Genomic DNA, 72,089 nt, shown 5'->3' on the forward strand with positions numbered 1-72,089 from the left:
GCGATTAGAATGCCCTCCATCTGCTAATCTTCTTGATTCTTGAATTCTGTGGAGCTCAAATAGACAACAAAGCTTTGTTGAACTGATTAGGTGTTAGCATAAATATCTAGCCTTTATCATGTTGAGCCTCCTCAATAAATACTACTTTATTTGGTAGGATCATAATCTTATTTTTTTATATTTTCATTTTTATAGAGCAGAAAAATATTTATTTTATATTTATGACACCACAGTGAATGTACTTATGGGTTTTATACCACTTGTATACTCACATGGGGCTTACTGGTTTTAACATTTTTATTTTTCTTTTTAGGATAGTATGAACATGATTAACAAAGCAAACTATTTTAAATAATTGAAAGGAAAAGGATAACTATCAAGTTTACCTCTTGGCAAGACATTCGGTGTTTTTAAGTCCTCCGAACGGGACTCTCCGTTTTCTCAGTCATCCTGGGATTTGTTGGATGGCGTAATCGGTGGTTCAGGCGGCGCCTCCTCTTCGTGTATAACTATCTTCTCTCTCCACACCTGACTCGGTGCTACGGTCTCCTTAGGACAATTCTGTTCAAACTGTATGTCTTCAGACCTTACCACTTCTCCTTCGTAGTCTGCCCATCCGTCCTTGATGATTTGCCTCCTCTGGTTGCGGTTGCGTCATCTTCTTATTGTCCTGACCTGCTGAAAGCCCTAGTTTGGTTTTGGATAATTGATGAAACCCTAGTACTAACCTCTATGCTAAGTATGTGTAGACTTAATGAGGTTGGTCCATGCCAAGTGATGGAGCAAGTGATGATCATGGTGATGATGGTGATGACCACAAGATGATCAAGTGCTCAACTTGGAAAAGAAGAAAGAGAAAAACAAAACCCTATGGAGTTCAAGGCAAAGGTATTGCTTAGGGTTTTGGTTTTGGTGATCAAGACACCATAGAGGGTGTGATCACATTTAGGATAGATAGCCGTACTATAAAGAGGGGAATGCTTTGGCTAAGCGGTTATCAAGTGCCACTAGGTGTCATTGTTCATGTGCTTGCATTTAGAACCTAGTGAGCTAACTTAACTCCTTCAAAGAAAATGATTGTGAAAATGCTAACACACGTGCACATGTTGGTTTACACGTTGTGGTGTTGGCACACTTTGAGAAGGAGGTGGAGTTTGAAGGTTAGAGAGAGGATGGGTTCCTCTCTCCCTCCCGCCGAGCTTGCGAGGCGGGATTCGGCGCTTTTGAGAAAATGAAGTGCATACTTTCTATTGCGCCGGTGGGAAAATTGGAGAAGTCGCGGGAGTGTTTCTTGCTGAGGAACACTCACCGGACGCTGGCTCAGAGGCACCGGACGCTGTGTCTGAGCGTCCGGTGTGTAGGCTGCCTGACTCGGTTAGGGTTAGGCACCGGACGATAGACACCGGACGCAGCTTGGAGCGTCCGGTGGTGTGCGTCCGGTGTGAGGATGTTTTGCAAACCTCTCTGCGCATGAGTCCGGTGAGCACCGGACGCTCAGGGTGCGTCCGGTGGCTTGCGTCCGGTGACCCTGCGAGTTTGCGGAGCTCTCTGCGCATGAGTCCGGTGTGCACCGGACCGTCCGGTGCTCACTTGCTCAGCGTCCGGTGCACTGCAGGTGACCGTTAGATTCTGACACGAGCGTGACACGTGGCTGATGTTGGAGCACCGGACGCTGGTGTTGAGCGTCCGGTGCCCCTTTAAGAGCGTCCGGTGACCCCGTATTTCGCCCAGTGAAAGAGCCAACGGCTCTATTTGTTTGAGGGGCTATAAATACGTGTTTGGCTGGCTTGGGGCTCACCTCTTGGCATTCTAGCATACATAACATCCTTGTGAGCCTAAGCAAACACCTCCCACTCATCTCCTTCATAGATTAAACATCTTTTTGAGATTGGGAGTGATTCCAAGTGCATTTGCTTGAGTGATTGCATCTAGTGGCACTTGGGGATTGTTCTAGCTGCGGTTTTCTTGTTACTCTTGGTGGTTGCCGCCACCTAGACGGCTTGGAGCAGCGGAGGAGGATTGGCACGAGTTGGTGATTGTTCGTGGCCATCTCCCGGTGATTGTGAGGGGTCTTGTACCTTCCCCGGCGGAGAGCCGAAAGGTAACTCTAGTGGATTGCTCGTGTCATTGAGTTACCTCACTTGTGGGTAGGTTCTTGTGGTGTCCTAGTGAGGACGAGGTTCGTGCTACACCTCTTAGCCACCGAACCACCAAGTGTTGGTCGACACAACGGGGACGTAGCGTGCCGGCAAGCACGTGAACCTCGGGAGAAAAATTGTGTGTCTCCATTGTGATTGTTCATTGGATTTCTCCCGGTGATTGGACTTCATATTATTGATTGGTTCATCCCCCCTGCGCGGCGGTATAAAGTTCAAACCATCTCTTTTACATTCCCGCAAACTAGAGTAGCTTACTTACTTGCATAGAAACTTTAGGTAGCTTTCTAGTGTAAGTAGTGACATAGCTCTTGTGTGCCTAGTGATTATATCAACTAGAATTGTTGGATAGGTGGCTTGCAAACACCCCATTAGAGCTAGAGCAAAAAGCTTCGCTTTGTTATTTACTAACCTCTTGCTCTAGTGGGTTTGTAGAATTTTTAAATAGGCTATTCACCCCCCCTCTAGCCATATTAGGACCTTTCAAGTGGTATCGGAGCCGTGGTCACCGTTTGTAAAGGCTTAACAACCTCGGTGCTCAAATTATGGCTCAAATAGTGTTCAACCATGTTGGGGGCAAACCACCGTTCTTTGATGGCACAAGTTCTTTTGACTATTGGAAGAGAAAGATGAAAATGTATCTTGGATCAATAAATGATAGAGTGTGGGAAGTCACCGAAAATGACTTTGTGATTCTTGATCCGGCTAACCCCACCGACAATGAGAGAGCAAACAAGCAATGCAATACTATGGCTCTCAACACAATATACAATGGCATTGATTCAAAAGTATTTGAACAAGTCAAAGATCTTGAGAAGGCAAGTGAAGTGTGGACAAGACTTGAAGAAACATATGAGGGCACTACAACGGTAAAAAGTGCCAAATTGTACATGCTCAAGGACAAGCTATCAAACTTCAAGATGAAGGATGATGAATCAATACCGGAGATGTTCTATAGACTCCAAGTCATCATCAATGATCTCAAGGGCCTTGGTGAGAAAGTTAAGGATGAGGATTTCATTCACAAGTTCTTAATGTGCTTGCCCAAGAGATTCAAGACATTGAGAACAATCATCTTTAGAGGTGGATTGATCGGTGTATCTCCCAATGAGGTACTTGGAGATGTCATGACCGAAGATCAATACAATGACAATGATGATGATGAGGTCATGAAAAAGGATGATGATGACAAGAAGAAGAAGAGTGTAGCATTCAAAGCTAGCTCTTCATCCAAGAGCAAGAACAAGGACAAGGCCAAGAAGGAAGAATCAAGTGATGAGGAGTGCTCCAATGATGATAGTGATGATGAAGCACTAGCACTCTTCGTCCGCAAGTTTGGCAAGATGATGAAGAAGAAGGGCTATCACACAAGAAAGAGAAGAGATCACTTCAAGAACAAGGAGCATGTGAGGCTATGCTACAAGTGCAAGAGCCCCGATCATATTGTGGCGGATTGTCCTTATAATAGTGACAATGATGAGCATGAAAAGAAGAACAAGAAGGAGAAGAAAGAAAAGAAAGAGAAGAAGATGGTCTTCAAGAAAAAGAAGAAGGGTGGATCCTATGTTGTGACATGGGATAGTGATGCCTCTTCGGATGATGATTCAAGTGATGATGACAAAGCATCCAAAAAGAAGGCACTTGCTAGCATTGCTATCAACAACAAGCCATCACTTTTCGGCACACCTTCATGCTTCATGGCCAAGGGCCACAAGGTACAATATGATGAGAGTGAAAGTGAAAGTGAACATGAACATGATAGTGATAGTGATGATGAAAATGAATTCACTAATGAACAACTCATGGACATGTTAGAACAAGCCGATTCTCTTATTCAATCTAAAAACAAGAAGTGCAAAGAATTGGCCAAGAAGTTAAAAGCTCTTGAGCAATCCTTTGATGAGCTCAATGCTAATCATGAGAGGCTAGTGGAATCCCATGAGAAGCTTGGCAAGGCTCACACCAAGCTTGAAAAAGCTCACTCCTTGTTGTTAGAAGAGAACAAGGAAAAGGTTGTTGTATCATGTGATGTGGGCACAACATGTGACTTAATTAAAGAATCACCCAACCCACCTATTGTTGTTGCCACTAACTCTTCATGTAGGCCTTCATCCACCACCATCAACTCTACCTCTACTTCTAGTGTTAGTGTCACTTGTGTTACCTCACTAAAGGTTGAGAATGAGACTCTCAAGAGAGAGGTGGATGAGCTCACTCACGCCCTAGGCAAAGCCTATGGTGGTGAGGCTCGCTTGCTAAAGTGCTTGGGTAGCCAAAGGTTTTCTCTCAACAAAGAGGGATTAGGCTATACCCCCAAGAAGGGCAAGAAAGCCTTTGCAACTCACAAGCCTAGCTTTGTGAAGAGCAATGGTCGGTATTGCAACAAATGCAAGCTAGTTGGGCACCTAGAGCATAATTGCAACAAAATTAACAAGAACAAGAAAAATGCTAATGTGTCTTACATCCCTTTTGATTCTTGTTATGTGCTTACCAAGGGTGAGAAGGGTGTGCATGCTAAGTTTATTGGTACACCAATTGTGGGTCCAAAGAAGAAGGCCATTTGGGTACCAAAGAGCTTAGTCACTAACCTCCAAGGACCCAAACAAGTATGGGTACCTAAGAAACATTGATTTGTTTTGTAGGTAAACTATAAAGCCGGAGGAAGGCATTGGGTGCTTGATAGTGGGTGCACACAACATATGACCGGTGATTCAAGAATGTTCAATTCAATCAATCCAAATGATGACAATGGTGTTGATAGTATCACATTTGGTGACAATGGCAAAGGCAAGGTCAAAGGGCTTGGTAAAATTGCTATATCCAATGACTTGAGCATTTCCAATGTGCTACTAGTAGAGAGCTTGAACTTCAACTTGCTATCCGTAGCTCAACTTTGTGATCTTGGTTTCAAATGCATATTTGGAGTTGATGATGTAGAGATCATAAGTGTAGATGGCTCAAACTTGATATTCAAAGGCTTTAGATATGAGAATCTATACTTAGTTGATTTCAATGCTAGTGAAGCTCAATTATCAACATGCTTGCTCACTAAATCTAGCATGGGTTGGTTATGGCATAGAAGGCTTGGTCATGTTGGAATGAAACAATTAAACAAATTAGTCAAGCATGATCTTGTTAGAGGCTTGAAAGATGTCACATTTGAGAAAGACAAGCTTTGTAGTGCATGTCAAGCCGGAAAACAAGTAGGCAACACTCATCCAAAGAAGAGCATCATGAGCACATGCAAGGCATTTGAGTTGTTGCACATGGATCTATTTGGACCAACCACATACACAAGCATTGGTGGAAATAAATATGGATTTGTGATAGTGGATGATTTCACAAGATACACATGGGTATTCTTTCTTAGTGACAAGAGTGATGCTTTTGCAACTTTCAAATCATTTGTCAAGAGAATACACAATGAGTTTGAAACAACCATCAAGAAAGTGAGAAGTGACAATGGAAGTGAATTCAAGAATACAAGAGTTGATGAACTTTGTGATGAATTTGGCATTAGGCATCAATTCTCGGCCAAGTACACTCCACAATCAAATGGTCTTGTTGAGAGGAAGAATAGAACCTTGATTGACATGGCAAGATCAATGTTGAGTGAATACAATGTGAGTCATTCTTTTTGGGCCGAAGCAATCAACACGGCTTGCTACTATAGCAACCGACTCTATTGTCACCCAATGATGGAAAAGACACCATATGAGCTCTTGAATGGAAGAAAGCCCAACATTGCATATTTTCGGGTTTTTGGTTGCAAATGCTACATATTGAGGAAAGGCACTAGATTGAGTAAATTTGAAAAGAAATGTGATGAAGGATTCTTGCTTGGTTACTCTACTACTAGCAAAGCTTATAGAGTGTGGAATTTGGCTAGTGGTACTCTTGAAGAAGTGCATGATGTTGAATTTGATGAAACCAATGGCTCTCAAGAGGAAGAAGAAAATCTAGATGATGTGAGAGGCACTCAATTGGCCGATGCAATGAAGAATATGGACATTGGTGATTTAAGGCCTAGAGAGGTGATTGATGTTGAAGATGACAAAGATCAAGTGCTTCCTACCTCTAATGTGCAAGCTAGTGGTTCTCATGATCAAAATCAAGCTAGTACAAGTGATACTCAAGTGCAAGATCAACAAGCTAGTACATCATCTCATGATCAACCAAGTGCAAGCAATCAAGTGCAAATACTCCAACCAACAAACATTGCAAGAAATCATCCATTGGATCATATCATTGGTGATATTCAAAGAGGAGTGCAAACTAGATCAAGATTAGCATCATTTTGCGAGCATTTCTCCTTTGTATCTCACATTGAGCCAAAGAAGATTGATGAAGCATTGAGAGATGTTGATTGGGTTAATGCTATGCATGAAGAGCTTAACAACTTCAAGAGAAATCAAGTATGGGAATTAGTTGAGAGGCCTAGTGATCATAATGTCATTGGTACTAGATGGGTCTTTCGCAACAAACAAGATCAAGATGGGATAGTTGTAAGGAACAAAGCAAGATTGGTAGCACAAGGCTATACTCAAGTTGAAGGTCTTGACTTTGGTGAAACATATGCCCCGGTTGCAAGATTGGAAGCAATTAGGATCTTGTTGGCCTATGCTTGTGCTCATAACATCAAGCTATATCAAATGGATGTGAAAAGTGCATTTCTCAATGGATATATCAATGAAGAAGTTTATGTTGAGCAACCTCCCGGTTTTGAAGATGACAAGAAACCCAACCATGTTTACAAGCTAAGAAAGGCATTGTATGGTTTGAAGCAAGCACCTAGAGCATGGTATGAGAGATTGAGAGATTTCTTACTCTCTAAAGGTTTCAAGATGGGCAAGGTTGACACCACTCTCTTCACCAAGAAGATTGGCAAGGACTTGTTTGTGTTGCAAATATATGTTGATGATATCATATTTGGATCAACCAACCAAGAATTTTGTGAGGAGTTTGGCAACATGATGGCTAATGAGTTTGAGATGTCAATGATTGGAGAGCTTAGCTACTTCCTTGGTCTTCAAATCAAGCAATTGAAGAATGGCACATTTGTGAGTCAAGGCAAGTACATAAAAGACATGCTCAAGAAGTTTGGTATGGATGATGCAAAATCAATTAGCACTCCAATGGGAACAAATGGAAGCCTAGATAGTGATACAAGTGGAAATATGGTGGATCAAAAGTTGTATCGATCTATGATTGGAAGCCTACTTTATGTGACCGCATCAAGACCGGATGTCATGTTTAGTGTATGCATGTGTGCAAGATTCCAAGCCTCACCAAGAGAAAGTCATTTGAAAGCAACAAAGAGAATATTGAGGTACTTGAAGCATACACAAAATGTTGGTTTGTGGTATCCCAAAGGTGCAAAGTTTGAACTTGTTGGATATTCCGATTCGGACTATGCGGGATGCAAAGTTGAAAGAAGAAGCACATCGGGCACATGTCAACTATTGGGAAGATCACTTGTCTCATGGTCATCCAAGAAGCAAAATAGTGTTGCACTATCAACCGCCGAAGCGGAGTACATTGCGGCCGGTAGTTGTTGTGCACAAATTCTATGGATGAAGGCAACATTGAAGGATTTTGGAATCAACTTCAAACAAGTGCCATTGCTATGTGACAATGAAAGTGCCGTGAAGCTCACCAACAATCCGGTTCAACACTCAAGAACAAAGCATATAGATGTCCGCCATCACTTCATAAGAGATCATCAACAAAAAGGGGACATTTGCATTGAGAGTATAGGCACCGATGATCAACTTGCCGACATATTCACCAAGCCACTTGATGAGAAGAGGTTTTGCAAGCTAAGGAATGAATTGAACATACTTGATTTCTCAAATATGTGTTGATGCACCCCCACTTTATGACTTGCCTCTCCTTCGAGCAAAGCAAGGTGAAATTGTTTGACATGTCATCCATCTTTGCTAAGGACTTGTTTAGTGCATCTAGTCATTCCTTACATGTCTTAGGCTCATTCATGAAAATCAAATGAATTTGATGCTTGTATGGTACCACTATTGCTTTTATGCTTGACTTGATCTAGTGGTAGCATATGACATGTTTGTTGGCTTGCAATCCTAGAGTTTGATCTAGAATATGAGCTATAAGTGTTTAACTCAACATGGTACAAGATAACCCTTATTTGGAGGTGTGAAGAAGCTTGTCCTTGGAGCAAACCGAGTTAAATATCTTAGGCAAGTAATCTAGATTGGACCAATTTGGTAAAATGATCTCACTTCACATGGTTTCACACTAACCTTTCTAAAATTTGAGCTCACCTTTTGTGGTCTTTGATGACAAAGGGGGAGAGAATTTCCCAAAGATTAAAAGAAGGGGATCAAATAAAAGAAGGTACCATGATAAAAGAAGGGGATCAATTAAGATGATAAAAGAAGAGGATCAATTAAAATTTTTTGAAGCACACAAGTAGGGGGAGCAAGCTCATAAACTTGTATGTTGCATTTGTATGTGCATCACATATGGTTGCTTGCATTTGCATTTAGCTTTAGAAGCTTTCTCTCTGATACCTTGCTTGTGTGGTGTATGCTAGTTATAGGTTTGCTTGATAAAATGAAGAACTAGCATACATAGGTAGTGTAACTAGACCTTTATTTGCTTCACAAGTAGTATTAGAACCTTGTTTATAATGTTGATCTCACGGGGTGTTCTAGTTTCGTGAATGTCTGTTACTAATGGTGCTAAGGATGGTGTAAATTGGCAACTCCGATTGGTATCACGCTTCAAAGGTCCATTCTCTACACCTTAGCATCATTTGGTAGAAATTGACTCCTATATTTCCTATTCAAGCATATGTGCAAGCTTTCAAATCCAAACTCTTAGCACATATGTAGGGGGAGCAATTGCTACCAATTTGGGTTTATGAAACTTGTCCATAACCTTTGCACATGGTAAAATGCTTGGGCAAGCAACATGAATCCAAGAAAATTTTTATTGAAAATCTTTGTAAAAAGGGTTGTCATCAATTACCAAAAAGGGGGAGATTGAAAGCCCTAGTTTGGTTTTGGATAATTGATGAAACCCTAGTACTAACCTCTATGCTAAGTATGTGTAGACTTAATGAGGTTGGTCCATGCCAAGTGATGGAGCAAGTGATGATCATGGTGATGATGGTGATGACCACAAGATGATCAAGTGCTCAACTTGGAAAAGAAGAAAGAGAAAAACAAAACCCTATGGAGTTCAAGGCAAAGGTATTGCTTAGGGTTTTGGTTTTGGTGATCAAGACACCATAGAGGGTGTGATCACATTTAGGATAGATAGCCGTACTATAAAGAGGGGAATGCTTTGGCTAAGCGGTTATCAAGTGCCACTAGGTGTCATTGTTCATGTGCTTGCATTTAGAACCTAGTGAGCTAACTTAACTCCTTCAAAGAAAATGATTGTGAAAATGCTAACACACGTGCACATGTTGGTTTACACGTTGTGGTGTTGGCACACTTTGAGAAGGAGGTGGAGTTTGAAGGTTAGAGAGAGGATGGGTTCCTCTCTCCCTCCCGCCGAGCTTGCGAGGCGGGATTCGGCGCTTTTGAGAAAATGAAGTGCATACTTTCTATTGCGCCGGTGGGAAAATTGGAGAAGTCGCGGGAGTGTTTCTTGCTGAGGAACACTCACCGGACGCTGGCTCAGAGGCACCGGACGCTGTGTCTGAGCGTCCGGTGTGTAGGCTGCCTGACTCGGTTAGGGTTAGGCACCGGACGATAGACACCGGACGCAGCTTGGAGCGTCCGGTGGTGTGCGTCCGGTGTGAGGATGTTTTGCAAACCTCTCTGCGCATGAGTCCGGTGAGCACCGGACGCTCAGGGTGCGTCCGGTGGCTTGCGTCCGGTGACCCTGCGAGTTTGCGGAGCTCTCTGCGCATGAGTCCGGTGTGCACCGGACCGTCCGGTGCTCACTTGCTCAGCGTCCGGTGCACTGCAGGTGACCGTTAGATTCTGACACGAGCGTGACACGTGGCTGATGTTGGAGCACCGGACGCTGGTGTTGAGCGTCCGGTGCCCCTTTAAGAGCGTCCGGTGACCCCGTATTTCGCCCAGTGAAAGAGCCAACGGCTCTATTTGTTTGAGGGGCTATAAATACGTGTTTGGCCGGCTTGGGGCTCACCTCTTGGCATTCTAGCATACATAACATCCTTGTGAGCCTAAGCAAACACCTCCCACTCATCTCCTTCATAGATTAAACATCTTTTTGAGATTGGGAGTGATTCCAAGTGCATTTGCTTGAGTGATTGCATCTAGTGGCACTTGGGGATTGTTCTAGCTGCGGTTTTCTTGTTACTCTTGGTGGTTGCCGCCACCTAGACGGCTTGGAGCAGCGGAGGAGGATTGGCACGAGTTGGTGATTGTTCGTGGCCATCTCCCGGTGATTGTGAGGGGTCTTGTACCTTCCCCGGCGGAGAGCCGAAAGGTAACTCTAGTGGATTGCTCGTGTCATTGAGTTACCTCACTTGTGGGTAGGTTCTTGTGGTGTCCTAGTGAGGACGAGGTTCGTGCTACACCTCTTAGCCACCGAACCACCAAGTGTTGGTCGACACAACGGGGACGTAGCGTGCCGGCAAGCACGTGAACCTCGGGAGAAAAATTGTGTGTCTCCATTGTGATTGTTCATTGGATTTCTCCCGGTGATTGGACTTCATATTATTGATTGGTTCATCCCCCCTGCGCGGCGGTATAAAGTTCAAACCATCTCTTTTACATTCCCGCAAACTAGAGTAGCTTACTTACTTGCATAGAAACTTTAGGTAGCTTTCTAGTGTAAGTAGTGACATAGCTCTTGTGTGCCTAGTGATTATATCAACTAGAATTGTTGGATAGGTGGCTTGCAAACACCCCATTAGAGCTAGAGCAAAAAGCTTCGCTTTGTTATTTACTAACCTCTTGCTCTAGTGGGTTTGTAGAATTTTTAAATAGGCTATTCACCCCCCCTCTAGCCATATTAGGACCTTTCACCTGCTTAGAGTCTTCAACTATATAGTTAGGGTCAGTAAAATAGCGACGTACCTTCTCAGAGGGGAAGTGCATGTGGACTTCTCCAGTTTCAATGTAGATGATTACTTTAACGATGCTGAGGAACGGTCTCCCAAGGATGATGTGTGGATCGTACTCGTCTTCACCCATGTCAATAACCTGAAAGTCTATTTTACCGCAAGCGGACGGTGGTCAATGCAGCACTTCACCAGGAGTATTCTAGGTATCGTATTATCCACGGGAACGAGAAGTGGACTAACTAGACCAATTGAATCATTGGATGATGATCAAAAGGTTTAGGATTGGGTGGAGAGGTATTTCTAGTATTTGGCTTCTGGCTAAGCTATCCTAAGTATACCGAGAGTTAACTCCCTTCCTACTGTGGCGATAAGTGAAAAGGGTGTGGCGAAACACTTCCCTAGGCAGCTACCATGCAGGCCAACTATTTTTGCAACTTGTCTAATAACACACTAAAGAGAACTCCTAATGTCCAGCAGAGGCTTGTCACGCTTCGCTGCTGGCGTTCTTCAGGTGCGACAAGAAGTCCACAAGGGCAGACTTAGTCTAGACACCACGTCTACACTAATTCTACTACTCTAGACCCAGCTAAGGTTTCGAGCACTTCACACAAGACAAAGCAATGTGCCAGTAGGCCGGTTGTATACTTAAAATAAACTAAGACAGAAAGTAAATACTAGAAGTACTCAGATGAAAGGCAACTAGAAGGAAGACTTACTAGAAGACAAGCATCCGCTGAGGCGCTCCTGGAAGAAGACTCCCGACAAGCCGGGACTCCTCCTCAGGGAACTCCTCACTCTCTTCTCTCTATTCTCATACTTAGCTAAGAGTAGCTCTTCCTCAGATACATCATGCTTAACTATGCTCTCTAAGGGGGTATTTATAGGGGAGAGATGGAGTAGGGGCTACTCCAGCGCCACGTCAGCGATCCGCGTGCTCCCTCTTCCCCACCGTTGGATCAAACCGACTTTCCCACCGCCATAGATCAAGGGTGGAGGTATTTCCACACATGTTTGGCATGTGGAAGGTCAGTGGAGACAAACCGACCTTGGGGGGCCCACATGTCAAGGTCGGCCGACCGACCTATTGCTTCCATGTGGGCCCCACCAAGCTTCTAGATGGTGCTGAGGTCGGTGGGAGTGTGGGCCAGGTGGGACCCCACCAAAGGTGGGTCGGCCGACCTACCCTTGAGGGGGGGTTGGCCCACCACCTTGCTCCACATGTTGTCCCCACTTGTCATCTTCAATTTTTTGTTGGTCTGCGGTGGTTTTGGTTCTTGATCATCTTTGCTTCATTTGAGCTTGATCAGGCTTGATTAGTGGCTGTTTGCACCTGCATCCAAATAATGACATGTACATGTGGAACCAAGTGAATTGTACCTATGTCACTACTTAGTTGCTTGGTGTTATCCCCAAAAGGCCAAAACTTAACCATTTTTACGGTTTTAGTGGTCGAAAATTATAGTGAAAATACCATCAACACCTGGGACGTCGAGGCCTCCTCCTGGGCCGGCCCGAGATGGTTTGTACGCTGGGCTTTTTTCTCCTGTTAGAGCGGGTTGGGATTTTGTTTCTTTTGGGATACACATATGGGTACCCCCTTATTGATATCCTCGATACATGTATTTACAAACATTTGTTCCAAATGTTTTAGGTGTTTTAGACGTATGTTGTGCATGTTTTATCTAGATGTTGCATATGTTTCACACTTATGTTACAAGTGTTTTATCTAGATGTTGTATATGTTTTACACACATGTTGCAAATGTTTCATCTATATATTGCATAGGTTTTGTAATGGCTACACACGTGTTTCAAACGTATGTTGCATGTGTTTTAGCTGTTTCATAAGTAGTTTGAAATACTTAGTCTAGATGTTATAAAAATAAATGTGATGTTGCACATGATGTAGCTGCTGTGTATACCTGCATGTGCATGGGTATTGAGGGGGTGCAAGCGGCGAGCATGTGAAACCATACCGACTTAAATCGAGATGGAATGTCACGTAATATAAAGCGGATGCGTGACACAATACGAGCATGAGATACATAGCAACCTGAGCTCTCACATGAACTAAGCATAGTTGTGTTCCGATGACGGTAGTGACTAGCCTTTTGACTTTTTATAAGATAGAAAGAGTACTTTCTTCTTTCTTCGTTCATAAAAGAATTTAATTATGAGATAATCAGTCAATTTTATACAATTTTGATTAAATTTATAGTAAATAATATTAGTATTTATATCTTTAAATAAATTTCTGATAAAAATATATTCTATAAGTAATTTAATAATAGCTATTTTGTATAAAAATATTACTATTTTTAATATAACTCTGTTCAAAATTTAAATTGGCTAACTTTTCCGTAAACTATATTACGTTCTCTCATGCACAGCGAGGCCGTGTTTAGTTCGCGAGCGGAAAAATTCCATGACACTATAACATTTTTGTTTGTTTGTGATAATTATTGTCCAATCATAGACTAACTAAGTTCAAAAAATTCGTCTCGTAAATTTCGACCAAACTGTGCAATTAATTTTTATTTTTATCTATATTTAATACTCTATACATGTGTGTAAATATTCGATGCATTGAAAAATTTTGAGTTGGTGCAAGTAAACAAAGCCCGAGTAGGCCCTCGGCTCCGGTCCCATTTACGCTAAAGCGAGTACGCCACCAACCCCCGCCTCCCTCCCATTTCTAGCCTCCATTCACATCACAGCCTTGCCAACAACCCCCGTCCTCCACTTGCCCTTCCCTCGCCAGCAGTCTTCCCGGCCGCGGCCATTGCCAATTGCCCACATCCGCATCCCGCATCCAGTCGGGTCAACTGCGAGGGCGAGCCATTTGAAAGGGGAGGAGTAGCAGACTCCGGAGGCGGAGATGACGCTGTTGTGCGTGCCGCTGGTGGGGCGGACGGTGGAGGAGATGATTGCCGACGCGGCGGCCGCCGCAGCCACCGGCGGCGACATGGTCGAGATCCGGCTCGACTTCATCCAGGGGTTCCGCCCGCGCGAGCACCTACCGCCCCTGTTCCGCAGCTGCCCGCTCCCGGCCCTCGTCACCTACCGGTTCGTTCGCCACCCCTCGCCCTCTCACTCCCCCTCTTGGCATCCCGCTATGGCTTCCGCGGTTGGGTTCGGTTCGTTTCATTTCATGGATTCCGCCGCCACTATAGGATATCCGGAGCGCGCGTGCGGCTACTCTAAAGATAAAGATGGCAACGGGTACAGATTACCCGTGTGCCCGCGGGTAAAAAGCTGGTGAGGTGAGGGTACGGGTACAACTTTGTCCCCGTGGGTGTGGGTGCGGGTTTGTAGTTGAACCCAACGGGTAAAATCTTGTGTGCATAGAAAATTTATACCTGCAAACCCGTAAACCTGCTCCAACCTCGGCATATGTAGGTCTCTTCTTATACTATATATAAAGCAAGCAACATAGATTTATGATTTTCTCCCTCGTATCTATTTATATATAAGAGAACCATTTTTTATGTTGGAATAATGCTAGGTAGTTTTGATTTTCATACTTAAACTCTTTTCTATAATCTATGCATGTATTATTAATTTATTATTATGCAGATTCACGGGTACGCCTGTGGGTATTTTGTGCTCGTGTGGGATCCATCTGGGCGTGCCCGGGCTCGTGAGATTTAGCTTTTCAACTCGGCATGGCCCATGCTCTGTCGCTTTTAGGCTGTGTTCGCCTCGAATCTGCTAGCCATTTAGTGGTGATTTTCTCTCCTAATAAATCAGCCATGACTTGCCAAGCGGATATACTCAGTATTGAGTCATTACCTAGTCGCGTTTCGTTTGCAGCTATGCATTAACTTGAGCCTTTTAGCTGTGTGCCATTATAAAAGATAGTCTCGTCCTACAGGCTAAAATGTTGGAACGCACCCTGATGCCATGTTTGAATGCACCCGGATGTCATGACGCTAAACTTTGTTGTCTTCCACACCATTCCATTCCATATTTGCCTTTAACAGTGTTAAACTGCAGTGAAAATGTTAGGGTTCCTCCTCCTTCCCTTGATCTCTCGCAGGCGATATGGGTGAGAGACCGGGGCTGGAACTCGCGAGCGGCGTTGGGGCGCCGTGGTGAGGGGCAGGCGCGGCGGCGGCTGGAGGCGTGAACAGTACCCGCTACTACTGTAGCGCGCGTACTGTTCACAGAGAGGTGGCGGCTAGGGTTTTGGGGACTTCCCGATCTCCCAGCTCCCTAAAGGAAGCTGGAAACAATATTGTTTCTGCTTGAATCCAGAATAGAGTCTTTACTAATATATATATCCTCCTCTCCTCTAATAATTTATAAAATACTCCCTCAAATAATAATATTCCTAAATAATAGCAATTGACAATGGAAATTGGGGTCCTATCCCCCCCTAGGCCGATCGGCCTGTGGCCCCTAGCCACTTATCCGCCGCTTGTACGTAATACCGGTCATAACAGAAAAAGTCTAAAATGTCCTCAAGAATTTATTTTCTCATTTTCTTTTAAATTTCTCACTTATTTTATTTTCTCCCTTCCTCTATCCGATTTGCTGGGCAACTTCTGCACAGGTCTGCGTGCCTCCGTGCTGCCATGCGTCCATGAACTGGTCGGTGCTCATGGGCCACGCTAGCATGGCCACCCCGGTGGCGGCCACCTCCAGCTGTGGCGCCCACCCGCGGATCACCAGTCCGTGCGACGTTGTGCCCGCCTCCATCTGGCACCGCGGTGCCTGTCCTAGCCACCCACACGAACGCCGCCAAGCTTCCGGCGACGGCCCCGTAGAGCCCACACGAATGCAGCCGTGGTCGGCATGGACGGCAGGGCAGAGACGGCGCAGAGCGGGCTCGCTACAGGCTTCCTCATGTAGCGGTCGGAGCTCTGCTCGAGCATGGCCATGGCGGGCACGTGCGCGCCACAGCGAACGAGGGAGGACGGCTTCGGCTAGTAAGCGCTTGGCGCAGAGGAGAAGGCGGAGCTGGCAGCGGTTTTGGTTGGGGCTGAGGACGGCTGCAGGCAGTGGAACACGCGACGCTGCGAGCTCTGCTCACCGGCCATGGTGGTTGCAGCAGCGCTCTGTTGATCTCTATCCCTGAGCTGCAATCGACCAAGGTAGGTAGTCCATGGAAACCACATTGTCCTCCTCTCCCTCCTTAGATTAGAAAATGGTGAAGCTCCAGAGAGCTGTCATGGTGGTTGCGGGGGCGCTGCCGTGCCCCGTTACTCTGCTCTCTCTCCTCTCCCTGTTGCGCGGCGGGTGGCAGCGTGGCTGCAGCGGTTTCACTCGCTCGCTCGTCCGGACTGGCCTGAGCATGTGGTGGTGGGGGGCGCGACCGAGATGCCGCAACTACGGCGGAGCAGGGCGAGGTCCATGGTGAAGTCCGCGCGGGCAGCGGGCTCCAGCAGCGGGGCACGCAGGGACACAGCTGGAGCAGAGGAGCCACACGGGCGGCGGCGAGCTACGCGCGTCATAGGCCTGTTTTTGGATAAGATGGAGGTAGAGGAAGATGACAGGATGAGGAAGACTGTGACTAAGTCGCTTACAGCTTGGCCCCACCGGCCAGAGAAAGAAGGGTATTCTAGGCATCGTCACTAGTCGGGCCCGCATGTCAGGGCTGTCAAAGGGTGGAAACCTAACAGAAGGTGGATGGAATGATGTGGAAGGCAAGAAAGTTTAGCGTCATGGCATGAGGGTACGTTCAAACTTTTTAGTGGCTTGTAGGCTGGGACCATCTTTTATAATGGCACACCGGTAAAGGCTATTAACTTGGCTTGCGACGCTGTTTTGGCGGATCAAATGGAGTGGTGGGATGAATGCAAGAATACCCCCTTTGTGTATGGTTATTTTCAGTGTAAGCCCCTGAAGTCTGTACTAATTTCTGGTATGTGTAATCTTGACGATATTGAACATAGTTGGCCCCCTTTAGCATCAAATTTGCACATTTGTTATTGTTTCAGTTTGTGCTGCCTTTCTGGATAGACATGAGCTTTTAAATTTAATCACTTAGAAGGAGGGCTGCTGTGCCTGGAAGTATATGCATTATCTGCTTGTTGAATCTTGTTTTCTGGACAAATTAGCTGCTGGTAATAAAAATATAAAGCTTCAAAATCCCTGCTAAGCTTCTGTATCTCACCATAAATATAAGTTGCCCTGTGTTCCACATTAATTATTGTTGCAACATCTACATGATAATGTTTAAGACCTCACACTACTAATACACACATGCTAGAAACTTAGAACTAACTTTTCAATCCTTATATTAAAGGAAATTGTCATGACCAAGGATCAGATTGACCATTGGTTTATGTTCCTGCGAGATACCCCACTAGACACTAGTCTGCACTCTCCAGTAATGTTTTCAAGACGTCTGATTAATCGCGATTAATCGCGACTAATTGTCCTGGACGGTGGAGGTACTCGACCAGGCCTCCGACTTGGCCAGAACGACCAGGAAACTGGTTGTCCGATTAGTCGTCGTCCAGTCGCGATTAATCGTTCGTCCAGGTTGTCTGGCGTCCAGTCAGGAGATGGTCCAGTCAGTAGATGGGCTGCATCTCAGAGTCGGGCCTAGCTAGCTGCCTTATATTTTGGCCCAAGTCCATTAGGGTTTATGTTGTCTACCCCTCACTCATTTCAGCACAACACATTCACTCCTCTCCTCTCCTGTCCAGCAGCAGCAACCACCTCCATTGCTGCCCTCCTCTCCTCTCCTCCCTTCTGTCTCCCAGCTATGCTCCTCTCCTCTCCTCCCTTCCGTCTCCCAGCTTCTCCTCCCTCCCTTCCTCCCTTCCAGCTGCCCTCCCTCTCTTCCTTGCGGCTGCTGCTGCAAGCGTGCAGTTGTGCAAGGGAGGAGGACTGCACGACGAAGATGCTCCCTTCAAGCGTGCAACGTGCAGCAGCCAGCAAGACAAGAAAGGGCTCTGCAGCAGCCAGGTAAGTGGCCAGCTGACCTATCTAGACTCTAGAGCCTAGAACATGTATATATATGGTATAATGTGTATTGTATATAGCTACATAATACATATGGTATATATTAGTCCCCATATGTAGGGGACGACATATACGACCAGGGGACTCATCCAGGGTCGATTAATCGTCCTGGACGACGACTAATCGTCCTGGACGACCTGGACGGTCCCCCAGCGTCCAGACACGACCAGCCGTCTTGAAAACATTGCTCTCCACCCATTGCTCGTAGTAGTGTAGGGAATAATAATCTATAACCTGACGTGTCAGCAAACACAGCCATGTGTGGGTAAAGTAAAACATACCTCGAATTACTTTGCTCCATCTGGAGAGGAATGCTCATGCTGTCAATTATCTTCTGCAACATGATTCTCCATCATGTCCACCGCAGTTTGCCTTATTCTGCTGCATGTATTGTTCTAGTTTCTGTACATTCCTTAATTTTATAACAACCTTTAAATGTCAAATTCTTTCAGATAGAGCTAATCCCACTTATTGGCTCAATCCTTTTATTTAACTATGGCACTGTGCCCAATTCAAGTTTTTTCTAAAGTTATTTTTCTTCTTTTGTTTTCCATATTAAGAAATCATTGAATAAGCGGTTTTCTATAATTATTCAAGAGTTAATTTCATTCAGTTTGCTTGATTTTCTTTAATATAAACAAGGCTAACTTAAGAACATTTCTGGCTTGCTTGTCAATTTACATTAAGTTGCTTTCTAAGGCCTTGTTTAGTTCCCAACAAATTTTGCAAAATTTTTCAGATTCCCCGTCACATCGAGTCTTTAGACGTATGCATGAAGTATTAAATATAGACGAAAATAAAAACTAATTACACAGTTTGGTCGGAACAATGTTTTCAAGACGGCTGGTCGTGTCTGGACGCTGGGGGACCGTCCAGGTCGTCCAGGACGATTAGTCGTCGTCCAGGACGATTAATCGACCCTGGACGAGTCCCCTGGTCGTCCCCTACATATGGGGACTGATATATAGCATATATATTATGTAGCTATATACAATACACATTATACCATATATATATACATGTTCTAGGCTCTAGAGTCTAGATAGGTCAGCTGGCCACTTACCTGGCTGCTGCAGAGCCCTTTCTTGTCTTGCTGGCTGCTGCATGTTGCACGCTTGAAGGGAGCATCTTCATCATGCAGTCCTCCTCCCTTGCACAGAGAGGGAGGGCAGCTGGAAGGGAGGAAGGGAGGGAGGAGAAGCTGGGAGACGGAAGGGAGGAGAGGAGAGGAGGAGGAGGAGCAGCTGGGAGACAGAAGGGAGGAGAGGAGGGCAGCAATGGAGGTGGTTGCTGCTGCTGGACGGGAGAGGAGAGGAGTGAATGTGTTGTGCTGAAATGAGTGAGGGGTAGACAACATAAACCCTAATGGGCTTGGGCCAAAATATAAGGCAGCTAGCTATGCCCAACTCTGAGATGCAGCCCATCTACTGCCTAGACCATCTCCTGACTGGACGCCAGACAACCTGGACGGACGATTAATCGCGACTGGACGACGACTAATCGGACGACCAGTTTCCTGGTCGTTCTGGCCAAGTCGGAGGCCTGGTCGAGTACCTCCGACCGTCCAGGACGATTAGTCGTGATTAATCGCGATTAATCGGACGTCTTGAAAACATTGGGTCGGAATTGATGAGACGAATCTTTTGAGCCTAGTTAATCCATGATTGGACAGTATTTGTCAAATACAAACGAAATTGATACTATTCATATTTTGCAAAATATTTTGCAAGTAAACAAGGCCTAAAATCAGTAAAAATAATGACAAAAGATAACTGTCCTTGAAAACTAATCAATTATTTCTGGAGATAGATATTTGTTGGGGCAGCGTGAAGCCTTCTTATATTTAATTATTGCTGTCCTGACACTGCACTGTTCGAGTATCATCAGCCATAAAATTACACCCATGAGTGTGAGGTAGCTCATTTATGTTTCTACAATTAGACCAATGGATCTGATTATCCAGTCATCATAGTGTCAAGAAAGAAGTGGTCCTAACATGAAAATGTTTGAATTCTATGTTTCTCCATTTATTATATTAATATTTTAAATTTATGTTCCCAAAATATTTGTTGCGCTGTTTATCAAAGCACATATCTCTTTGTTGAAATCTGACAAAACATTTCAGTTCTTTGTAGTAGCTTAGTTGTATTTGGTATGATTTTTATAGCAAGAAATGCCAGTTTACATTGCATAAATAATGTACGCATCTGTTTGTTTGCTGGCAGACCTGTCTGGGAAGGAGGCCAATATGAAGGTGATGACACCACAAGATTTGAGACACTACGTTTAGCAATGGAATTAGGTGTAGACTATGTTGATATTGAATTGAAGGTTCGTTCGTTTGAACAATCAAATCTGTTATGCTTTTTCAACTGCCTGGACAATTGGAACTTGAAACTATGCAAGTGGAGTACAAATTACATGTATAATGTCCCATGACTGTTCTTGGCATTTGGGTACAAGTACAGTATATACACAAATCAAAAGTTGGATATCCCCATAGGAGCGTCAAATATGCACTTGCAATACATTATGCATACATTTCCCTAGCTGAAAACTTATTTCATTTACTTTAAATCCATTTTCAATTATTTTGATATGCTTTAGTTGTCTAGTAGTCATTTGGTCTTGGTCAGATTAACAATCATTAAAATGTAAATTTAGATAATATATCTAGTGACTGAAACTGGAGAAAAAAAAGGGAAATTGGTGTGAACAATGCTCATGCTAACATATTAACCCAACACCAGAAGTTGAATGCTATACTGTGCAATAAGCAGCTCTTTGTCTCAGGTATGGCGACATAGGGTTAGAATGTAAGTTTCCAAAACACTAGGGCATGGATGTGGGGCATTCTGCAAACGAGCATAACTAGTGATTTCAGTTGGGTAGGTTTGGGGTTGGAAGGGGAGGTGATGAGGTGGTGAAGATGCCACAGGCCACAAGTGGTGGCAGTTAAAGCAGTAGTATGGGCAGCTGTAAGCCTGTAATGTGCTGGCTAATTCAGTGGTAAGCATGGCGGGTGTTGGGGCAATGGTATTGCCAGTCTCAGTGAAGGGAAATAAGTAGAGTAAAGAGCAGATCTGTGACAAAAAGAAAAGGCAAAGAATCAAATGCATCCTTAGCAATTCTTTGGCACAAATGCTTGATTTGTAGAAATCATGTTGAGGTTTTGCAACAATACTGATTATTATTTGTCAGAATGATATGATGGGAGAATGGGCTTGTGTACCAAATAGTGATGATGTGTTTCTCACTTTAAGAAATATAAATTAAAGGTTTTCTACTCTTTATGCTTGTAATGGTGATACCACATATCAGGGTATTGGTAGTGGTATTTTGTTCTGTTAATTTTTTAACCACTTGTCTGAACATTCATTTCTACACTACCTTGGGGTTGTGGACAATTTATTTCCAGTGCTCTATTTGGGTCGGGATTATATAATAAAACTAGAGCATATTGAATGGCACATGCATTTAAATTCAAGACTATAGGAGCAATTTTCACTAAAACATTCAGCCTCCATTAGATGCTTTGATTTGTGAATGTCGTGCCTGACGGTTTGTCACTGTGTATCTGTAGATAGTCATATAGCTACTGTAGTGACAAACTTATTTATTTGCAGGTTGCAGACAAATTTATGAGCTTTATTTCTGGCCATAAGCCAGAGAAATGTAAACTTATTGTTTCTTCACATAATTATGAATATACTCCATCCTGTGAGGAAATTACAAATCTTGTTGCTAGAATACAAGCAGTTGGAGCTGACATAGTGAAAGTTGCAACAACCGCTAAGGACATTGTCGATGTATCACGGATGTTCCAAGTGATGGTACACTGCCAAGTAAGTGTTTTTGTGAGCGAAATGCATTTCATTCTTGAACCTCCCTCCTCTCCACCCAACCACCCACACTTGATTTGTAGGGCTACTTATGCTTCTTCACATCATCATGTGGCTGCCACCATCGAGTTTGATCAACTTATTAGAAATACATCCATCATTGTGGTCTTGTTATGTGGCTGCTGGGATTGAGGGAGCGGCGGCTGAAGGCGAGAACAGTACCCGCCACTACTGTAGCGCGGGTACTGTTCATAGGGAGGCGGCTGTGAGAGTGAGAGAGAAGGCTAGGGTTTTGGGCGCTAGGAACGCCAGCCGCGGGGCTCTGCCCACGGCCAGCAAGAGAGAAGGGATTTCCTTCTAATCTCTTGCTTGATATTAGATTGATACATCTCCTCTCATTATATAGAGAGGTTTACTTAACCCCTAAGCAAGTGACTAATTAACCCTAATGGGCTAAGACCCAATAGGCCCTTGACTCTTCTAACACTACACCCCACCTAGACATGCAGTTCGTCCTCGAGCTGCAACCTGACCACACAAACCAAACACCTAAAACCAAGCCTTTTACATCTCGGCTTATTTTATTATTTTGACCTGAAATGGAATGCAAATCTTTATTTATGACTCCTGAAGATACGTCGGGCACCCTCCACGTGATGAATATGTACGTGTGCGGCCACCTGGATCCCATGGGCGCCATCTGGACAAAAGGGAAGCACATGGACGACCATTAGGAATTGGCCGCAACAACGACCAACGGAGGCGCCCTCGTGGCGGCCAGCGATGAAAAACAGCGACTCTAGGCAAAGTGCTCCCGCCAATGACAAGATAGACAGGGAGGGGAGCGCCTTCCAAACCGCCACCGACGCAGAGGTTGAGTTCGCTGCTCGCGGAGAAAACAGCTTGCCCGCAACCATGGGAGGAACTGAATGCAGAAGATCCGTGGCGCAGCGGACGGGATTGAACTCATCCACGCGGCAAAGTGCAACTTGGAGGAGATGTGAAGGGGTGTCGGGTTGAATCAGCTGTAGATCGCGCATCTCCCGCACCCGCCGACGTGCAAGGAGACCGCGCGCAGCAGCTTGCAGCCGCGCAACCGCCGACACCTGGCAGCTAAGCATCTTGTCCGTCGGCTGCTCAATTTGTTGCGACTTCTCGCCCTCATCTTGGATTTGTTGGACGCCGGCACCCCTATAGATGATCCCATCGGTGAATGGGTGCTGGAGGCTTGGCACACCGGGAACAACAACAACGCAGGTGGTGGGCACTAGAGTGACCGTCGTCGTTACCGTCGGGGTGCTCGCCATCGTGTACACCAGCCCCATCGTTGATGCCATAGCATATGACGGGATCGGTGAAGGAGAAGGCGACATCCACGGCTGGTGGATGGAAACCGGGGCTGTGGCTGCATGCCCAAATTGACGAGGTAGGACTGAATCCCGGCCACCATCTTGCCGAGGTCGAGAACCGCCGCTGTCAATTCTGCATTCGACATGACGGAACCGGCGGATGAGGATGCCCCCGCGGTCAGTGGCAGCGAGGTCCAGATCGAATCGAACTTGAGATCTCTAATACCAGATTGTTATGTGGTAGAGGGGAGCGGCGGCTGAAGGCGTGAACAGTACCCGCGCTACAGTAGCCGCGGGTACTGTTCACAGGGAGGCGGCTGTGAGAGTGAGAGAGGAGGCTAGGGTTTTGGGCGCTAGAATGCCATTGCTTGATATTAGATTGATACATCTCCCTCTCATTATATAGAGAGGTTTACTTAACCCCTAAGCAAGCGACTAATTAACCTTAATGGGCTAAGGCCCAATAGGCCCTTGACTCTTCTAACAGGTCTCATCTTATTTTGTTGAGTTTCTCTAGAACCAATGTAGCTAGGTGGCCTGTGGAAGAGGTACCAAGCTTGAACAGTTGATTAACCATTGCTCTAAGTCTTGCTAACCAATGGTAGTGAAATGAGTAACATACATCAAAATGATTTTTTTAAGCCAAGCAATCTATTAGACTTCCTTTGTAAGACAAGCACAATGTTACCCTCGTTAAGGACATGTACAACAATTCCATGACTAGTGTCCGAACAAATGATGGTAACACAGGTTACTTCTCGATTAAAATAGGACTTCATCAAGGGTTAGCCTTGAGCCCGTATCTCTTTGCCTTGGTAATGGACGAATTGACAAGGGACACTCAAGGGAATATCCCTTAGTGTATGCTTTTTGTAGATGATGTAGTGCTAGTTGATGAAAGCTAGGCAGGAGTAAATAGGAAACTGGAGTTGTGGTGGCAGACCCTTGAGTCCAAAGGTTTTAGAGTAAGTCGAACTAAACAAAATACATGAGATGTGACTTTGGCAATGCTACACTACACATGAAGAGGGAGAGGTGAGTTTGGAAGGTCAAGTGGTGCCTAAGAAAGATACCTTCTGTTATCTAGGATCGATGCTACAAAAGGATGGAGATATTGATGTAGACGTCTGCCATAGGATCAAAGCAGGGTGGATGAAGTAGCACAAGCATTTGGCATTCTATGTAACAAGAGGGTACCACAAAAGCTTAAAGGCAAGTTTTATAGAACGACGATTAGACCCGCTATGTTGTATGGAGCAGAATGTTGGCCTACAACAACTGAGTGTCGCTGAAATGCGTATGTTGCGTTGGATTTGTGGTCACACAAGGATGGACCGAGTTCGGAATGATGATAAAGTGACCGTCTAGGGGTACCACCAATCAAAAAAAAGCTTCTTTAACATAGGTTGAGGTGGTTTGGCCATGTCCAAAGGAGAACTTTTGAGGCAGCAGTGCATTGTGGAGTCCTAAGTCGAGATATCAATGCGAGAAAGGTAGAGGAAGACCGAAGCTGACATGGGGGGAGGCAATAAAAAGAGATTTAATGGGTTGTGATGTACCTAGAGATCATTGTTTAGATAGGAGTGCTTGGAAAGCAGCTATTGACGTACCTGAACTATGACTAGAGGCTCATGTTGGGTTTCAACTCTAGCCTACCCCAACTTGCTTGGGACTAATAGGCTTTGTTGTATCTATTAGACTTCTATTACCTATAACTTGACAAGCAAATCAAGACGACGGTGCCACATGGATGCTGAAGTGGTAGTATGAAGGGCACCAGCAACAGGTAGACGCAAGGAGTAGAGAGGTCCAGAGATATTGCACCTGATGATCTTGCTTTGAGACTGAAGATCCTTGACTAAGCAACCAGGTGGGTCAAATTCCATGGAGCAATTGTTGTCAGATGTAAACTTGTGAACGGAAGTAAGATTCTTAATAAGGTTGGGGGAAACAAGAAAATTATTAAGATGAAAGGACCCAGGAAGGGTGGTAGCACCAGTGGAGGTAACAGGGAGAAGGAAGCCGTTACCGACAAAAATGGAACAGGCTACCGGGAAGGGGAGCTGTGAGAGAGTACCAGCATCGGAGGTCATGTGCGAAGTAGCCCCAAAGTCGAACTACCATTCCTGCTGAGGTGGCAGTTGCAGGGTCATGGTGCTCAAGGAGTGGGCGTGGGCTGACTGGTCCGAGCCGGGGATGACTTAGGGGTTGAACTCAAGAGGCGGAGTGGGCGCCCACACGTTCTGTGTAGCAACAATGAGAGCATGTGGAGGCTTGGACTGCTGCAGATGTACCGGGGGTTACTGATGTGGACCGGCGGGGAGGGACGCAATGGGAGGACGGGTGGGTCTTCACTGATAGCTATAAGTCTTGTGTCTATCTATTAGGAGTAGTTGGTACATATGTCAGCACCCTTATCATCTACTTTATCCTAATTAGCTTCTTCTGTAGGATCTACTTTAGTAGTTGGAATATGCTGTAATTCTTTCTTAAGGACCAAGTATGCTACTCTATATGTATTCCCAAATCCTTTCATGATTTGTGTGGCTAATGAAATCCGAAATCTACCCCAAACCTGTGCTTTGGTTGTAATGCATACATATGTATGGAACCAGCCCAAGGGTGGAGGTAGGAAGGCCAAGGCATGCTGGCCCTAGGCCTGGACGCAGTAGCGGGCTACCCACCCCGTTTGCTGCCATGTTTGCCCCGTCAATTATTGGGAGGAGCGCCCCCAGAATCGGCTGATCTCGAGGATGGTGGAGGCTGCTGCTCCTGACTGGGTGCAGGCACCGGAGGAACATGTGGTGCATCAGCAGCCACTAGGGCAGTGGAGGGTGTGGTCGACTGATGTGCCTGGTTCAGTTCCTCTAGCAGCAGGTCGTTTCGGGCTTCCAGGAACATGTGGAAGGGACGACTGCGCTGAAGGTGAAGGCAGGAGGGTGTGGTTGGGAATGTGTTTGCCGAGGTCCTCGAGGGCGTCAACCGTGCCTTTGAGGCATAGTCGGTGACGGAGAGGTTCACCTGGGCGAAGGTTCGAAACTCGGCGTCAGAGTGGAGGGCGTGCGTCTCCAGGTTCCCTAGGAACCTTGTCTGTACGGCCAGCCACACCGAGTGGGCTATGGAGCGGGAATGTGGCACCATGGCAGACAACTTGGGGGAGATGGCGCCGCAGAGCCAAGACTTGACCATGCCGTCCATGCACGCCCAGTCTGGGAAGGCTAGGATGGGGTCGTCTTGAAGGACATGGTCCTTGAGGGCAAACATCCACAAGGTGAGGAGGAACAGTTCGTGCTACTTGGTGTACTGGCTAGAGGAGGGCTCGAGGATGGGCACAAGAGTGCGGATGTTTTGGACACCGACGGCCTGCGAGTGGAGGTTGACAAGGACCGTGGCTTCATGGAGAAGCAGCGTGTCGTGGAGGGAGTGCGGAGCGAGGTCTAGGGCTGGGTGGGGCGCACGTGTGGGATCAGCCCATGCAGCGTCCGCACGATCGTATTCCTTGGCCGTGAGCCGCTCCGCAGCAGTGACCTTGGCCTCTCGTTTGTTGGCGGTAGCACGCTCAAGGGTGGCGGCACGTGCTTGTGAGGTGCGCTCGCGCTTGGTTGGAGCTGTGTGTTCAGCGGCGGCGACGCGTTCCCAGAGGGAGGAGTGGCGGAGGGGGGCGGAGTGTGTGTGTGTGTTAGGGGTGGCCAGCATGGCGATGACTGAAGGAGATGGCTCAGCTTGGAGGCGTGCCTAGGCAGCAGAAGAAGGCCTAGGAGAAACCTGGGCGAATGACCTAAGAAGTTGGGCACAAGATAGTTGATTGATTATAGGATATGAGGTTACATATATATAGCCAGGATGACCCAGGTTTATAAAAACAGAACCAGTGGGGGATCCTTGCCTATTAGATGACAAGCAACCAACCAATCTATCAATCTATCAATCTATCTATCCTAACCATATAAGCACTAGGCCTGTCTATCACTAACTAATCCTGTCCTACCCTAATAGCTGGATCCTATTGGATCTCTACCATATAACATTTCATCTTAATTGTACTTCTATGCTTTAGAGAGTTATATTTTCTCATGCCATATTGGATTAAAACTTCCATTTGACTGACCAGTAAAAATGACAGGTGCCTATGATTGGACTCGTAATGAGTGAAAGAGGTTTAATGTCAAGAGTGTTAGCACCCAAGTTTGGTGGATATCTTACATTTGGGATACTGAATGCTACAAAGACATCAGCTTCTGGACAACCAACAGTTGAGGACTTACTGAACATTTACAACATAAAATGTATTGGGCCTGATACAAAGGTTCTTGGTCTTATAGCCAACCCAGTAAAGCAGAGCAAGAGCCCAATTTTGCACAATAAATGTCTTCAATCCATTGGATATAATGCGGTTTACCTTCCACTTCTTGGAGACAATCTTGCTAGTTTTCTTGAGACATATTCATCTCCTGACTTCTCAGGATTTAGGTACTAAATCTTGTTCTGCAAAATTGTAAGATATATATATTACATTTGTTTACAAGTTGGGAGATCACTTGGGAGTGGAAACAGTAATTTAGATGGACTAGATTTAGGCCTTGTTTGGATGCACATGTATCCATCTCAATCGACATGTGTTGAAGTAGATTGGAGTTGAATTAAACTAAGTTCCATTCCAATCCACTTCAATACATGTGGATTGAAGTAGATACACATGCATCCAAACAAGGCCTTAAGTGGAGTTGAGGACCATATGGATGAACTTTGTTAGCAAGTTATTATACATCATGAAAGCATATTTGATGGATCCATAACCTAATGTCTCTTAGATTGGAATCAGAATTTCCCAATCCCAACAGTTTGCATGGTAGCACCAAGCTTTATGTTTCTTCTGTAAATTTTTGCTGATATTTTTCCTTTTCTATTTCAAGTTCAGACTTTTGTGACATACATAATACAGTTGTATAATTTGGCAAAAATATAATGTGGCTGAAATAGACATTACTTTAGGGCCTGAGTTAACATGGATTGTCCCTGGATGTTCCTCAAAGTTCTACAATCTCCCTTACAAGAATATCCAACCTCCTGCTGTCATGGGCAGCCAACAGGCTGACAGAGCGCATGGCCAGGAGCAGGCCCGGCCGGCAACCAGTGGCTAAAGAGGAAGTTTAGATTAGTTTCCTATTTTTAGTTCCTAAGATTAAGGAGCAATTGGCTCCATTTAGTTTCCTAAGATTAAGGAGCAATTGGCTCCGTTTAGTTCCTAGATTAAAGGAGCATTGTTGCTCACGTTAGTTTGGGCCCTTGGTTATATATAGGCGTGTAATCAGACCCTTTGGGAATTAAGCAATGAATTATGAAGAAACAATTCTAGTCTCCCTCAATCTCTCAACCTCTTGGCAAAGAAAGCATAAGGTCTAGTTATCCCAAAATACATACCACCATTACACCTGCTCCGTTCATCTGGGTTTGGGATTCTAGATGTTCCAATAAGCTCAGGGTCTTCTCCTGGCTTCTTTTAATGGAAGGCTCAACACAAGGAACATCCTCAAAAGAAAAAAGCACAAGCTAGAAGGAAATAACTACAATTGCATTCTCTGCAGCAACAACTTGGAGGAAACTGCCTTTCACCTCTTCTTCAGCTGTGCTTTTAGCCAAGCTTGTTGGCAGTACCTTGGCATCCATTGGGATTTCTCCATGTACTTCTTTCAGATGGTGATTCAAGCTAAGCAGCAATTTCAGAGCCCTTTCTTCATGGAGATCTTCATCATTGGAGCTTGGCAAATCTGGAAGCAGAGGAACAATTTCATCTTTGATCATGGTCGCCCTTCCTTTAGCTCCTGGAAGCAAAGTTTTTTGTATGAAGCTAATTTACAGGCTCTTAGACTCTGTGACTCTAAAAGATCGATTTTCTTGTCCCTTTTAGCAGTCCTTGCCTAGCGTTGATGGCTCTCTCCCTTTCCTGGTTGTGGGGTTGTCATTTTTCTCTTGTCCACATCGGACCCTCCTTTCCTTCTGCTTTTGTACAGTTTTTCTCCTTGTTGATACTCATTCAGTTGTTGGGCTTTGCTTAATTTTAAATAAAACTTTACAGTGGGGGCTTCCCCTGCTGTATTTTACGTTAAAAAAAACTGACTTTCTGTATCAATCTTTAACAAGTCATTTTCATATGCATGTTTTAATGATATTTTTTTGAAAGAATTTTTCTTAGTTCACTCTATATGATCTTATGTTGCAGTTGCTCACTTCCTTTCAAAGTAGATGCTGTACAGTGTTGTGATGAACATGACCCGGTTGCTAAGGTAATTGTGTGCAATACACAATCTTTAAATGCTTATGTTATTAGTTACATATCATTCTCGATTTGATTGAAATGCTATTAACTGAATATGCAGTCAATAGGAGCAATAAACACCATAATTAGAAGACCAGATGGCAAATTAGTGGGGTACAATACGGACTACATTGGAGCGATATCTGCTATTGAGGATGGCATTGGAGGTTCGTTTAACATTACCTATTCTCTTTCGACACTTGTGTGCCATGGAAAAGATATCAGATGCTTTATGTTTCACAGGTCCAGGATCAAAGGATGCTGCCAGCTCACCGTTGGCTGGTAGACTTGTTGTTGTTGTAGGTGCTGGGGGTGCTGGTAAGGCAATTGCTTATGGGGCAAAGGAAAAGGGTGCGAGGGTAGTTATAGCAAATCGCACCTATGGTAAGATCTCTATTTCTACAATGCATGATATTTAAGATTTTACAGTTAGTACAAATTTACTAACCTGTAGATCCATCCTCAGATCTAAAATCAGAAGGATGTGTGTTGTATCGGTGAAACATAACTACATGCATTGTCCTAACCTACAAAATATGCATCTATAAGAACATATTCTTTTCCATGTTATTTTGGTTATCTATCATGAGGTTGTCAATCCTAAAGATAATAAAAACGAATACCAGTGTGATAGTCTGTATGTTTTCTGTTTTTATGTCTAGGTCTTGTTTCCTCTCATGTCTTACAGAACAGTTAGCTTTGTTCTAGCCGAGTAATATTGTTTTGTCATCAATTGTTTCTTAAATGTCTTAGGTGGCATTTGGCTCCTGTTTCTAGCAAGAAATGGGAGAATCTGTGACACTTGGTTACACTGGGGTTTGAAAACAAAACAATAGAATCGTTTCTTGTTTCTACACAGTGAAAGAGAAATGGGTGGGACATGGTTTCGCACAAGAACCATCTCCATCCTCTCACCTCCCCTTTTCTTTGCAACTGCTGCCTCCAGTCAAGAAAATTTGATGTTCTGATAAGGTGAAGTAATAGGAAAAAAAACTGTACTGGTCTGAAACATCATGTTTTATTGACTGGAGGTAGTAATTACCTGCCTTTGCCATTGGGTCTGAGGCCAGCCAGTGTGTTTTGTTGCCTCTGTGGTGCCTATAACCTCTGCTTGTTGTCCGTGTTGTGGCGCTAGACCAAATCTGACACCGGATCTCGCTGCCTCTCTTGGTCTAACCCATTTTTCTGTTTCCCATGGGCTAGTGCTGCTCCCCTCAGCTGAGGCAAGCACCACCAGAGCAGCAATGCTATCTCTGCTTTTATTTTTTTCCCATGTGTGTGCGGAAGGGAGAAGAAACGTTGTATAATTTACAGGTGGGTCTGGTATGGTGCTTCCATTATCTACTTAAGGTGCACACCTTGAGGCTACACAGAAGCATATTACAGTAGATTTTTTCGATGACAAAAATGAGTAGGAAAATCTATGACTTGTTAGGCATACTTAGATATTTAATGCCCTGCTTTATTATTAGCTGGCCTGACGCCTGGGAACCTTCCCAGCGGGGCCTTGGCTACTGGGCAGCAGCCATGGTTAATGCTCTGCTTTATTATTAGCTGGACTGACGCCTGGGAACCCGCCCAGCGTGCTGCCCCCTTTACTTCCAAGTCCTAATTCTAGTCCTCTTCTATAAAGTGTAACTCTGTAATCTTCCTTTCAAATCAAAACAGATGCAATACATCTATGTTTTCATGCTATCAAGAGGCTTCACGACCCTATGACTTCACCCTTCCGCTTCTTCCCCTCAGCCATCCATGGCTCAGCCTCCTTTCTCTGGTGATGCTGCCGCCACTATAGATGGGCAACGGGCAGGCCCGTCATGGCCAGACCAGGCACGGCACGTCATGGTCCGACGTGCCACTGGGCCATGCCAGCCTGGGCTTCGTGCCTGGCCGTTGGCCCAAGCACTGCACTACGTGCCCTTTTCCGTGCCGGGACGGCCTAGAAAGCACCACCAAATTAGCAGGCTGTGCCGGCCCATGGCCCGCTTCAACAGTGGAAGGGAACATCAAAACGGAAGAGGTCGAGGCTGCTGCCCTGCGGACCATGGTGGTGCTTGAGGTTAGCATCGCTAGATCTCCCTTGAGTGGCTGGCTCCGTCGCGGCCACAACTAGGCACGATGCCCACGCGTAGGGTGCAGTTGCCGTCGGTCCATTGCCGGTCCCCATGCGCTAGCCTGAGCGGAGGAAGCACGAGAAGAGGAGCACGAGGGGGTTTGCCGGCTGCGTGGAGGGAGCAGTCGCGTGCGACGGGGAGAGGATTCGAGGAGCTACCAGATGCGTGGTGTGACGGGGAGAGGAGTCGAGTTGAGTGTGCGTGTGCACAGGTTGCGATGCGACGAGGAAAGTAGAAAGAAGCAAGGAGTGGGACAGCTGTAGGGTGGTGTGGAAGGGAATGCCCAAGTAAGTAAATGGGCTATTTAGGGTTAGGGATGAGATTGGCACGTAGGTTGTAGTGGGCCTTTGTCAGGCCGATGTTTTTCTTGTGGGCCGGGCTGTGCCGCTTGTCGTGCTAAGGGAGCGACCCAAGCACGGCCTGGTGTCTCGGGCTGGCCGGCACGGGAGAGCAGGTTGGGCCATGCCGTGCTTGGGCCAGGCCAAAAGTCCGTGCTTTGGGCCGGGCCATCGTGCCGTGGGCTGCATGCCCATATATGGCTGGAGTTGACTACCTGAGGTGACGTGGAAGGGAGTGCCCGAGTAAGTAAATGGGCCATTTAGGGTTTGGGATAAGATTGGGACGTAGGTTGTTAGCGGGCCTCTATTGGGCTGACGTTTTGCGGGCCAGGCCATGCCGCTCGTCATGTTGGGGGAGCGACGCATGCACAGCCTGGTGTCTCAGGCCGGGCCAGTACTGGCACAAAGTATGTCAGGCCGGGCCATGCTTGGGCCGGGCCGAAAGTTAGTGCTTTGGGCCAGGCCTTCGTGCTGTAGGCTACATGCCCATATATAGCCGCCACCAAGGCGCTAGAGGCCGCTGCCGGCCCAGAGCACGAGCAGGCTGCCGCGCAGGCTACCTTGTAAGCCGCCGCTGACATTGCCTCACGCGCCGATGCCGATGCCCAGGAGCGTGTCTGTACTTCCCTCGCTGTCCTCGATCAGGAGTGCGCTGCCGCTACAGCCCTCGACATTGATGCCACTGCCTCCATCAATGCGGCCTCTCCACGTACAGGCCACTGCTGTTCAAAACATCTGCTCCCTGTTCCTCTGCAGCCTTGTCTTGCTCACTCTTGAGCGCTATACCCTTGACGATCATGTGCTCTCCGACGTGGTTCGTCATGACATCCTGTCCTGGCACCGGATGGACTGCGGTGCTCTCCTGGCTGTTTGGTACTGTCACCATCGAGCTTCAGCAGTCTGTTCACATCCGTGGCCGCACTGCATGTGATACATGGCTTTGCATTGAAGAGCAGTTCCTGGGCAATGGCGAAGCTCGTGCTTTACATCTTGATGCTGAGTTTTGCATGTTTGTCCAGGGTGATCTCGTTGATGACTACTGCCGCAAGATGAAAGGGATGGCTGACGCTCTTGGTGATCTTGGGGAGGTTATTCCAGACTGCACCTTGTGCTCACTGCTCAACATTCTTCACAGACTCAACAGGAGGTATGACGTATGACCACCTGAAGGCACTTCTCAAGCAGTCCAAACCATTCCCGACGTTCAGTGAGGTCCGTAATGACCTCCAATTAGAGGAAACTTACCATGGATCAGCCGTCTTCACAACCATCGACTTCTCTCCTCGTCACACAAAAGAAACCTGCTGCTGCTTCTACTCCGTCGGCTGTTGGCTTGTCCGCTTCTGCAGGTGGTAGCAGTACTAAACACACCGCTGGCACCAGCCATGCCCCCTCCAACAATGGGGCATTCGCTGTCGCCGCCAGAGCACTGGTGGCAAAGGAGGGCGTGCCCTGGCCCTCCTTCTATGACCCCTGGTCAGTGTCCATCACCATGTGCCCTATGGGCCAGCACCAGCAGCAAAACCGTGGGCCTGCACAGTTGCTGCAGGTGTTCATGGCAGCTCCACATACCTATGGTGCTCCTCTGATGCCTCCAGGATTCTCTCTTATTGATACGGCGTGGGCAGCAGGGAGAGCGTAGAGATCAGAGGAGCAGCTGGGATTGAGAGTTAAATATAGAGTAGCAAGGCAACGGTGGTGGGGATTCGTCACCAGCAGCTACAGCAGAACCACTCGCAGCCACCGTTTAAACCCCACCCACCTAAGGGAGGTTTAATTCCTTTTTCCATAGTCTTCGATTACAATCTAAGTGCCCCTTTATAGGATAGGTGCACCTCTAACAGAAACCAATCTAATCTCCTAAAATTCCTCCCTGTGCCTTCTCTAACCAACCGGGCCCTTAGCCACGGTTGGGACCATGTGGACGCCGAGGCTATGTGGTCGTCTAGCTAGAGAGTGGGCTGAATTGGGCCTAAGGCTGGACAAAAAACTCGTAACTCGCTAGCTCGCTCAACTCGCTCGTTAATGGCTCGCTCGAGCTCGACTCATTTTATAATGAGCTAGCTCGTTTTATAACGAGCCAGCTCGGTTTATAACGAGCCAGCTCACGAGCTGCTCGCGAGCCATAATGAGCCAGTCAACTATCACGTCAGGAACTAAAATTGGCTCGGCCAAATGCCCATACATTTCTCAGTAGCTTGACCTAGCCCATTCGTGAAACCCTAACTTTATCCTTCAATGGATGATGCTTAAACTTTATGAGTATGACTATCATGTAGTCACGGTTGTGATCATAGTAGGCTGGCTAGACAAAACTTTAGTTCATTTGTTGAATTGTTAAAAGCTATAAGTACTTTGTTGAGTTTATTTTAAGTATGCATGTGATATATTTGTTGCTCAATTGCTTTTATAAATTTATAGTCTCTCTATACTATGTTTCTATGATTTGGCTCGCGAGCCAAACGAGCTAGCTCGAGCTCGCTAACGAGCCGAGCTGAGCCAACCTTCTAGCTCGTTATATAACGAGCCGAGCCATAACGAGCTGAGCTATAATGAGCCGAGCCAACGAGCCGAGCTGGCTTGATATCCAGCCCTAGTTGGGCCTAGCTAGCTGTCTTATGTTTTGGCCCAAACCTATTAGGGTTTCTCTTCTTTTTTACCCCTCACTCTCTCAGCCTCTCACACACAAGTCAACAGAACACACACACTCTTCTAACCTCTCCTGTCCAGCAGCAGCCGCCTTCATTGTTGCAGTTCTGCAGCTCCCTCTCCTCTCCTCCTTTCCGGCTCCCAGCTGCTCCTCCCTCCCTTCCAGCTGCCCTCCCTCTCTTCCTTGCGGCTGCTGCTGCTTCAGATGTTGCATCTCTTGTTGAGAAGGCCCTGGCAAAACTTTCTTCAGAAATGGTTGCTGAAGCCAAAGACCCCAAGAGGAAGGCTGAATCTTGAGACCATGGATTGAAGTATATTGTATATAACATATAACTATATAATATTATATACATGGTATATATCAGTCCCCATATGTAAAGGACGACCGGGACGACCAAGGGACTCGTCTAGGGTCGATTTATCGTCCTGGACGTCGTGGATGGTCCCTAGGCGACCAGGCTCGACCATCCGTCCTGAAAACATTGATTTGGCTTCGATTTCGCTAAGGAGTACCGCCCTGGCCGCTTGAACATGGTGGCTGGCGCTCTCTCTCGCCGGGACACGGGGGACAGTGCGACGAATGCCCTCTCTTGATGGATTTCATCGAGGGCCTGCCCATGGTCCATGGGAAGTCAGTCATCCTCACCATCATCGACCGCTTCTCCAAGTATATGTACTTCATTGCCCTCGGCCATCCGTACACCGCCATGACCGTCGGCCAAGCCTTCTTTGAGGGCATCATTCACCTCTAGTCCGAGGTGGTGAACAAGGTACTCGCTATGTACTTGCGCTGCATCATCGGCGATCGACCGCGTTTGTGGGTGGATTCGCTATTGTGGGCGGAATACTGCTACAACACCTTCCACACTGCTTTGCACATGACACTATTCCAGGTGGTATATGGGCGGCCTCCACCGCCCCTTTGCCCTACACAGTGGGTGCCACTCACGGATGTTGTCGACCATCTCCGCGAGCGCGATGAGTTCCTGACAGAGGTCTGGGAATGCCTCCTCCAGGCACAATAGGTCTCCAAGCGCTACTACGATGCCAACCATCGCGTCTTGGAGTTTGCCGTGGGCGATTGGGTCTGGCTGCGTCTTCTCCACCGCCCGACACGCACGCTGAATCCTCATGCCAAGGGCAAGCTCGGCCTTCGCTACACTGTTCCGTTCCAGGTCCTGGAACATATCGGCAAGGTGGCCTATTGGCTCCAGCTTCCTAACGGTGCCCGTCTACACGACGTCTTCCACAATGGTTTGCTGAAGCCTCACTGCGGCGATCCTCCGGTTGTTCCAGGGCCTGTGCCTCCTACACATGACGGTTGTCTCCTGCCTGCTCCAGCATGCGTCCTGCGTGCTCAACATCGCCGTGTTGTCTTGCACGTCCTCGTCCAATGGCACGGCTTGGCTGCTGCAGAAGCCACATGGGAGCTGCTTCGGGAGTTCCAAGGCCTCTACCCAGATTTCTAGCTCGAGGACGAGCTGTTTGTCCAGGTGGGGAGAGATGTTATGACCAGTGTACAGTACACCAAGGGCCAGCATAGATTTGGCTGAGGTGGCGTCTAGTATTAGAGGGCTAATAGCCCGGTTATCTCATCATTTGTTATTTCCTCAAATAGATTATTTATTCCTTGAAAATAGGATTTCATAGATGGTTGTTTAGGGAGGATAAATATCTTGGTTGCTCTTCCTTGAAGCCCTCGGCTCCCTCTCTCTCTCTCCCTCGGCGCCGCCGCCTGCCTAAACCTCGTCCACCCCTCTTCCATCCCTACAACCTTCATAGCAACTCTGGTAGGATCTCTAATCTTCCTTTTAAATCAGTACAAGTGCAATGTGAGTGATAATCTGCTGTCCCCCTTTTCCCCTTGCCCTGCGTTTTGCAGGAACAAGTGGTCAGCTTCAGCTGCCACTGTAGAGGTATGGCAATAGGCCATTGAGTCTTTCATAGTTGGTAGAAGTACACCAGTAGTTGGTAGAAGTACACCACCTAGAGTAGAGGGCTGGTATGGGCAGGTACAAGAGTAGTTGATGGCTGATATAAGCCATGTAGAGTAGTTGTATGGAGTGGTGTAGTCACCATCCAAGTAGTGTACCGGCAGGTACATATTTTGTGTATATATATTCTACCTATGCAATGAGAAAAGACAGTTCATTTGCCACCATTCCTGTGTTCAGTCTTCAGCCAACGCTGAAGACAGTGTGCTGTGTGTGTGTGTGTGTGCTGAAGTGAGCTCTGCTCTTCTTCTACCTTGGGACAGGGGAGGAGGAGAGGAGAGGAGAGCAGGTCCTGCTCACCTCGGGCAAGTGCTGCAACACGTGGTATCGGAGCCGGAAACCGTTGCTAGGTCCAACGACCGGCGATGGCGGACGTGGTACTGCAGGAAGGCGGCGGCGGTGGCGCGCTCCAGCTGGGGCCGCAGCAGGTGGAGGTGCGTGTGGTGCAGGAGTATGGCGGGACCAACTCCTAGCCCATGCTCACCCGCACCAACTACGATGAGTGGGCGGTCCAGATGAAGTGGAAGTTCCGCAGCCGCAAGTGGTGGAAGGCGATTGAAGATGACCGGAGCGAGGATGCTCAGGTAGGCATCACGGAAGCGCTCATGGCTTCCACACCGGCAGAGTACCATGAGGCGCTCGGGGCGAAGGAGACCGCGAAGGAGGCGTGGGAGATGCTGGAGTCCTCCCGCGTCGGCTCGGACCGAGCCAAGCGGGCCAAGATCCAGCAGCTGCGCCGGGAACTCAACGACATCTGGTTCAAGTCCGGCGAGTTGGTGGACGAGTTCGCGCTTTGACTTTAGTCGCTCGCGAGGCAGCTGGTGAGTTTTGGCAAGCCGGTGGACGACGAGGATCTCATCAGCAAGCTCTTATGTGTGGTGCCAGCGAAGTACTCGCAGCTTGCCATGTCCATTGAGACGATGCTGGACATCTCCACATTGTCTCTAGAGGACGTGGCTGGGCAGCTACGAGTGGTGGAGAGTCGCAGCATGTGAGCGCGGCAGCGCCAGAGAAGGAGAAGCCCAAGCTTTTGCTGTCTGAGGAAGAATGGACGACGCGCATGAAGGAGAAGCGCCGGACAAGGGAAGGTTCCAACCGCGGTGGTGGTGACCGCGGCGCGGCGGCAAGCAGCAGGGAAAGGGTCCGGTGGACAAAAGAAGGGGAAGAAGTTCACCGACCCGAACGCCTGCCGCAAGTGCGGCAAGGTCGGGCACTGGGCACGCGAGTGCCCGGAGCGCAAGGAGAACAAAGAAGAGGCACATCTTGCGGAGGCCGACAGCGACGGCGATCACGCACTTCTGATTGGAGTGTACTGCGCGGAGCAGAGTGGCGAGGAAGAGGGGCTGGAGGTGGAGCAGAGTCCTGCGCCACCGGTCGTCCATCACCTTGACGAGCCGCGGGCGCAGGTTCATCTTGGGGTCGCCGGAGACGAGTCGGAGCAGAGATGGTACCTGGACTCTGGCGCGAGCAACCACATGATCGGGTGCTGCCTGCCTTCTCCAAGCTTGACGAGAAACATGCCGAGAGCGTCAGGTTCGGCGACTGCTCTCGGGTGAAGATCTGCGGGCGAGGCACGGTGCTGTTCAGGTGCAAGAATGGCGAGCACCATGCGCTCTCGAAGGTCTACTACATCCCCGAGCTTCGGTCGAGCATCGTCAGCTTGGGACAGCTGGACGAGCACGGCGCGGAGGTGCTCATCCGCGACGATGTGCTTCAGATCAGGGACCAGGACGGTCGTCTCCTAGCGAAGGTACAACGCTCACGTAACCGGCTCTATCTCCTTGAGTTGAAGATCGAGCAGCCAGTGTGCCTGGCAGCGGCGTGCACAGAGGAGCCCTGGCTGTGGCACGACCGGTTTGGGCACCTGAACTTTGACGCCCTGGGAAGACTTGGGAAGATGGTGACCGGGATGCCGAGCATCAAGCACGCTGGGGAGCCGTGCGACAGTTGCCTCGCCGGAAAACAGAGAAGGCTGCCGCTCCCCAAGACGGCCAAGTATCATGCGGCGGAGTGGCTCGAGCTGGTCCATGGGGATCTTTGCGGGCCCATCACGCCGGAGACGCATGGTGGGCGACGCTACTTCCTGCTGATCGTGGACGACAATAGCCGCCACATGTGGGTGCGGCTGCTAACGAGCAAAGACGAGGCAGCGGGCGCCATCAAGGCGTTCAAGGAGCACGCGGAGGCGGCGTCCGGGAAGCAACTCCGGGTGTTGCACACCGATCGCGGCGGGGAGTTCACGACAAGAGAGTTCGTCGTGTACTGCGCTGCCGAAGGAATTGGGCACCACCTCACTGCACCTTACCGCAGCAGAGTGGTGTGGTAGAGCGCCAAAATCAGACGATTGTGGGCATGGCCCGATCGATGATGAAGGCGAAAAGCATGACGGTGGAGTTCTAGGGGGAAGCAGTGTCCATAGTTGTGTTCATCCTGAACCGGTCACCGACGAAGGCGCTGAAGGGGATTACCCCATACGAGGCATGGTTTGGGCGCAAGCCCAATGTCTCGTACCTGAGGACGTTTGGCTGCGTCGGGCATGCCAAGGTGGTGAAGCCTAGGCAGGCTAAGCTTGACGACCGAAGCGTCAAGGCGTTGTTCCTCGGCTACGACCGAGGACGAAAGGGTACCGGCTCTACGACCCGACACGCGGCAAAGTCCTAGTGTCCAGGGACTCGTTCGTTGTGGAGCGTCTAGTGATTCACGGCCATGGCGCGGCGGATGTCGAGTCACTAGCTGTAGCCGAAGCAGAGGAGCCACCTAGTCCAGGCGGGGCTGGGCACCTGGATGCGCCTGGGCTGACCGGGGAAGGATCCCCTAGTTCGCCCGAGCAGAGGACGTCGGCGGCGGCTACGATTGAGTACGCCACGCCACCGCCCAACGTCACTGACTTCGTGGACGCGTTCCATGAAGGGGAGGAGGTCCGATTCCGCAGGGTGGACAACGTGATTGGGGAAGCAGAGGTGCCGGGCCTGGCGGTGCGCGGCCTCGACGGCGCAGACAACACTCTGCTTCTCATGAGCGCGGAAGAGCCGGCCACATTTGTCGTCGCGGAGCGCGATGCGGCATGGCAGAGGGCCATGCTTGAGGAGGTGAAGTCCTTTGAGGACAACCACACCTGGGAGTTCGTCGATCCGCCAACGGGATGCCGGCCAATTGGGCTCAAGTGGGTGTACAAGGTCAAGAGGTATGAGCGCGGCGCCATCGTGAAGCACAAGGCGCGCCTCGTTGCCCGCGGGTTCGTGCAGAGAGAAGGCATTGACTTCGAGGAGGTCTTCGCGCCGGTCGCGCGCATGGAATCGGTGCTACTGTTGCTTGTGCTCGCGGCGGCCAAGGACTGGCAAGTCCATCACCTCGACGTCAAGTCTGCCTTCCTCAACTGCGACCTGGCAGAGGTTGTTTTCGTCAAGCAGCCACCGGGGTTCGTGAAGAAAGGGGAGGAGTGAAAGGTGCTTCGGTTACGCAAGGCGCTCTACGGGCTTCACCAAGCCCCGCGCGCCTGGAATCCCAAGCTCCACGCCACCATGGTGGAGCTCGGGTTCACGCGGTGTGCCAGTGAGCACGCTCGGTACACTCGACAACGGGGAAGGAACACCTCATCGTCGGGGTGTACGTCGACGATCTCATCATCACGGGCGCACGCGCGAGTGATATCGCGGTCTTCAAGGAGGAGATGGCGGCGCGTTTCAGGATGAGCGATCTCGGCGCACTCTCCTACTACCTCGGGATCGAGGTAAGGCAGGGGGAGGATGCCATCAGGCTTGTGCAACGCGCATACGCGATGAAGCTGCTTGAGCGGGCTGGGATGGCGGGCTACAAGACGGTGGCCACACCGTTGGAGGAGAGGATCAAGCTCTGCAAAGCAAGCACGGCGGCGAAGGCGGATGCCACACTCTACCGGAGCATCGTCGGTGGGCTGCGGTGGCTCACACACGCGGCCGGACATTGCGTTTGCCGTCGGCTATGTGAGCAGGTTCATGGAGAACCCCTGTGAGGACCACTGGGCGGTGGTAAAGCGTCTTCTGCGCTACGTCCAGGGCACGACGGAGTTGGGGTCGGCTTACCCCAAGCGCGGCGGGCTTTGGCTAACTGTGTTCAGTGAGGCTCCGCCCAAGGATGTGGCTGGCGCGCCAGAGCTCACGGTGTTCAGCGATGCGGACATGGCGGGCGACTTGGATGGGCGGCGGAGCACCTCCGGCGTGCTTGTCTTCCTGGGAGCGGCGCCGATTGCTTGGCAGTCTTTGAAGCAGAAGATGGTGGCTCTGTCCACCTGTGAATCCAGATGGCAACGGGTACATACCCGCTAGATACAATGAACCCATACCCATGCCCGTGAGAAAAAAACATGCTCATTAAAAAACCCATACCCGCTGACGGGTACAGATATGTGCCCATACCCGTACCCGCATGGGTAACGGGTACCTGCGGGTTACCCGTGTACAAGTAGTATGCTTCAGCTGTATTGAAAGGATCTAATTGGCCTAGAGGGGGGGTGAATAGGCGTATCCTGAAACTCAAAAACTCAAGATGCGGAAGTTAAATGCCTGCCGGTACTACCGACAGTTTGGGCCGGTACTACTGGTGTAAGACAGCCAGTACTACCGACGCAACTGTTGGTACTACCGACGCCCTAAGAGAGCTACGAAATCAGAGTATATTGAGTTTGGATTTCAGATCTGAGAGTTACCCCACTCTCCTAGATGTAGTAGAGGGTGATGTTGAGGTTCCCCTTGGCTCGGTTCTTCTCCAAAACGTAGATTGGCCCTTGTTCACCTATGAAAAGGGAGTAGAGAGGAAGAACATGAAGAACACAAGAACAAGGGTAGTCGATGCTACCTCCACAGCAAGACAAGATATTTTTCCTGAGGTTCGGCAATCCCCACGAAGGAGTTCCTACGTCCCCGTTGTTGAGGTGACTACGAAGGTCCGACCACTTAGGTCTCCTCCCTCAAGCAACCACACAGGTTAGCTCAAGATTTCCACTAAGAATCAAAGGGTTATACAAACACTTCGGGGTGCCCTCACAAATGAATCAACACGGGCAACCACGAAGAACGCCTAGCCGGCTAGGGTTCCAAGAACCCAAGAGTAGCAAATGCAAACCAAACCGGCAAGACGAAGAATCCAAGTGCTCAAGTCACAAATCGAAGCTCCCAACTCTCTAATCTCACTTCTCTAGCTCGAATCTCTCAAGGAGTGAAGTCTAGGAGCAAAGAGGGAGAGAGAGTAGGTGAGACAAAGCTTGGAGACTGATTTCTCAGATGTAGAGTTGAAGGAATGGGAGAGCTAACGGTCAGAAATGAGGGAAGAGCTATTTATACAAAGGTCCTGAACAACTGCCGGTACTACCGGGGCAACCACCGGTACCACCGGCTACCTCAGATCTAACGGTAAGAAGTCTCTATGATTTGCGAGAAATAAGCCTACCGGTACCACCGGGCTTTTGTCGGTACTACCGACCATTGCCGGTACCACCGGTGGAAGGCCGGTACCACCGGCAGTTCAAATCTCCGCAACCAAAGTCAGCACAGATTTGGCCTGCCGGTACTACCGGCGTTTCACACCGGTACTACTGGTGCTGGCCGGTACCACCGGCCCGAGCCCGGTACTACCGGTAGTTCATTTTCTCGCAAAACTCAGGAGAAAGGCTGGCACTGCCGGTACCACCGGCCCTGAGGGTTGGTACTACCGGGTCACCCTGGCAGAGAAGAAATTTCCTAGTGCTTCGTGCGTGCAAGTGTGTCTCTCAAGCGCAAGAGCTAAGTTGACCTGAGCACTCTTATCCTCATCTTACCAACTCAATTTGCATCCCTCTTGATAGTGCGGCGTTTCCTATAACTCAAGCAAAGAATAAAAACTTTGTAGCCACTTGAGTCGAAACACCGTTGACCCATTGGAAATTTAGGGGTGCTAAAATTCACCGAATGTTTTTGTTCAATTCCATCAATGGACTAACACCTGTAAATTATGCTCGATAAACATGTTAGTCCCTAATTTGGTTGTCATTAATTATCAAAACCCACATCGGGGGCGAATGCACTTACATGTATAGTTCAAGCTCTGTTGCCTTAGTTTTATAAAGTGTGTGCTGCTTTACGTGCGCTAAACGCCGCGAGGTGGGACTAATATGCTTGGCACTAGCACTGGAGCAAGTAGAGCAAACGTCGTAGCACGAGGCCAAGCCGGCCCACAATAGGATCCGATGGTTCGGCCACCAAGCAAGAAGAGTTGGCTTGTTCTTTTTTTTTCTATACTATTGTTCAATATTTCAATTCTATCCAAAAGTTTCTAAATATATTTAGTGAGCATATAAAATAATTAACTAATAAAAGAATCACAATATGGAGCCGGGTAAAATTTACCCATGGGTTCACGGGTATGGATACAGCAGGAACATATACGTACCCGCAAACCCGATGGGTATGAGTTTTTACCCATTAACAAACCCACGGGTACAAAGAGTAACCCATGCCCGTGCGCTAATAGAGCAAAAACCCATCGGGTTTCGGGTCACGGGTACCCGTTGCCATCTTTACCTGTGAAGCAGAGTACGTGGCTGCGGCCACGGCGGCGTGTCAGGTGGTGTGGCTGCGGCGGTTGCTGTCAGAGCTCACCGGAGCCCGAGCTCTGCCGCCTGCGTTGAAGGTTGACAACCAGGCAGCCATTGCACTGGCCAAAAATCCGGTGCTCCATGATCGCAGCAAACACATCGACGTGAAGTTTCACTTTCTTCGGGATTGCGGCGATGGAGGCCAGATTGTCATCGAGTTCGTCGACACCAATCGGCAACTTGCTGACATCCTCACCAAGTCCCTTGGCAGGCTTCGGTTCTTGGAGCTGAGGGGGCTGATGGGCATGGTGGAGATCAAGGGCTGACAGGCAGGACTAGGGGAAGATTGTGAGTGATAGTCTGCTGTCCCCCTTTTCCCCTTGCCCTGCGTTTTGCAGGAACAAGTGGTCAGCTTCAGCTGCCACTCTAGAGGTATGGCAATAGGCCATTGAGTCTTTCATAGTTGGTAGAGGTACACCAGTAGTTGGTAGAAGTACACCAGCTAGAGTAGAGGGCTGGTATGGGCAGGTACAAGAGTAGTTAATGGCTGATATAAGCCACGTAGAGTAGTTGTATGGAGTGGTGTTGTCACCATCCAAGTAGTGTACCAGCAGGTACATATTTTGTGTGTATATATACTCTACCTATGCAATGAGAAAAGGCAGTTCATTTGCCACCATTCCTGTGTTCATTCTTCAGCCAACGCTGAAGACAGTGTGCTGTGTGTGTGTGTGCTGAAGTGAGCTCTGCTCATCTTCTACCTTGGGACGGGAGGAGGAGAGGAGAGGAGAGCAGGTCCTGCTCACCTCGGGCAAGTGCTGTGCCAACATGAAATACATCTCCGTTTTCACATAGGACTATATGCACACACACAGGGTTACATTAGTTACACTACTATCTTCTCTCTGAAGAATCAGATCCTAATAGAGTGATTCTGTTTCACCCAAGAAACTATTTATATGAGAAATCAAATCTGAAATGTATCACAAAGAACCTGGAACCCTGCTGCCAAGCAGGCCCTAGGTTCAAGTTGATATTTTGTGAACTCACTTCAGGTTAACTTTTCTGATTATGCATTAATGCATATTACTGTTGGAATCTCATGTTAGTTTGCATTTCTGTTGCACATATGGTTCATGATACTACGACTGTGCTTGTGACTCCAACCATGTGCTCATAAATAACCAATTTTCCTGTGTTTGGTGGCCTAGTGTTATGACATTTTTTTTCTATGTGAAGTTTTTTTCTTTTACCAAAATGCTTTCTGTAGTTGCAACCTACACTGCTTCTATCCTACAGTAGGTTTATTTCTTCTGTTGTTGATTCATGCTGCATTTGCATGTGTGTTTATATTAATAATGGTTATATCTTTGGTCCTTAATTAATGCAAAAAAATATTTCATATTGCCAGAGAAGGCTGTAAGTCTTGCCAACGCAATTGGTGGTCAGGCGCTGAGATTAGAAGACCTGGAAACTTTCAGACCTGAAGAAGGGATGATCCTTGCTAATGCAACATCATTGGGAATGTACCCAAATGTTGATGGTACTCCTATTCCGAAGGTGTCCACACACATTTTCCTTTTTGTCTCTCACACACATACATAATTGGAGACTGCTTTTTTTGAATGTCAAAATGATTGATCTTTGAGATCTGACATTTTTATTGTCTGTGTGTCTTACAAGAATAAATAGTATTAAACATGGTACACTTGATGCCAAAGTGTGTTTGATCACTTTTTCTGTATTTGCAGAAAGCTCTGGGTTTCTATGATGTAGTATTTGATGCCGTATATGCCCCTAAAGTTACAAGGCTTCTTCGAGAAGCAGAAGAATGTGGAGTTAAAGTTGTTAGTGGTGTGGAAATGTTTATTAGACAAGCCATGGGTCAATTTGAGCGTTTCACCGGTGGTATAGAAGGTGTCATGTTCTTCCAAGATATTCTTAATCCACATGCCAAATCTTTCCGTACGTATCCTTTGTCATTCATACTGTAAGTTAGTATTTCTGATTATCTTTTTTTTCCTGCAGCTCCGGAATGCCTTATGCGTGAGATAGCAGCAAAATACACCTAGCAGGTTCGTTTATCTGTTACCGCTTCATTTAAATCTTTCAATTATTGTGGATTTAAAACTTTACACAGAAGATGTCCTGATTTTTTTTTTTTTGCAATTTCACCCTTTTTTTCTAAAAAGATCCATGTTTACACCCGTGTCGTAAACCCAACTTTGGACCCTTTTCTCGGCACCATGACCTATGGTGCTGAGGTAACACGTCTCGGTGCTGAGGCCAGAGGCCAGGGATTGCGTGGCTAGCGATGTGGCTTGAGCTCGGTGCCGAGCTCGGTGCCATGTTACGGGTGTCCAGTGTTACTAACCTTTGGAATAACGAAGTACAAGCCCTCCAGAGATGGAGTCATACATATATATAGAGAGCCCCCTGGCTATATATAGATAGAGCCGGCTATATATAGAGCGGCTATATATAGATAGAGCCTATAGATAGGCCTATTGACTAGATCTGCATCATATACTTAACACCCCCCTTCAAACTCAAGGTGGAATTGGAGGATCTGAAGCATTGAGTTTGATCAAGTGAAGCCGATGTTGCTCTTGAGTTTGTGCTTTAGTGAAGAAATCAGCCAGCTGCAGCTCAGAAGGCACATATCGAAGAGCAATGGTCTTCTGATGACAATGAGACCGAGTAAAGAAGGCATCAACACCAATATGTTTAGTTAGTTCATGCTTCACAGGATCATTGGCAATTTGTATAGCTGCAGTACTGTCACAAAGAAGAGGTGTGGCAGCATCACAAGAAACCCTAAAATCAGCCAACAACCATCGAAGCCAGACAATCTCTGCAGTAGTAGTGGCAAGGGCTCAAAGTTCTGCCTCTGCACTAGAGCGAGATACAGCAGTCTGCTTCTTGGACTTCCATGCAATAGGTGAGGAACCAAGAAGAATACAATAACCGGTGATGGAACAACGATCTGTTGGATCACTCGCCCAAGTGGAGTTCGAGTAAGCATAGAGCTGAAGCGGACTATTACGAGCATAGAATAAACATCGAGATGCTGTCCCCCTTAAGTACCGTAGTACACGCAGTAAATGTCCAAAATGAACAGAAGTAGGAGCACTCACAAACTGGCTCAAAATATGAACTGCATGAGCAATATCTGGTCTGGTAACAGTGAGATAAACAAGACTACCCACAAGATGTCTATATCTAGAGGGGTCCGGAAGAGGTATACCATCAGTAGGACGAAGCTGCAGGTGAAGATCCATGGGTGTGGCAGTCGTTCGATTGTCAGTGAGACCAGAACGAGCAATAAGATCTTGGATGTACTTGCTCTGAGAAATATAGTATCCACTGGCACATTGCTTAACCTCAATGCCTAAAAAATAGCTGAGAGGACCTAAATCAGACATTTGAAAGTGTTCACCAAGCTTCTGTTTGACAAGAGAAATATATTCCACATCATCACCCGTAAGCAATATATCATCAACATATAAAAGAAGCAAGGTACGACCACGTGATGAGAGATGAATAAACAGAGCAGGGTCATGATCACTAGGTGTGAAACCAGCAGCCTTTAACACTGATACAAAACGTTCAAACCAAGCACGAGGGGCTTGTTTAAGACCATATAAAGCACGACGAAGTTGGCAAACATAACCTGGAGGGGCATTAACAACTGGAGGTGGTTGCATATAAACTTCCTCATTCAAATCACCATGAAGAAAAGCATTCTTAACATCCATTTGAGAAATGACCCAAGAAGATGATGCAGCCACTGCAAGTAAAGTACGAACTGTGGTCATGTGAGCAACAGGGGCAAATGTCTCTTCATAATCAAGACCCGCAATTTGCTGAAACCCCCGTGCTACAAGACGTGCTTTATATCTTTCAACAGAACCATCTGACTTGGTTTTAATCTTGAAAACCCACTTACTGGTGATTGGTACAGCATGTGAAGGCAATGGCACAAGTTCCCAAGTACCTTGAAGATCAAGAGCAGCAAGCTCCTCAGACATAGCAAGCTGCCACTCTGGAATACTAGAAGCTTCCTGAAAAGTGGATGGTTCCTGAACAACAGCACTCGCACGTTGAAAGCCCAACTTATCAGGAGGATGAATAGTAGCACGATTCCGTAGATTATATGGTGGTGCAACCTGTGTCTCATCAGAAATAGCACAGGACTCATCATTGTTAGTAAAATCATCGTGGCTGGGAGTATCAGGACTGGCCGAGGAAGTAGTTATAGGAATAGGCTGTTTAGGACGACGAGTGTAGGTCTTTGTAATTGGTGGACGACGTGGTGGAGATGCAAGAGGATTGGGTGGCTGATTATCAATAGGTGGTGGAGGTGGTTGATTATTTTGAGGAGGTGGCTGATTGTCAAGGGTCTCAAAAGATGAATGAATATGGATAAGAGGGCTGGAAGGTGACTCATTGTGGGGTGGCATCATCACTCACTGAAATAGGAGGAAGATACAGAAAAGAGGTGGACTCAGTGGGAGCATATGATGACTTTGTACAGGTGTTATAAAAGAAAGGACGGTCCTCAACAAAGGTGACATCACGGGAGATACGTATGCGGCGAGAAGAAGGATCATAGCAACGATAACCCTTATGCTCAGGACTATATCCAAGGAAAACACACTCAACCGATTGAGCAGTCAACTTTGTTCGTTCACGAGGGGCAAGTAAAACATAGCATAGACATCCAAAGACTCGAAGATGATCATAGCGAGGAGGAGTCCCGAAAAGAACTTCACCAGGACTCTTGCCAGACAATTTGGACGATGGTTGTCTATTAATAAGATACACAGACGTGGAAAGAGCCTCTCCCCAAAAGTGTGAAGGAACAAAAGAAGCAATTAAAAGTGTGCGAGCTGTTTCTATCAAATGGCGATGTTTGCGTTCAGCAAACCCATTCTGAGCATGAGCACCAGGACATGAGAACTGAGCAAGAGTACCCTCAGAGTCTAGAAACTGGCGAAAGGCAGCGGATAAATACTCCCCACCAGAATCAGAACGAAAAACTCGAATTGGGGTAGAAAATTGAGTGTGTACCATGCGAGCAAAGGTTTGGTAAATATTGCATAATTGGGACCGATGTTTCATGAAGTAAATCCAAGTATAACGAGAATGATCATCAATGAAAATAACATAATATTTATGACCACCCTTTGTAGCAAAAGGTGCAGGACCCCATACATCGGAATGAACAAGATCAAAAGGTTTGGAAGCATGGGAATCACTAATAGAATAGGGGAGTTGTATCTGTTTCCCAAGCTTACAACCTTTACAATGATAACTAGACTCGATAGAAGTGGGACCTAAACAACCTTTATTTATTAAACTAGACAAACGAGACCCACATAAATGACCAAGACGATGATGCCACTTGGCAAAGGACGAGGGAGATGGTGATGGTGATGAGGCGGCTGATGACACATGAGCGGAAATGTGAGGGAGACGCAAGGTGTCAAGAACGTAGAGGCTAGGTGAACCGCTACGGCGATGGCCAGTCCCAAGTACAGTCCCGGTTCGACGATCCTGTATAAAGCAAGTTGAGTCATCAAATCCAACAAAACAATTATGGTCAGCAAGTTGACCAACAGAGAGGAGGTTCATAGACAACTTAGGTACAAAGGAGACATCAGGAACAGAGAAATATGAATTTGAAACAGAACCATGATGAGTGATAGGACAACTTGTACCATCTGCTGTCTGAACAGAAACACCATCAACAACTGGTTTGCAGGCCACAAGCTGAGACTGATTCGACGTCACATGAAAAGAAGCCCCGGAATCAAGCACCCAAGACGAAGATGAAGAACCAGCAGCAGCAGCAACTGATAGAGATCCTAAACCACCAGCAGCAGCAACTGACACAGATCCTTTAGGAGTAGATCCTGTACCACGACCCCTAGTGGTTCGAGCAGCGCGACGAGCACGAAATTCAGCCAATTTCTCTGGATGGTGCACAAAACAATTATCTGGAGTATGACCAGTTCTACCACAATGCGGACAAGGCTCCTGCGAGGCACCCTTTGGTGTACTGAACTTCTGAGAAGCAGCCAGCACATTATGAGACACATGTGTGGAAGAAGTCAGAGACCGGAGACGTGTCTCTTCAGCAAGCAATTCTGACAGTGCCTTTGCCATTGTTAGAGCAGAAGAATCATGAAGCAACCGAGTACGGATGGAATCAAATTCCGCTCTTACACCCATGACAAAACGATAAGTAAGAAACTTTTCAATAAACTTGTGGGCTGGACAATCCTCAGCTGTACAGTCAGGCACCATAGAGGTCAAGGATCCCATCAGACGCCCAAAAGCTGAGTAGCACTCATCAACAGACATGTCTTGCTGCTCAATACTATGAGTTTGCTGCATAAGAGTGTGCAAGAGAGCACCACTGTCCTGGACATAGCGTGCCTTCAAGGAGGACCAGATAGCATTGGCTGTTTTACACTTGGATAGACTCATAATCATAGATTGCTTAGTACTGTTGATCATGGCAGCCATCACCTTGCCATCATTCTTTTGCCAAGTTTTGACATCAGTAGCATTACTCCGATCCTGCTGAAGCTTAGGAGGATCATCAGCTAGATGATCAAGGAGCTCATGACCCCTTAAAGCAGTTTCCACACAAAAAGCCCACTCTGGGTAATTCTGACCATCAAGGGTAATGTTGATAACAATAGTGTTGAGCTGCGATGACATGACTGAAGAGTTGTAGCAAACAAACAAGGGGAAGAAAAATTGTTACCACCGTGACTGGAAATAGCCTGAGATGGTCTCTGCAGAAACAGAGGAAGAAAACTCCAAATCTCCACTGGTAGAGAAGATGACCACGTGCAGCGTGCAGGGATGAAGAGCCACGGGCGGAAGAGGACAGGGCACGCAGGAAGACGACTCCTGCGGGCGCTCCAAATCTCCACGGGCAGGGCACGCGCAGGGCACGCGGGAAGACGACACCCGCGGGCGGACGACGACCCCACGCGCAATGCGTCCCCACGAGAGCGGACAGCTCCGCGACGACGAGTCGCGAAGGCGCGAAGGTGGAGACGAGACGCGAAGGCGCGAAGGTGAAGACACGGTGGTGATGTGCCGACCCCCGTGAAAACAGAGGAAACGCGATGGGCGGCAGACGGCGGCACACGCGATGGGCTTGCGACGACCGGAAAAAAAATGGATCTTGGGGGTGATTAGGGATCAGATTAGCCCTAATTCGACCCCTAAACCATGCTTTGGTACCATGTTACTAACCTTTGGAATAACGAAGTACAAGCCCTCCAGAGATGGAGTCATACATATATATAGAGAGCCCCCTGGCTATATATAGATAGAGCCGGCTATATATAGAGCAGCTATATATAGATAGAGCCTATAGATAGGCCTATTGACTAGATCTGCATCATATACTTAACATCCAGCTCATGATAATATGGTTAAGGTTAAAACCCGAGCTCGGCGCTGTGAACCATGGTGCCGAGCTCTGGTCACATCAGTGCCCCGTTGCGTGCCATGCAGTTGTGGGCTTCTCACCTTGCCGCCATGACCTATGGCGCCGAGACATGTTACCTCGGCGCCGAGAAAAAGGGCCAAATTGCAAAAGTTTTGGGAAGATGTCAATATGTGATTTTACGAGGAACAGGGTCTATTTAATTACATTCTGTTAGTTCATTGTTCTCCTTGAAGTAAAGCTCACATTTCATGTCACAAGTACACCATGCATACACTGAAACGTGTTAAATTGGTGTAATTGAAGACACTCAGGGCTAAGGACCAGTAGTACTTAGTCTTTTTCTTTGCCTTTCGTCGGATGTGCTACATTATATGTGTTGTGACATGGCATTTCATTACAAACTCAGATCACTTCGTAAATTTCTGTAACCATATCTAGTTTGCCCCCATGAAAATAGCATGAGCAAGATTAGTGGTAGCTTCTGACAATATATTTCATTGTCTTAAATTCTGTGTTGGTTATGTGAGAACTAAGCTAGGGCGACTAAAGTTGGATATGACAGTTATTTGTTTTGTTTTCAGGCTAATGGCGAAAACCCGTCTCTGATGAATATTTGCCCAAAGATTTTGTCGGGGCTGAGTGAATAAAAGTTTTGGATACCTGCCCTGTTTTGCAGTTACCGAGGTTTGCTGTTGTATTGTTATATTTTTTTAGACGACTTGTCACCTGCACAATATAAGATTACGTTGTCATGCTATATAGTGTTCTTGTACTTGCAATAGAAGTGTTGCAAGAATAAAGAGTCAGCTTAGAACCCAACGTATGATGACCAAGGGAGAAAATATGCATCAAATAAAAATTCAGTTGACAGTTGGTTCTGCGGATCATGTAAGAGCTACAACTGTTGACTGACATGCCCAATATGGCATTCCTGGCGGTTTGTCCTGCATAATTTCATTGTAAGGTTGGGATGATATATTTTTTTGGTAAAGGGAAAATTTATTGATTTCTAAGAGCAATATCAAAATTTAGCCTACACAATCTAAAGAGAAAAAAAGGAGCACTGAACACTATGGACTATCAATTCGTAGACTAACGAGTCTGTCTATTGGAAAACAGGTTGTTTGTGGCCTGGTCAACAACCGGTTGTGCAGCACCAAAACGACCAGAAATGTAGCCAAATCAAATCTGGTTGTTTTGGGTCAATGAAACAACTGGATTTTCTAACCCTCGGATTGAAATCTAATGGTCCAAAACAAATACAAATCAAATACAAAAAAAGATGATACAAATATAGCAAATAGTTTCTATTGAATTCAAAAAACAAATGATACAAAGGACATATGCTACAAATATAACAAATATTTTCTACTGAAGTCAAAAACGAAAAGACAAAAAATGACACATACTTTACAAATGCAAAAAAAAAACAGAATACAGCAAAAAAATTACAAAAAAAGGATGCCAGCACAAAATAGTTATTAAAAAAATGGAAACAAAAAGTGATTTGCATATAAGTTAAGGAACACATAAACCTAAAGTGATTTGCTCAGTAAAAAGAAATTAGAAGGAAAGAATAACTAGTCTATACCATTTTCAAAACAATCAAAATCATACTCCAATAAAAAAAAAGGCAGGGCAACATTCATGGGAAAAGAGAAAATGCAACTCACACATGAATTCCTCCTGTCGATAACATGTAAACCATCACCACTTCTTGTTCATATCTTGTGCAGTACAAATATTAGCAAGGAACTAAACCACCATCACCAAGTTGCAGTCACATAGCCTGAAAAAGTAACCAAATAACAAATAAGAGATAAGACATGTAATACAGAAATGAAAAAAATTACACTGGGACTATGAAGAAATTCATTGAGTATAATTATGTAAAAACAATAATGATCAAATATAAATGAACCTACACTATACAGAAAATGTGAAAAAGGATGGGAGCAAAACTAATTGCCACTATTATACAGCAAAAACTAAATACAGAAACATAATTATATATCATAGTTGAACATATTACAAGGCAGCCATAGCTAGTATACATCATTGCCATCAACTAATAGAACTAACCCAACTAGTCCTCAACATCAATGCCATCATTCAGACTAGAATACTTGAACCGACATATAGGACAAGAGTAATTGTGCCTAAGCCACTCATAAATACAAATCTTGTGGAAGACATGAGAGCAAGGCAACGCCCTAAGCATCTCCATGGCAGCCTCTAAGGCACCTTCATCATCACCCTCTTTTGTGGTATCTAACACCTTCAGGTAAATAGCACAAAGATCTTCCTCAGCCAACTTGACATCTAAGAAAACAGGATTTCTTTGAACAGGAGCAGGTGACGATCCAATAGCAGGTGGACTTGAAGTGCTGCATCTTTCACGGTCCATCTAAACTCAAACAAGACAACAAAACAAAACAATGTATATAAGAATAAACAACTCATCCCAAGATAAAGTATGAACTACAAACTATCAACTCAAACTAATCAAGGCACAGATCTATTAAAAGAAAATCCAGATAACAAGTAATATACACAAAAACAAATGAAGGCATACATCTATCAAAAAAACCTCAATCTATACCGTTTGACCCAAACATTTCTTCAAATATTTCATAACATCTACTAAGTTTCATTCCATGACTTCATTTAAGCTGATCAGTTTCAAATAAACAACAACTAAAAGACCTAACGATAAGATGTTTCCAGTATATATAGTACATATACAACAAAATAAATTTTACATAGTGAAAAAACTAAACACACATAAAAATATAAAAATACCAAAATTGAACTAAATCATTTTCTTACATTCTTCTTGATGGATGGAGAAGCTCTCCTGCTACAGTGCCCATGAGAAATGAAATCTGCAAATAACAAAATAAATTTCAACAAATATAATACTGAAAACTCTATAGACCCAAAAATATTACTTTATCTCAAACAAAAAAGAATATAACTGAAACTACACATCTCCGAAACAAAACAATCTATTAACAAAACTATATCTAAACAAAATCTAGAGAAATAGATTATAGATGAAGAGAGACTAATCCAAACAAAGAAAATGAAATACAGAATCAAACATATATAGAAAACAAAACATATAGAACCTAAAGAGTTTAGAGAGACTAGAGGATAAGAAAACATATAGGACTGAGTACTCGGAAGCAGCCATAAAAAAAAGTTAGAAATGAGAAGAACAGAAACCTAGTCCCGCACAAATAAGAGAATGGAAGCTTACTGTTTCATAAAGAAAGAAATAACAAATCCTCACACATATAAATGGGAAACCAAAGAATCCCAAAGGTTAGGAGTAAAGGCGTGAACAGGGATCGAGAGAAAATTATTCAGAGTACACGTGACTCATAAAGGAGACGAGTAAGAGTAAATGCACACAACTGCCAAGGAGTTACTGAATACTAAATAAATTGAAACCTAGTGGGCCATATAAATGGACCGAATAGGCCAATAAAACTGAAAAGGCCCAAACCAAAGCCCACAAAACAAAATAACAACTCCTTAGTCGAAGCCTAAATTTTTACACGAACCACCTAACATTTGTTAATAAAAGCCCAACTAAGGATATCCATACCTCCAGCGCCCAAAAGATAGAGCACTTCCAAAAAAATAAAATAAATCAAGGGTCGAATTGCAAAAATAACAAACTTGCCAACCCAAGGAGGTCAAAACGAATCTGGTAGACAAGAGCAATCTAGTAAGACGATCGAAACTTACCTGAACCAGTAGACGATCCAGACAATAAATCTAGGATGCAAATCCACCCCTGCAAATCTATCTATAGGAACCCAAAGAACCAAAAGAACCAGGAGCAATGCAACCTCCAGATGAACCCTGACATCAAGGTTGGGATAAAGACGGACAGAAAACGCAGGTAAGCACCAAATTCATTCACATAGTACTAGAAATAATAGATCCCCAACAAATTTAGATGCATTATCTGGAGCGGTTTTGAAAGACTAAGCCAAAATCTATTAGATTGGCATAACATCACTGCATAGTACAACAATTTTGTTATCTAGACTATCAATACATCCTAAACAAACTATGTATCTAATAATGATACTACAAAACTAATGTCATGTGCAAGACAAAATAAAAAATAGCAATCTAAATTACTCTTTGAACTTACAACTTATTCTTATTTGATAACTGTAGAAAATTACAAGCAGAGGCAAATTATCAGCAACATATTTGCAAGGAAATCAGAATTAGGTAACTCACATGCCTAACTAAAAAAACAACTGAAAATACTACATCAAATTCGTATAACCATTAAAAAAATTACAGGGACAATTCAGCTACCTTCCAACATATCCATTTGGGACAACAAGTTCAATGACTCCAATCAACCAATGGTAGGACTCCATTAGTTTCATGTACAACTTCTAGGTATGAAAATTTCAAAAGAATATGTACATAAGATACAATCATGTTACATGAGACATTAGGTATTAAAAACAGAGAGATGATTCAATGTCAAAGCACTTAATAGCTCTAATGATGGATCAAATCAGAAACCCCCAAGAAGAAATATACTCAGTAAGCTAAATTACACTACAAAACTCATAAAATTACAACACATGCAAATATAAATATAGCGAACTGATAATGTAATTGTTTAATTTTACATTATAGTTTTCCTAGGAAATGTAGGGATCATACACAAGTATGCTACTGGGTCCAGATATGTTTACAATCATAAGCAAATAATAGTCATCCACATTAGCAATAAAACAACTTATTGGTTTTTATCCATCACAAATACATATATAATTTATTAATGCTAAATAAATCCAAGAAAATCTACAAGTGTAGGAAAAATATCAAACTATAACAAATGAGATGAATACAACACATCAAATGCTGACAAAGGAAAATAGGTAAACATGGGCAAAAAAGTCAGTAAATTACTTGATTGCTAACAAACTTTTGTTTTTCGTGTAACAACCAACTATTGAAGACATGACTGGAATTCTTGAAACAAATACCAATTTTAGTTACTCAAATTCAGAAATTGAGGTATGACTCTAAAAAAGAACAATTACATATACATTTATGAATCCAATATTTAATGTAACAAATTCATTAAAATATAAGTACCGGTGTGAATCGACACGAGGGTGGCTGGATCTTTACGACAGTAGATCGAAAGAATAAAGATAACTTGCTGCGAACAACGGGTAACTAGCTTTATACCTGACAAAGGTTCAATGGGGAGAGAGAGGCACCGAAACAGCAATAGACTTTGACTCGATCTCCAAACGACCGCAGAACCACAATCCGGTGCTAATCCACACAAAATGGTGCAACCGAACGGTACTTGCAGAGCACGAACTAGGGGAACCAAAAGGATTCACTTCACAAGTTCAAGAAGAACAAGGAAGAACAAAGGTTGAGTAAGGCACTCAGCAGCGTGGCTATAACAAAGGTTCCTAACAGCTTAGAGGTTGGAAATATGTATACTAGGAACAACCCTCCTAGATGGGTATGAAAACACAATGGAGTTTCTAAAGAAAGGCAATGTGAAAGGCCGCCTCGAAATGGATTCCCAAAGTGGTTTCGCGTGACTGTTGGCCTCTAGAGCAGTTTCCAATAAACTAACCATAACTCCTTATTGGAAATATCAAATGACAAACCGTTTTGTGGGTGTGAAACTAGACTCCAAGAGCTTTTGAGCAACATATATCATGCACCACAAAACATTGTAATGGTATAGTTTTGCATAACAAGTTGAACCAACATTCTGTCATGATAGACTGTTGACTTCCTGAGCAGTCTTGACTAATCCAAACATAACTCTTGATTGCGATGTCCAAATGAGGTGGGGACTAAGCCATTGGAAAGTGGACTTGATGAGCTTTCCAAAATGTCCTCATGGGCCTCCAAAGCTTCATGGAGGTGAGAGTTATGACTGCTTTTTTTTGATGTCCAAACATAGTCCGAACATTCATGCAATCCGAACATTCATGCGTGTTATTTTTCTGATGACACCATTTTGTAGCAGTGTCACTTCTTCCTCTTCAAATATATTCCTAAGTACAACCAAAGTAGAGTACTTAGGTAGTATAACATTCTTAGAAGTATGAAAATTACAATTAGTATGGAAAGGATTCACCTGCTCTTATAGCTTCTTGGCACGACTTCTTGTAAGTGGACCATGATTTGTAGCATTTGGACTTGAACGAGCCTGTATAGCTGGGATGTCCTCATCATCCTCCTGCTCTTGAAAGGAGTCGTCCCTAACTCTTCCAATCTAAAGAAAGGACATAAATCGGCAACGTTGAAGCTTGTACTCACACCATATGTACTTGGGAGATCAATTTCATATGCTTTGTCATTGATCTTGTGAAGCACATTGAAAGGACTATCGGCTCGGGGTTGCAGCTTGCTCTTAGCATTGTTTAGGAAAGCGATTCTTGCGCAAGTGCACCCAAACCAAGTCTCCTAGTTCAAATAACATCTTTCTTACAACCCTTGTTGGCGCGCTTCTCATATAGCTTGGTCGTCTTCTTAATATTTGCTTTAGCTCGATCATGAAGTTTCTTGACAAATTCTGCTCGCTTGCTTGCATTAAAGTTCACACGTTCCTACATAGGCAAAGGCAAAAGATCGATGGGAGCAGTAGGTTTGAACCCAAAGATAATCTCAAATGCACAAAATTTTGTGGTCAAATGTACCGCCCTGTTATATGCAAACTCCACATGAGGCAAGCTTTCTTCACACAATTTCAGATTCTTCTTTAGGATAGCTCGCAACAATGTTGATAGTGTGCGGTTCACAAGTTTGGTTTGTCCATCAGTTTGAGGATGACACATTGTGGAGAATAACAACCTTGTTCCTAGATTTCCCCACAAGGTCTTCCAAAAGTAGTTCAAAAACTTGGTGTCACGATCAGACACAATGGTACGTGGCACTCCATGTAGACGCACAATTTCTCTGAAAAACAATTCAGCAATGTGTGAAGCATCATCACTCTTATGACAGAGAATAAAGTGTGCCATTTTGCTAAACCTATCAACCACAACAAATATGGAATCCTTTCCCCTCTAGGTTTGAGGTAAACCAATGTTGGTATAAATTAACTGCACCCTAATAATGATTATAATCAGGTTATCCGCAAGCGCATAGATATATACTGATCAACACTTCACCAAGATCAACCCAGTTTTAATATTGAACCCAAAGGAATAGTAGGTGATTTATGACATAGCCTTTAATTTCTTAATCTAAGAGGGGTACAATCAATCTAGAAGACTATTCATGATGAGGAAATACTAATGTACTCTAGTTCCAATAAATGGTAAACTTTGTATAGTATCGTCTTATCGAGAAAGTAACCCGAATAGGGGAAGAATTAGAGTAATCCCCTATCAGGCACCTATATAAGCCTATCAATCCTATCAATGGGAAGTGGACTACAGAGGAATCAACACAGCTATAAAGTCACCTACGCGAACTACCACTGTTCGGCTGATCAGGAGACATTCACAAGCAACCATAACCTAGACACCACGTCTACACTACGAATTACTACTCCGACCTAGGAGCTACCCAAATCGTAGTACTCAATATAATATGAGTTGCAAACCAAAGAACAAATACAAACAAGTTGCTTACTTGAATCAGAAGGGTAAATACAAAAGTACCTCAGAACATGGTTCTAGGCGAGGGAGCCGAATCCAGACGAATACAACTCCTGAGGAAGGTCCGACAGGCCGAGACTCCTCCAAATCTCTACTCCTCTACTCTATCTCTCTAATATCTATCTTGATTACTAGCCTAGATCTAGTGGATCTCTATCTAATGCTCTGACTCTTCATCTCTTGATTTGGCCTCCTCCAGGGGGGTCAAACCGACTTAACAAGCGACCGAGATGGCTCCACAGAGACAGTGGAGGAAGCTTCCGGAAGGGGGAGCAAACCCTAACCGTAGGGGGCCGACCGACGCTAGGGTGGGGCTGACCGGCCCCACCTGGCGGTTGCTGGCTCCCCCGTTGCGTCGGGTGTCTTCTGGAGTGTTCCTGAATCCTCTGGTGTCATCCTTCCATCACGGATAAGTTTCATGGCCGATTAGCACTTAGATCTCTCTTTTCAGCACTTTCTGAAATAATCCCTGAAAAACATAGAATACACAAAACTTGTGAACATTGTCAGTGGTAACCCTATTCTAGTAGATATTCATTTCTGGTGGAGAAATAAATGCTAACAAATTTTGTACGTTAACATGTGTCAACAATTACCCCCACACTTAGGCTTTTACTCGTCCCGAGAAAAAGGTTGATTTTATCATAATGAGGAAACATTTAATGCATAACTTAGAAATTAAATTATATAAAACTAGTCTAGCCATGATGCATTGTAGAAATTTAAAGTGTTTATCATAAATTCTATAGTGATAGCAGAGTAGGATAACTTAAAATAGATTACTCTCTTCCTTAAATTTTGTCTGCTTTAGAGTAAGTGAAGTTCACAAATAAAACATAGCTTCAACCTTCTCTTAATTGTAGTGGCATCAATGGTTGTGATATTAATTTGATGTTCATAACCAGGGAGGGAAATATCATATTCCTGGATCAGACAAATCATCCACTTACTTAGCATATTATGCAGGAGCGACCATGAGCTCTCTTTCTTTTCTTTTTTTCAAATCGAGGTTTCGGACACTTGTCCCTTTTTATTTCCTCGTGATCTATCTTTTTGAGGTTTTAGACACTTGTTCCTTTTTATTTCCTCGGATTTTGCTATCTTTCCTTCCGCAATAACTTAAGCAAACATGAAGTACTATAAATTTCACAACCATGACTCTATGAAAGTGTTATACAATTTATTTTCAAGTCATAGATTAAATGGTGTTTATTATTTCTTAAAAAATATGTAATATAAAGATTTACGATTCGGATGACAATTCAAAGTTGAAATATATGCAATTATAATTGAAATAGCTCAAACCTGACCGTGACCGAAGCGAGAGCGTAGACGAGCGAGTAGGGCGCCGGCCGGCCCCACCTTTGGGCAGTGTGGGCCCGCTTTGCTATGCGCAATCTTGGTTCGATTGTATTCCGAATTACGCTATTTTTCCGACTGAATTTTCGTTTCGTGATTGCTATGTGCCTCCCCCACACTTATTTTCCTGTGTACTTTCCTGCGTAATATGTGGAGACAAACACAAAAAATAGAGAATAGAGTACATAAAAGATAAGGCACTTTATTTATTCATGGTGGTGATATAATTTAATAGATGCTTTAATGACTGAGCTAACGACTGGCCTAGCTCAATAGGCTTTGTCCTAAGAAAAATTTTATAACTTGACTAACCTAGGTAACTAGCCAAACCTAGCGGAATTGTGCCTTATTGATAGGTAACTGGGCAACTATGGCTGTCCTTATTGTTTAGGCCCTGAATTTCTTCATGGAGGGCTGCAACCTCTGCTTCAAGCTTATCTTTATTGTTCCTGAGGCTGCGGATCAATTTGAGGCTGATCCCTAACTGCTTGTCCATGCCTTCTATAAGCTTGTCCCTTAGATTGTTGGACTTCTCCATCCCCTAACAATATCAGAGAGGCCTTCAAGCTTCTCGTTGAGCGTGCGTAGGGTAGGAGCTAGCTGTTTAGGAACTTTCTCTAGTGCTAATGCTGATGTTGCTTTCTTTCTCTTAGGCTTAGGCTTTGGTGTGATATGCTCAACGTAGCATACTTCATTAGTGTTAGCACCAACCCCTTGGATAACCGGACTGGCGGTGGTGTACTTGGCACAAATCAGCTTCCCGTTCTTGTCGGTTTGGACTGACAAGAGCCGTTCATTCTCTCTAGGTTGAAGAAGCGGAGTACCCTTGGGATAGCGATCTGCTTCCCCTTAGCACTTCCTTGAAGCAGTCGCCTTGTAGGAGGAAGATCAGATGGTTCTTGTACGTAGTAGGCTTGCTCGTGACGCTGGGGTACTCTAGCGACGTGCTTCGGTGGCACAACAGCGAGAGGCTTCGGTGGCACAACGGCGAGAGGCTTCGGCTGTGCGAGGACGAGGGCCTTCGAGTCATCACTAGGGATGTTGTCGAAGTCCACGCCGTAGGAGACGACTGCCTTCTCCGCCATTGCTAATTGATCTAGATTGGAGAGCTTCTCTAGGAAAAAGGTGGCTGGTTATGGGATACTATTGAGGAGGGTCTAGGTATGTATTTATATATGTTTTCAGGAGACAAGATGAGGATGATTCCTAGGCTCTACGAGATCCATACAAAAGAATATCCAATTACGAGTGGATTATGCGCGAATATCCATAGAAAGGGTGTAGAAGGACAGGGAACGAAAGTCAGGATGAGAGGTGGTAAGGTGGCGCTGGCCGGCCCCACCAGGGGCCCAATTCGGGTGCCCTTCTACGTGGTGCCTTTAGACTCTTCCTATTCTCCGTTAGACGCGTTTTCGAATAAATTTTCGTACTAGAATATATAGAGCTTAATATGTTGGTAATTGGATAAATTCTATTTCATCAACTACTCCTAAATCAAATGGCTCTAAATAAAGTTTAAGTCGGTGTCCATTTACCTTGAATCATGTACCTTCGTTTGATTGTAGAGTTACTGTTCCGTGTGGTGATGAATTCACGACGCTGAAGGGTCCTTCCCATTTGCTCAATAATTTTCCAAGCCCGAATAACTTGAACCTAGAATTAAAAAGTAATACCTTATCTCCTAGTGTAAATTCCTTCTTCTTAATCCTCTTATCATGCCATCTCTTTGTTCATTCTTTGTAGATCTTCAAATTGTGATACGCCATTTCTCTCCATTCTTCCAGTTCTGATAATTGCATTTTTCTTTTCTCTCCAGCAGCTTCGAAATCCATATTCCATCTTTTGATAGCCTAGTGAGCTTTATGTTTTAGTTCAACTGGCAAGTGACAAGTCTTACCATATACCAATTGATATGGAGATATACCCAAAGGTGTTTTATAAGCTGTTCGGTATGCCTAGTGCATTTGGTAACTAATCCTTCCATAAAGTTCCCATCTCATTTATAGTTTTCTAGAGAATGTTTTTGATTTGTTTATTTGATGTTTCTGTCTGGCCACTTGTCTAAGGATGATATGGAGTAGCGACATATGTCGTATTCCATGAGCTTGTAGGTATGAGTGAAACATTTTATCAGTGAAATGTGTTCCTCCATCACTAATGTCAAAATCAGCAAACCGTTCCCCGGCAACGGTGTGAGAAATGCTTATTGGTATAAATTAGCTACGCCCTAATTATGATTATAATCAGATTATCCGCAAGCGCACAGATATATACTGATCAGCACTTGACCAAGATCAACCCGGTTTTAATATCAAACCCAAAGGAACAGTAGGTGATTTATGACATAGCGTATAATTTCTTAATCTCAAGGGGTACAATCAATCTAGAACACTATTGATGATGAGGAAATACTAATGTACTCTAGTTCCAATAACCGGTAAATTTGGTATAGTATCGTCTTATCGGGTAAGTAACCCGAATAGGGGAAGAATCAGAGTAATCCCCTTTCAGACACCTATAAGCCTATCAATCCTATCAACGGGAAGTGGACTATAGAGGAATCAACACAGCTATAAAGTCACCTACGTGAACTACCACTGTTCGGTTGATCAGGCGACATTCATAAGCAACCATAGCCCAGACACCATGTCTACGCTACGAATCACTACTCCGACCTAGGAGCTACCCAAATCGTAGTACTCAATATAATATAAGTTGCAAACCAAAGAACAAATACAAACAAGTTGCTTACTTGAATCAGAAGGGTAAATACAAAAGTACCTCAGAATGCGGTTCTTGGTGAGGGAGCCGAATCCAGACGAATACAACTCCTGAGGAAGCTCTGACAGGCTAGGACTCCTCTGAATCTCTACTCCTCTACTCTATCTCTCTAATCTCTGTCATGATTGCTAGCCTAGATCTAGTGGATCTCTATCTAATGCTCTGACTCTTTATCTCTTGATTTAGCCACCTCCAGCGGGGTCTAGCCTTCTATTTATAGCCTAGTGGGATGGACACGTGTCGTTGGATCAAACTGACTTAACAAGCGGCCGAGATGGCTCTATAGAGGCGGTGGAGGAAGCTTCCGGAAGGGGGGAGCAAACCCTAACCGTAGGGGGCCGGTCGACGCTAGGGTGGAGAATATGCAAAACTCATGGAAATTGTTAGTGATAACCCTATTCTAGTAGATATTCATTTTTGGTGGAGAAATAAATGCTATCAACTTTTGTACGTTAACCTGTGTCAACAACCAAGAACAAAGTTCATAGAAATATCTTCCCAAGGTACACTAGGAATAGGTAGAGGAGCATATAAACCATTAGGGTTCAAATGGACTTAGCTTTGTGGTAGCTTTCACAGTGAAGAACATGCCTCTCCACATCTCTTCTCATCTTAGGCCAAAAGAAATGGTCAACCAACACTTGCTCTGTTTCCTTGGCACCAGAATGGCCCATAAGCTCCTGCATGAGCTTCCTGCACTAGCAAAATGCGAACAGAGCAATCTGGAATGCAGAGTTTATTAGCTCGAAACAAAAACTCATCATGCAAAAGGAATTTTTTCCATCCCTTGCCACCACAACACTTGGAATGTTGTTCAACAAAATATGAATCAATGGCATATAATTCTTTTATACATTCTAATCCAAGAATTTTTGTATCAAGTTGTGATAGCAAAGTATGACGTCAGGACAAAGCATCAGCTATGTTATCCTTCCCTTTCTTGTACTTGACAACATAAGGAAAAGACTCAATAAATTCACTCCATTTTGCATGTCTTCGGTTTAGTTTTAGTTGGTCTTAAAGATGTTTTAAAGATTCATGGTCTAAATGTATCACAAATTCTTTAGACAAAAGGTAGTGTTGCCAAGTTTCCAAACTCCTAACAAGATCATATAATTTTTTATCATAAACTGAGCAGTTCAGAGTTAGGCCACTTAGCTTTTCATTGAAGTATGCAATCGGCCTCCTTTCTTGCATGTAAATATGGTGAACAACAACTTGATGAACACACAAAAACACAAGATAATAGTACCTTCAAAGGGCTATAAGATTTTTTTGTGACTTTTTAGTGGACTATAGGTGATGAACAAATCATTAACAAACGATAGATAAACTAAAGGTAAATATGTGGATGATTGTGAGACCTACCATGACAATGAAAGCTTTGATACCAGTTGATAAGTAACGATATGAATTGGCACGAGGGTGGCCCAATCTTCATGACAGTAGATCGAGAGAATAAAGATAACTTGCTGCGAACAACTGGTAACTAGCTTTATACCCGACAAAGGTTGGATGTGACCAAACAACGGGGAGAGAGGCACCAAAACCACAAAGCCTTCGACTCGATCTCCGAACGACCATGGAACCACAATCTAGAGCTAATCCACACAAAACTATGCAGCCGAACGGTAACCACAGAGCATGAACTAGGGGTACCTTGAGGATTCACTTCACAAGTCCAAGAAGAATAAAGAAGAACAAAGATTGAGTAAGGCTCTCAGTAGCGCAGCTACAATATCATGTAGTTTATCAAATGATCAAAGGTTCCTAATAGCTTAGAGGTAGGGAATATTTATACTAGGAACCACCCTTCTTGATAGGTATGAAAACAAAATAGAGTTTCTGAAGGAAGGCAATATGAAAGGCCCCCTCATAATGGATTCCTAAAGTAGTTTTGCGTGACTACTGGTCTCTAGAGCAGTTTCTAATAAATTGACCATAACTCCTTATTGGAAAGTCAAAATGATGAACCATTTCTTAGGTGTGAAACTAGTCTCTAAGAGTAGCAACGTATGCCATGTACCACAAAACATTGTAAATTGGTACAATTTTGCATGGCAAGTTGAACCAACATTCTGTGATGACAGACTGTTGACTTTCTGAGGAGTCTTGACTAATCCAAACGTAACTCCTGATTGCAACATCCAAATTAGGTGGGGACTGAGGCATGGGAAAGTGGACTTGATGAGCTTTCCAAAATATCCTCATGGGCCTCCAATGCTTCAAGGAGTTGAGAGTTATGACTGCCTCTTTCTGATATCCGAAGATCACCTTCGGATGTCCAAACATTCATGCGATCACTTTCGGACATCCTAACATTCATGTGTGTTATTTTTCTGATATTTCCATTCTGTAGTCGTGTCTCTTTCTCCTCTTCAAATATATTCCTATGTACAACCAAAGAAGAGTACTTAGGTAGTATAACATTCTCAGAAGTGTAAAATTTACAATTAGTTAGGAAAGAATTCACCTGCTCTTGTAGCTTCTTGGAAAATCTTCTTGTAAGTGGACCTTGATTTGTAGCATTTGGACTTGAACGAGCATGCATAGCTGAGGTGTCCACATCAGTTATTAACAATTCCGGATGTGCCAACCCAACAACTGGGATGAAGATTACTTATCAGAGTAAGAAGAAGAACAATGACAGAATGGCATCTTCAAAAAACATGCAACTTCAAGTAATACAAGAAGGTACAAGTGTTGCAGAACAAGATGGGTCAATCACAACATTAGACATGACAAAGACAAATTCATATATAGAAAATAAGGACATATTTGCAGCAGAAGAGATAGACAGTGTAGATGGAAAAGGAAGCCAAAAAATCACGGAATAGGAAATAAATTATTTAATTAATATAAAGCAGGTATCAACTTCTGAAGTGAATAAATGGAATGATGAGATAACCAAGGGATGTAATTCAAAAGCAAAGATATGCAACACTTTTTCAACTTTTATGCAAACCTTGCTGGCTTTGAAGCCATCGTAGTCCATGTCTTCAGGACTAGAAGCAAAAAATGGAATGATGAGATAACCAAGGTCACAATGAAGTGTCACATACATGGAAAAGGAGAGGAACCAAAAACAACAGATCAAGAAGAGGTAGCAGTAGACAAAGATATTGACAAAAAGAAAGGTACAGAGCGATAAACAAATGTGACAGTAAGAACAAGTTGCCCATGTGTGATAGTTGTGAAGGCAGTAAGTGGCATTTGGAGGATTTTAAGGCTAGACTTAGATCAGAACCACGAAATACTACCAAGGCAAAGAGAACAGATGTTCAACAGACACAAGTATATGACTAAAATGAAGAAGTCACTGAGCAGAACCTTGAATGACAACAATATTCCTACAAGGCAAATGATTTGTAAATTGTCATATCTAAGAGGTAAGCTTAGGGAGTTGTTGACGGTCCTTAAGTACCAAATTTAAGTATCAAATAGATAAAGAAAAGGATCCAAATGCAACCAACATCCAGACTTAGGGTTTTATCTGACAGAATTCCACGAGTTTTGGTGTTTGTCTATTTCTGCAGGGGTTATGAGGAAATATGGAGGAAAGGCCCACATGTCGGGTTTACATAGAGATATTAACGTGCCGCGCAATTTTCTATCATCTAGAAGACTCCAAAAGCCACGGGAACGAACGGGAGGCCGAGCGGGCTCGGGGGCAGGGCGCCCGCCCTCCCCCCTTGGGCGCCCACCCTGCTACAGTGGCCAATCTCGTTCAACCTTGCGGATTATGCTCCATCGACCTAAAGGATCAATGATAACCGTTCAATCAATGTCGGTTTGATCCGACGACCCAGAATCACTTGAGGGGACTATATAAGCAGGCCCCCTAGCCCCTGGAGGAGGCACCCCTTGATCCCTATTCATTATTCATAGACAGAGAAAAAGCTAGGGTTTGGAGATGAGAGCTCTCTTCTCTTCTCTAAACTAGAGTAGATCTAGATAGTAGCGAGATGGAGAGCGAGGAAGGATTAGAGGAGAGGCTGGCCTGTCGGTTCTTCCTCCGGTTGTACTTCGCCATGATCAAGCTCTAATCAAGCTTGCTCATGGGATGACTCTGGTAATCTACTTCTAATTCATTATGCAATTACTATTCATGTATGTTCTGGTTCACAACTCTTTTGAGTACTTTAATCTATAGGAAGCTATAGGTGAGAGTTGTAGTATAGGTGTAAGCGTGGTGCTTAGACCTAGATTACTTGTGGATATCCCCTGTCTAGCCGGATCGTGTGGTAGGCCGTGTAGGTGACAGTTACGTTGGTCCCTGTAGTCCACCTCCTCTTAGCAGGACTGGTAGGGTTTATCGGCCTATGGATAAGCATCCTTTGTGGTGTATTCTTATCACGTGGTTCGTCCCATACATAGACACACCCCTTTGAAGTAGAGAAACCATAGTTATCCTCTTTATTCTCCTACCATCGCCCATATACTAGATTGCTCTACTCTCTATTTCCATATTATCACCCATTGTTATCTTACCTTTAATATTGTTCTTATTCAATTCTACCATCTTTCCTATTTACACCTATCTATCTATCTAGGTTAAGTTAGAGCGTAGATCAGTTCTCCCGTTTCCCTGTGGATACGATAAAATCTTTAACCGGGTAAAAGCTACAACGGTATCCGTGCGCTTGCGGATTTATCTGTGTGCGTATAAATACCATAGTACACTCTAGTGCCATGCTGGGGATGACAACCTAGTATTCAAGTGGTGTTAGCAAATGTCAAAACCAACCTCTGTCTACTTATCGGCAGCAGAGAGGCTAGCCGATGGTAACCGATTCCCCCTTGGCCGATATTTACTAGGTTCTGTTTACCACCTCCTCCATCAAGTAGCCGAGAAACTCCTGCTAAGTGAACCCATCAGCAATCTAGGAGGTCCTTGGTGGTTTATCAACATGTGGCTCAACGTTCACATGCTCAAACGCCTTCGGTTTGACTTCTTTGCGCAGCAGTTCCTCCGAGACATTGTCGAAGATTATGAACTGGCAGATGATGAATCGGCAATGCGCTCACCCGTCAATTGTGGTGAAGCTGTTATAGTCCTCCCTGGTACTGGCTCCAACGAAAACCAGATTGGCCAATTCTTTCAAACTCTGTATAATGGCCTTTCCAAAGATCAGCGAGCATGGATGCCCTATGAAGACCCAGAGACCAGATTTTTGCTCACTTTCCACCCCTTTGATAATGCTCTTAACAAAGATAATGATCTGATGATGGCAATCGTCACCCCAAGAGCAATCCCAGTAAACAGCTTTGGCAGTGGGAAGAACATTAACACCACCTACGAGTTTTACAACCCATCAGCACTAGCTCGCCAACTGGCTTTTGGTCATCTACCGATCTGACTTTGTTATGCCAATGTTGTAAAACCGAGGGAGATAATAACCAGCGGACTTGAGTGGATCAGAATAGCTCAGCTTCAGCCAGATGCTAATATGTCAGATATTGATCTATCGGCTTGGGTTCCAGCTCTCTTTATTACTCAGTCATACAAACGGTGGTGGGAAGAATGGAAGGAGCATCTATTCAGGGTATCGGCTCACATGTACCGCAGCATGATTGACTCCGATTATGAAGTTCTCGATGATGTTGTAAGTCCCTTGTCGATACTTAAGTTCCTTTGTTAACTTTTGACTTTATCGGCAACTTACCCATTTTCATTTCAACAGGTTGATGACCCAGCACCGACGGTGAGTAGAAGCGGAAGGCCGATCGACCTCCTCCCATCAGGTCCAATCTCTTTGGTCGACCACCATGCGCCAAGTCTAGCAGCTTTGATGCACCAAAACATTCATTTCAAAAAGATAACCACCAAGCAGTCAAAAGTCTCTCCATCGGTAGCCGCTGTCACTCTGGCACAAGCTTTCAAGGTAAATTCTCAATTTTCCCTATCATACCGATTTCAACCCATACTTACATTGTCTTTTCAGGGTACATCGGCAGCAACGGGAACATCATCGATAATTCTGTTTTGCACCAAACTTTTATTATACATTTTTTTAGCAAAACTCTAGCAATATCCCTTTTTAACTCATGAAATTTTGTTCTTTGTAACAGCAGACCGGTGCATCGGCAAAGACCAAGAGCACTCAAACATCAGGTGCCGAGCCCAGTCAAGCTCCGTCTAAGAGAAAGGGTCCGAAAAGCACAAAGACCCAGCAAAAGCGACAGAAGACAGCACCATCCTCTCCACCTCGTCCAGCATCCCCGATCCAAGCAGCACCTTCTCCTCGATCGTACCCCAGTCGCAAGAAGTCCCTTCTTCTTCGCAAGGAGACCCAACCGATGTATCTGGACAGATCACCGACCCAACCGATTTGGGCACATCATCGGTTGTCCCCCCCTAAGCAGACAATCACTATTCCCCCTCAAGGTAAAATACCGAATCATTACTGATGATTTCTTTCATAAATACCATTGTAACCCTTGGTAATTTCCAGTTGAAGATATTCCATCGGCAGCTCCAACCAATCAAACTATAGTACCAGCCACTTCTCCACGCCAGAGACAAGAGATCGCCTTGAAACAAGTAAGTCACCCGATTCATCAGATTTTCTATTATCAATACTTAATTTTGGGTAACTTATCGTCTTCCTTTTCTAGGAGCAGAACTCTCCTGATAGCCTATTCTCCTTTGCTATCGACATTTCTGATGACGAAGGCATAGAAGCAAGCTCCTCAAAGGCAGTTGGCATTACATCGATAGAGATCAAGACCAAGTTGGAAGATTTACTAGCTCTGTTGCATCAAGACACAGCTCAGCTAGTGGATGATTCCGACCTGACCAAAGCCATATTCAAGACTCTCTATGGCCAGGTTGCTCACCTAGAAAGTCGCCAACTTCAGTACCAGAAAGCCACTCAATGCCTTGCCGATAGAGCGGCTTATGCCCAGCTTAAAGAGGAGATGCTGCAAGTGAAGCATGCTACCAATGAGAAGCATAAGAGCATCGGCGTTCTACAATCCTCAGGCGCCAAACTGACACAAAGAATTTCTGATCTATCGGCCAAAAGAGAGGCTTTGCTGGCTGAACTCAAGCAGGTGGAGGAAGCTTTGACTCAAGCCCAACAAGAAGAAAGCCAACTGCCTGATGCGCTCAAGACTCTTCAGCAAGAGAGAGATGTCCAAGCCCGCAAAGCGCTGCACATGAAGAAAAAGCTGAAGCCGGTGGAAGGTTCTACCGATGAAGACACCCGAGAGATAGAGGAGGCCAACCAAATCCGTCTACACGCAATATCAGTCATCCAAACCTTGCTGAACATGTGAAATTTTCATCGGCAGCTTGTTTAATTTCTTTCTCAAAACTTTGATCATTTGGTCCAGCCGATAGGACTATTATTGGCACTTAAACTCTTCACACGTGGCCCCAGATACACTTGATATTTTGTCTAGCCGATAGGATTGTTATCGGCACAAACTTTTATGCATCAATCTAGATACTAGTGTAGTATTTCTTTAAATATTTTCCATTTAATGCTCTAGGGAATTCAACTCCTTCGAGAGTTTCTAAAATATAAGCATTGCCAGGGGCAGATCGATTTATCCGATAAGGACCCTCCCAATTAGGAGACCATTTTCCAAATTTTGAGCTTTTAGTCCCGATCGGCAGAATCAGCTTTCACACCAAATCTCCATCGGCAAACTCTTTGGCCTTTACTTTCTTGTCATACCATTTAGCCACTCTCTTTTTATTCTCCTCTATGCTGATTAAAGCTCTTAACCGATGCTCTGCTAAATCATCCAACTCATCTTTCATCAAAGTAGCATAGTCATCGGCAGTGAGCTGATCCTGAAAAAACATCCACCTGGAACAAGTTTTAATTTCCCAAGGCACTACTACGTCATGTCCATACACCAGTTGATATGGTGATAATTTGGTTGAACCATGACATGCCATCCGATATGACCACAAGGCTTCATTTAACAGTATCTGCCATCGTCTAGGATTTTCTTCAATCTTTCGCCTAATGAGCTTAATAATCCCTTTGTTACAAGCTTCGGCCTGCCCATTGGCCTGAGCATAATAAGGAGAAGAATTCAACACATTAATTCCCATACCGATCGCAAATTCATCAAACTCTCCCGATGTAAACATGGTACCCTGATCGGTAGTTATCGTTTGAGGAATGCCAAATCGGTAAACAATGTGTTCCTTCACAAAATCAATAATGTTGGCTGATGTAAACCCCTGTCCTAACTTTCCATCATCAGTGAACCTATCCATTAAAATTCCTCATCAGAACCGACTGCTTGGATCGGTGGAATTTCATAATCGGCAACCTTGAGAAAATCTTTTTCCCAAACTTCTCCTGAAATGCATATGGTCCTCTCATAAGTATCTGACTCTGCCGATGCAATGACATCTGAAGAATCTCCCGAGATAATTTCAATTTTGTCACCTACCCACTGAACAAGGCACTGGTGCATTGTAGAAGGAATACAACAATTGGCATGAATCCAATCTCTCCCCAGCAGTAAATTATATGCACCTTTTCCGCTCAAGACAAAGAAAGTTGTCGGCAAAGTTTTGCTGCTGATGGTCAATTCAACACATATAGCCCCCTTAACTGGAGATACATTCCCTTCAAAATCTTTCAACATCATATCGGTCTTGGTCAAATTCTGATCTCCTTTACCAAGTTTTAGATATACTGCATATGGCATAATGTTAATTGCAGCTCCCCCGTCAATGAGTATTTTGGAAATCGGCTGCCCATCAACCCTGCCTTTATCAAACAGAGCTTTAAGATGCTGTCTTTCATCATCGGAAGGCTTCTCAAAAATAGCTGTCATTGGGTCATGATAGGGTACCGATATGGATCGGTACAAGGGTGGCCCGATCTTCATGATAGTAGATCAAAAGAATGACGATAACTTGCTGCAAACAGCAGGTAACTAGCTTTATCTGACAAAGGTTGGATGCGACCAAGCGACGGGGAGAGAGGCACCAAAACCGCGAAGACTTCGACTCGATCTCTGAACGACCGTAGAACCACAATCTGGAACTAATCCACACAATACGGCGCAGCCGAACGGAAGCCGTAGAGCACGAAGTAGGGGAACCTAGAGGATTCACTTCACAAGTCCAAGAAGAACAAGGAAGAACAAAGGTTGAGTAAGGCACTCAGCAGCACGGCTGCAATATCATGTAGTTTATCAAATGATCAAAGGTTACTGATAGCTTAGAGGTAGGGGATATTTATACTAGGAACAACTCTCCTAGATAGGTATGAAAACGAAATAGAGTTTCTGAGGGAAGGCAATGTGAAAGGACCCCTCAGAATGGATTACCGAACTCGCTTCGCGTGATTGTTGGCCTCCAGAGCAGTTTCCAATTAACTGACGATAACTTCTTATTGGGAAGTCCAAAGGACGAACCGTTTCTTGGGTGTGAAACTAGACTCCAAGAGCTTTCTAGCAATGTATGCCATGCACCACGAAACATTGTAGATTGGCACAGTTTTGCATGGCAAG

General features: G+C 45.2%; 1 protein-coding gene across 2 annotated transcripts; it reads left to right on the plus strand.

Moving 5' to 3' along the window:
• On the plus strand, positions 13,857-51,788 carry LOC8074937 (bifunctional 3-dehydroquinate dehydratase/shikimate dehydrogenase, chloroplastic). Of its 2 annotated transcripts, none has more exons than XM_002455614.2 (11): positions 13,857-14,240; positions 20,375-20,480; positions 21,776-21,994; positions 27,464-27,810; positions 29,561-29,624; positions 29,718-29,823; positions 29,900-30,040; positions 44,710-44,858; positions 45,050-45,215; positions 45,327-45,373; positions 51,357-51,788. In XM_002455614.2, the coding sequence occupies exons 1-10, from the start codon at positions 14,053-14,055 to the stop codon at positions 45,368-45,370; spliced, it is 1,530 nt and encodes a 509-aa protein (XP_002455659.1). In that variant the 5' UTR covers positions 13,857-14,052; the 3' UTR covers positions 45,371-45,373; positions 51,357-51,788. The 2 variants fall into 2 exon arrangements, with proteins under 2 accessions (XP_002455659.1, XP_021312470.1); XM_021456795.1 differs by lacking the exon at positions 13,857-14,240 and adding an exon at positions 16,663-17,010 and having other exon boundaries at positions 51,357-51,781.

Source organism: Sorghum bicolor, chromosome 3, assembly GCF_000003195.3.
Source record: "Sorghum bicolor cultivar BTx623 chromosome 3, Sorghum_bicolor_NCBIv3, whole genome shotgun sequence".
In the NCBI taxonomy this organism is placed as follows: Eukaryota; Viridiplantae; Streptophyta; class Magnoliopsida; order Poales; family Poaceae; genus Sorghum; species Sorghum bicolor.

Excerpts from the sequence above, each read along its gene's own strand:
- LOC8074937 (XM_002455614.2), top strand. The coding sequence starts at position 14,053 with ATGACGCTGTTGTGCGTGCCGCTGGTGGGGCGGACGGTGGAGGAGATG. Across the intron at positions 20,481-21,775 it reads ATGTTGATATTGAATTGAAG|GTTGCAGACAAATTTATGAG; the intron begins GTTCGTTCGTTT and ends ATTTATTTGCAG. Across the intron at positions 30,041-44,709 it reads TATAGCAAATCGCACCTATG|AGAAGGCTGTAAGTCTTGCC; the intron begins GTAAGATCTCTA and ends TCATATTGCCAG.